Genomic DNA, 72089 nt, shown 5'->3' with positions numbered 1-72089 from the left:
GTCTTGCCTCAAGCAATGTTATACTTAGGTTGTCAAGGTAAACCAGGTGTTCTCTGTCTGCACTATTATGGAGCGAAGATGGTGTGGTGGGGGTCACTCCCTCTGTTTTATTTTTTTTTATTCGATATAATTTATTTACATTTCAAATGATTTCCCCTTTTCTATCCCCCCACTCCCTGAAAGTCCTATAAGCCCCCTTCTCTTCCCCTGTCCTGCCACCCACCCCTTCCCACTTCCCCGTTCTGGTTTTGTCGAATACTGCTTCACTGAGTCTTTCCAGAACCAGGGGCGACTCCTCCTTTCTTCTTGTATCTCATTTGATGTGTGGATTATGTTTTGGGTATTCCAGTTTTCTAGGTTAATATCCACTTATTAGTGAGTGCATACCATGATTCACCTTTTGAGTCTGGGTTATCTCACTTAGTATGATGTTCTCTAGTTCCATCCATTTGCCTAAGAATTTGATGAATTCATTGTTTCTAATGGATGAATAGTACACCATTGTGTAGATATACCACATTTTTTGCATCCACTCTTCTGTTGAGGGATACCTGGGTTCTTTCCAGCATCTGGCAATTATAAATAGGGCTGCTATGAACATAGTAGAGCATGTATCCTTATTACATGGTGAGGAATCCTCTGGGTATATGCCCAGGAGTGGTATAGCGGGATCTTCTGGAAGTGAGGTGCCCAGTTTTTGGAGGAACCGCCAGATTGCTTTCCAGAGTGGTTGTACCAATTTGCAACCCCACCAGCAGTGGAGGAGTGTTCCTCTTTCTCCACACCCTCTCCAACACCTGCTGTCTCCTGAATTTTTAATCTTGGCCATTCTGACTGGTGTAAGATGAAATCTCAGGGTTGTTTTGATTTGCATTTCCCTAATGACTAATGAAGTTGAGCATTTTTTAAGATGCTTCTCCGCCATCCGAAGTTCTTCAGGTGAGAATTCTTTGTTTAACTCTGTACCCTATTTTTTAAAAGGGTTGTTTGGTTTTCTGGAGTCTAACTTCTTGAGTTCTTTATATATATTGGATATTAGCCCTCTATCTGATGTAGGATTGGTGAAGATCTTTTTCCAATGTGTTGGTTGCCGATTTGTCCTCTTGATGGTGTCCTTTGCCTTACAGAAACTTTGTAATTTTATGAGGTCCCATTTGTCAATTCTTGCTCTTAGAGCATACGCTATTGGTGTTCTGTTCAGAAACTTTCTCCCTGTACCGATGTCCTCAAGGGTCTTCCCCAGTTTCTTTTCTATTAGCTTCAGAGTGTCTGGCTTTATGTGGAGGTCCTTGATCCATTTGGATTTGAGCTTAGTACAAGGAGACAAGAATGGATCAATTCGCATTCTTCTGCATGCTGCCCTCCAGTTGAACCAGCACCATTTGTTGAAAAGGCTATCTTTTTTCCATTGGATGTTTTCAGCCCCTTTGTCGAGGATCAAGTGGCCATAGGTGTGTGGATTCGTTTCTGTATCTTCAAGCCTGTTCCATTGATCCTCCTGCCTGTCACTGTACCAATACTATGCAGTTTTTAACACTATTGCTCTGTAGTATTGCTTGAGGTCAGGGATACTGATTCCCCCAGATTTTCTTTTGTTGCTGAGAATAGTTTTAGCTATCCTGGGTTTTTTGTTGTTCCAGATGAATTTGATAATTGCTCTTTCTAACTCTGTGAAGAATTGAGTTGGGATTTTGATGGGTATTGCATTGAATCTGTATATTGCTTTTGGCAAAATGGCCATTTTAACTATATTGATTCTACCGATCCATGAGCATGGGAGGTTTTCCCATTTTTTGAGGTCTTCTTCCATTTCCTTCTTCAGAGTCTTGAAGTTCTTGTCATACAGATCTTTCACATGTTTGGTAAGAGTCACCCCAAGATACTTTATACTGTTTGTGGCTATTGTGAAGGGGGTCATTTCCCTAATTTCTTTCTCAGCCTGCTTATCCTTTGAGTATAGGAAGGCCACTGATTTGCTTGAGTTGATTTTACAACCTGCCACTTTGCTGAAGTTGTTTATCAGCTGTAGGAGCTCTCTCGTGGAGTTTTTTGGGTCACGTAGGTAGACTATCATGTCGTCTGCAAATAATGATAGTTTGACTTCTTCCTTTCCAATTTGTATCCCTTTGACCTCCTTATGTTGTCGAATTGCCCAAGCTAGTACCTCAAGTACAATATTCAAAAGATAAGGAGAAAGGGGGCAGCCTTGTCTGGTCCCTGATTTCAGTGGGATTGCTTCAAGTTTCTCTCCATTTAGTTTGATGCTGGCTACCGGTTTGCTTTATATTGCTTTTACTATGTTTAGGTATGGGCCTTGAATTCCTGTTCTCTCCAAGACTTTAAGCATGAAAGGATGCTGAATTTTGTCAAATGCTTTTTCAGTATCCAATGAAATGACCATGTGGTTTTGTTCTTTGAGTTTGTCCTCCAGATTCTCGAGTTGTGTTGAGTACAGTCTCTTGTAGTAGGATCTGATGATTTTTTGGATTTCCTCAGTTTCTGTTGTTATATCTCCCTTTTCATTTCTAAGTTTGTTAATTTGGATACTTTCTCTGTGCCCTTTGGTCAGTCTGGCTAAGGGTTTATCTATCTTGTTGATTTTCTCAAAGAACCAGCTCCTGGTTTTGTTGATTTTTTGGTATGGTTCTCTTTGTTTCTACTTGATTGATTTCGGCCCTGAGTTTGATGATTTCCTGCCTTCTACTCCTCCTGGGTGAAATAGCTTCTTTTTGTTCCAGGGCTTTCAGGTGTGTCATTAAGCTGGTAATGTATGCTCTCTCCATTTTCTTTTTGGAGGCACTCAGGGCTATGAGTTTTCCTCTTAGCACTACTTTCATTGTGTCCCATAGGTTTGGGTATTTTGTGTTTTCATTTTCATTGTGTTCTAAAAAGTCTTTAATTTCTTTCTTTATTTCTTCATTGACCAGGGTATCATTGAGTAGAATATTGTTCAGTTTCCACGTGTATGTGGGTCTTCTGTTGTTTTTGTTGCTATTGAAGATCACTTTTACTCCATAGTTATCTGATAGGAGGCATGGGAATAGTTCGATCTTCTTATATTTGTTGAGGTCTGCCTTGTGTCCAATTATATGGTCGATTTTGGAGAAGGTACCATGAGGTGCTGAGAAAAAGGTATATTCTTTTGCTTTAGGGTGAAATGTTCTATAAATATCAGTCAAATCCAATTGGTCCAAAGCTTCAATTAGTTTTACTGTGTCCCTGTTTAGTTTCTGTTTTCCCGATTGGTCCATTGAGGAAAGAGGAGTGTTGAAGTCCCCCACAATTATTGTGTTAGGTGCAATGTGTGCTTTGAGCTTTAGTAAAGTTTCTTTTACGAATGAGGGTGCCCTTGCATTTGGCACATAGATGTTCAGAATTGAAAGTTCTTCTTGGTGGATTTTTCCTTTGACCAGCAAGAAATGTCCTTCTGTGTCTCTTTTGATGACTTTAGGTTGAAAGTCAATTTTATCTGATATTAGAATGGCTACTCCTGCTCGTTTCCTGTGACCATTGGCTTGTAAGATTGTCTTCCAGCCTTTTACTCTAAGGTAGTTTTTATCTTTGACACTGATGTGTGTCTCCTGTATACAGCAAATTGTAGGGTCCTGTTTCCTTATCCAGTCTGTTAGTCTATGTCTTTTTATTGGGGAATTGAGACCATTGATGTTAAGAGATATTAGGGAATAGTGATTATTACTTCCTGTCATTTTTGATGTTCTTTTTATATTTGAGTGGTTATCTTCTTTTGGGTTTGATGAAGGAAGGTAACTATCTTGCTTTTTCCAGGGTGTAGTTTCCCTCCTGGTATTGGAGTTTTCCTCCTATTATTCTTTGCAGAGCTGGGTTTGTGGAAAGATATTGTGTAAATTTGGTTTTGTCATGGAATATCTTGGTTTCTCCATCTATGGTGAATGAGAGTTTTGCTGGGTATAGTAGTCTTGGCTGACATTTGTGTTCTCTTAGAGTCTGCATGAGATCTGCCCAGGATCTTCTAGCTTTCATGGTCTCTGGTGAGAAGTCTGCTGTGATTCTGATAGGTCTTCCTTTATATGTTACTTGGCCTTTCTCTCTTACTGCCTTTAATATTCTTTCTTTGTTTAGTGCATTTGGGGTTTTGAATATTATGTGACGAGAGGTATTTCTGCTCAGGTCCAGTCTGTTTGGAGTTCTGTAGGCTTCTTGTATATTCATAGGCATCTCTCTCTTTAAGTTAGGAAAGTTTTCTTCCATAATTTTGTTGAAGATATTTGCTGGCCCCTTCTGTTGTAAATCTTCACTCTCATCTATACCTATAATCCTTAGGTTTGGTCTTCTCATTATATCCTGGATTTCCTGGATGTTCTGGGATACAAGCTTTTTGCATTTTGCATTTTCTTTGACAGTTGAGTCAATGGTTTCTATGGTATCTTCGGCATCTGAGATTCTTTCTTCCATCTCTTGTATTCTGTTGTTTATATTTGCATCTATGGCCCCTGATTTCTTCTCAAGGTTTTCTATCTCCAAAGTTGTCTCCCTTTGTGATTTCTTAGTTGTTTCTACTTCTGTTTTTAGGTCCAGGATGGTTTTGCTCAGTTCCATCATTTGTTTCTCTGTGTTTTCCTGTATTTCTTTAAGAGATTTTTGTGTTTCCTCTTTCATGACTTCTGCCTGTTGACTCAAGTTCTCCTGCATTTGTTTAAGTTTTTATTTTTTTTTATTTTTTTTTATTTATTTATTTATTTATTTATTTATTTATTTATTTATTTATTTATTTTTGCCTTTCTTCTTTATTGGCTTCTATCTCTTGGGCCTTATTCTCCTGCATTTCTTTAAGTGTTTTTTGTGTTTCCATTAAACGGGTTTCTAGCTTATTCATGTTCCCCTGTATTCCTTTAAGAGATTCATTCATGTCCTTTTTGTGTTCTTCTAGCAGCATCATGAACAGTGATTTTAAATCCAAATCTTGTTTCTCTGGTGTGTTGGCATAACCAGGACTTGCTGATGTTGGAGAGTTTGGTTCAGATGCTGCCATATTGCCTAGATTTCTGTTAGTAGCGTTCCTGCGTTTGCCCTTTGCCATCTTGTTCTCTGGAGCTAATTGGTCTTGTCTCCGCCTGGTGTTTCAGCCTCCTGAGAGGCTCTAGCGCTATTTCTGCAACACTGGAGGGCAGGGTTTCCCCTGTTGCAGATTGCTGATGTGCTTTCCTCCTCTTGGGTGCCCTTGCAGCCCTAGTGTTCTTTGCCCCAGATTGTGTCTGTGAGCCAGAAGGTGCCCGTTTGCTCCTTCAGGGAGTGCTGAGGCTGTATGCTGCAGGGACCTTTTTTGCGTGCTGATCTCTCTGCTGGGCAGCAGAACTCCCAACCGGGTTGGTGCACACAAGGCTAGCCTAGCTGCTCAAGCCCTGAGTCTAGGTAAAAGCCTGGCAGGCCAATGTCAGAGCAAAGTTCCCCTCAGCTGTGAGTGTTAATTGGGTCTGTCAGGTGGCTAGGATGGTGGCGTGCGCGCGTTCCCTGAGAGTGCTGGGAGAGTCTGCTGGGCTAACAACCTCCTGGCTGGGTCAGTACACAGATGGCCCAATGAGCAGCCCAGGGCCTGGGGGCAGTCCAGGGCCTGACCGTCTGAGACCCCTGCTATGTCCGCCTTGGGCTATGCCTGTTAGCTGGTTTGGTTTTGCCTGCTAGGTCTCTCTGGCTTCCCGTAGGCAAAATGGCGGTGGTGCACAAACAGGCCTGGATAAACAACCTCCTGGCTGGGTCGGCACACAGATGGCCCACCGAGCAGCCCAGGGCCTGGGGGCAGTCCAGGGCCTGACCGTCTGAGACCCCTGCTATGTCCGCCTTGGGCTATGCCTGTTAGCTGGTTTGGTTTTGTCTGCTAGTCTCTCTGGCTTCCTGTAGGCAAAATGGCAGTGGTGCACGCCGGCCCGGGCAAACAAGCTCCTGGCTGGGTCATCACACAGATGGCCCACCGAGCAGCCCAGGACCTGGGGGCAGTCCAGGGCCTGACCATCTGAGACCCCTGCTATGTCTGCCTTGGGCTATGCCTGTTAGCCGGTTTGGTTTTGCCTACTAGGTCTCTCTGGCTTCCCTTAGGCAAAATGGCGGTGGTGCGCAAGCTGGCCAGGGGGGAAAAAAACCTCCTGGCCAGGTTTGTACCCCGGTGGCCCCCCATCAGCCCAGGGCATGGGTGCTGGCCAACGCCCGTCGGGCTTAGACCCCTGCGATGTTGGTCTCGGGTTATATTTGCGTACCTCAGTCTGATTTCTCTGGCTACCAAGAACCAATATGGAGCCCTTGTAACTGACTGGTGGGAGGCAGAGTTCTGATGTGGCTTCTGTGTGGTGAAAGGCACCGTAAATCCGCCGGTCACTCCCTCTATTGATTCTCACCTAGGACACAGGCCCAGCGATGGACTGGCTTGCAGATGAACTGCCTATGTGCTCAGTTCCTGAGTACAGGCAGACCCCTGGAGATTTGTGCCCCCAGAGATCTAAAGCTGAGGGTGATCCAGTACCTAGTGACTCTTTTCTGTCCCGGCAGGGAGCGAATATGGCCACAAGGAATCTCTTCCTCTGCTGCTCTCTGGGCAGGACACAGGCCCCATTCCAGGCGGCTGGCAGACAAACCACCTATGTGCTCATAGTTCCTGAGTGCAGGCAGACCCCTGGAGATTTGCGCCCCCAGATATCTAAAGCTCAGTGTGATACAGTACCTATTGCCCCTTTTCTGTCCTGGCAGGCAGTGAATATGGCCATGGGGCTTCTCTCCTTCTGCTGCTCTCTGGGCAGGACACAGGCCCCACTCTCAGCGGGCTGGCAGACCCATTTTCATTAAATTCTAAAAAGGTTTTGATTTCTTTATTTCTTCCTTGACCAAGGTATCATTGTGAAGAGGATTGTTCAGCTTCCATGTATATGTGGGCTTTCTCTTGTTTTTGTTGCTATTGAGGACCACTCTTACTCCATAGTGATCTGATAGAAGGCATGGCAGACCCATTTTCATTAAATTCTAAAAAGGTTTTGATTTCTTTATTTCTTCCTTGACCAAGGTATCATTGTGAAGAGCATTGTTCAGCTTCCATGTATATGTGGGCTTTCTCTAGTTTTTGTTGCTATTGACGACCACTCTTACTCCATAGTGATCTGATAGAAGGCATGGTATTAGTTCGATCTTCGTATATCTGTTAAGGACTGTTTTGTGGCCATTTATATGGTCAATTTTGGAGAAGGTACCATGAGGTGCTGAGAAGGTATATTATTTTGATTTAGGATGAAATGTTCTATAGATATCTATTAAATCCATTTGGTCCAAAACTTCTGTTAATTTCACTGTTTCTCTGTTTAGTTTGTGTTTCCCTGATCTGTCCATTGAGGAGAGAGGGGTGTTGAAGCCATCCACAATTATTGTGTGGGGTGTGATATGTGCTTTAAGCTTCATTAAATTTTCCTTTATGAATGAGGGTGCCCTTGTATTTGGGGCATAGATGTTCAAAATTGAGTGTTCTTCCTGGGAGAATTTTTCTTTGATGAGTATAAAGTGTCCTTCTGTGTCTTTTTTGGTGACTTTTGGTTGAAAGTCTATTTTATTGCATATTAGAATGGCTACTCCAGATTGTTTCCTGGGGCCATTTGCTTGGAAAAGTCTTTTCCAGCCTTTGATTGTAAGTAGTATTTGTCTTTGTCACTGAGATATGTTTCCTGTATGCAGCAAAATGTTGGGTCTTCTTTATGAATCCCATCTGTTAGTCTATGTCTTTTTATTGGGGAATTGAATCCACTGATATTAAGAGATATTAAGGAATAGTGATTGTTGCTTCCTGCTATTTTTTATGTGATTTTTATGTTTATGTGGTTATCTTCTTGTGGGTTTGTTGATAGAAGATTAATGTTTCGCTTTTTCTAGTGTGTAGTTTCCCTCCTTTTGTTGGTGTTTTTCATTCATTATCCTTTGAAGGGATGGGTTTGTGGACAGATACTGTGTAAATTTGTTTTTTGTCATAAAATAACTTGGTTTCTCTATTCATGGTAATTGAGATATTTGCTGGAGATAGCAGCATCTTATAATTCACATGTGAACTTATGAATTAATTTGGTATCATGTAAATGACATAAAACATAAGCATATGTAGGCAGAATATATATGTAAAGGACTATTTTGTAATGCTCATTTAAATTTCCATCCATCTATATACTCATTCTGCAGACTCAGACCCCTGTCTCCATGCCTTCCCACCGCCATGGGCTGAGTCCTCAAACTGGAACCCAAACAGATCCCTCCTTTGTAAGTTGCATTCATCAGACATTTTGCTGTCCACACCCTTTTTGTGTTCTCCACTCTCATGTATTGTCTCTTTAGGGACTTCTTTGCTTAAGTTACACAGAAAGATTTTCAGAGTCTTTAGAGATCTAAGGTTTTTCTCCTGTTTTGAGTTTTAAAAGCATTTCTATCTTTATCTGTTTTTATATGGCACACTAAATCCTATAACCTATTTGGCATCTGAGGGTCCACTATCAGTCATATGGCATAGAAATTATGCCATGGTGCAGTCTTCTCTCCACTGTCCACACCCCGCATAAGGTAGAGAGGACTAATCATGTCATAACATTAGCAGATAGTAACCATAGGCTTTTGTTGTTCTAGTCTTGGTAAGCAAAATTTTATCATTTAATTTTCACTATTCCCTGCATTATATACGAGGCTCAGGCAAGTCTTAGTTAAAGAACTATTTAAAGGTAGCACCAGCAAGATGCCCTTACCATGGCCATCTTGAACAATACTGTTGCTCTATAGTGGCTCCTTACCGGATCATTTTCACCCAGTTTTCCTGTGTCATCACCCTGAATGTAGAGTCCCTGTTACTATGACACTAGTGTATGTGTGGTTACTTAACTACTGTCTCTCTGCTCTGCTAGTACCAGACACTGAATCTTTCCCCTCACAGCTTGTCAGTACCAGAAATGAAGCGGTGGGGCTGAGTATGTTTAAAACAAATGAATAAGGAAGAAATGTAGGAATATTTAATTTGTTCCTGGATCAACCCAATACAGTGTGGTCACCATTCTCTACCTAGCATGCTGCCAAGCACTGCATATGGAGCCTGTTTAAGATCTGTAATTGTTGGAACCAAACTTGGTTCCTCAAGACATGAAAACCAATGTTCAACCTACATGCCACTTTGTCCCCTTTCTCTTCCTTCCTTTCTTCCTTCCTTCCTTCCTTTCTTCCTTCCTTCCTTCCTTCCTTCTTTCCTTCTTTCCTTCTTTCTTCTTTTTTTTTTAAAGAAAGGGTTTTACTTTGCTGCCTCAAAGTCATTATGTAGCCCAGGATATTCTCAAATTCATGGCTATCTTACTGCCTTGTCCTTCTGAATGCTAGGATTACAAGTATGGACACTTGGCTTCATCCAGAGATTTCTAATTGTATTGACTTTACCCAGGGGGGGTCTTCTTTGCTTTTTTTATTAGTATATATTGATTACACATGGTAGTGTCTTACATTCTGACAATCTCATATATTTATATAATGTATTTTGATTACACATGCTCCCACTATCCTCTTGTTGTCCTCTTACATGCCTGCTGATGACTTCCCCTTATTTTTCTACTTTCATGGCTTTTTTGATTTGCTTTAGTGGCCCAATGAGTTTAATTCAGGTTGCATGTATGAGCCTGTGTGAGTGGTTATTTACAGGATCATGGAAAATCTGCCAGTGGTCACATGAGTTAGGATTGTTTATCCTCCCTTCTCAATAAGTATTAACTGCCAGGAGCTCCTCATAGGATGGGACCTTGTGAGTCCTTCCTCAATCCATGATTGGCTGTTGATAGACACAGTTTTGTGCAGATCTTGTACTGGTTATCACAGCTGCTGTGTGTTCATGAGTGCAGTGGCCATGCTATGCTAGAAGCTAACCTTCCACAAACTCTTCTCATCCCCCAGATCTCACTGTTTCCCCACACACTTTCTTTCCTGTAATACTTCCTGAGCCTTATATGGGTGTAAAGACATTCCATTTGAAGCTAAGAACTCAGCAGTTATTTATTCTTAGCCTGTTGGTCATGTTTGAATCTCTGCAGGTACTGCTGCCCACTGCAAAAAGAAACTCAGTTCTAAGTTTCTGCTTTGATATTTTGTTGAGGTAATCTGTTATTAACTTTTCTAATATGCACTAAATTCTCCAACTGCTAGATTTCCCTCCCTTGTATAAACAACATTTGTTTTGAATATCTACATAGTTAATGTTTTTTTCTTCCAATAAATAGATAAACATTGAACATGCTAATTTTTTGCCATTATTAATGAGGCCAAATACTCATTTTAGAGCAGTTAGGAGATTGGCACTACCTGCTTTGAAACCACAGGCAATGCTAGTCTAAATTTCAGAGGCTCTCTCTTATTTCTTCTAGAACCTTGGAGACAGACAAAGTTTAAAATGGCCTAAATTCCTGCAGATAGTTCAGCACATTCACTTAGCTATGATTTATGCAAAGAAATCTGAACCTGCTCCTCTGCTGCCCAAGGTAATGAGAGACTCTCTTGGAGGACTGTGGTTATCATGGAATGGACTCTATGTCTGAAACCTTCTCTTTGTCTCCTTCCTCCATCTGCAGATTTTCCTGCTCCAAGGATGCTCTGAGATGAATGCCTTTTCTCTTAGATGTAAATTCTGAGGCACAAGTTGTTTTCTTCTAGAATACCAATCAGCTCTGATCAGGAAGATTAGATGAGAACCTGATTCCCTCTTCCTTGGCCTTGCTACCCGCCACAGCTTGTGACTCGATCCAGGAATGAGTCATATACTGATTCTGGTTTTCTGGTTATTTTAGTTAAATCTCACTCCAGGTAATTTTCGTAGAACTACCTTTTCCAAGTAGGTCTGAGAGCAAAGTTGTTATCCCTTTCACTTCTGTATCACTTGATGGGTCATACTGTTCTTTGTTCCACTACAGATCTGCTTATGGACTGGATTATTTTAATGTGTCCTCTGAGTTTTTGTAGGTACCCTAGCCCCAATGCATATAAAGTTATTGTAGTTTGGGTAGGGCCTCTAAAGAGGTCATTGTGATAGAGACATATGGATGGGATATAACTCAACAACTAATATCTCTTTCTATAGTAGAGAACAGAAACAGGAGATTTGTATGTACAGAGGAAAAGACACAAGAAGATGGTAACCATCTACAAGCCAAGAAAAGAAGTCTCAGAAAAGCCAACCCTGTCTGCACTTTGGTCTTGGACCTCTACCTTCTTCAACTATAAATCTTTTTCTGTGGTTTGAGCAGCGATTTATGATCTTTTGTCTTGGCACTCGAAAACTAGTGTGGAGAATATTCATGGATATTTGAACTGCAGTTTGGGTATTGTCCCTTTGTCATGAAGGTCACTAATTGATTCTGAAGCTCCTTTTGAGGGCCTCTCTATAGCAAGTGCTGGGTAGAGTACCTGTGCTTCTGTAGATGAGATGCCATGAGACTACATCATACTTTCGGCACAACACAGAGGGGTTGGCAGAACAGGTGCAGCTACACATTGGAACTGCCCGAGTCTAGTTTTAATATTGGCTCAGGTTCTCTTCTAATCTCCTTGGACCAGAGCTTATTGTTATTCTGGAAAAAAAGTACTCAAAGAGAAAAGACTATCAGAGGCTCACAGAAAATTCCCAGAAGACAAAATGCCTGCAGATGAAGAAAGGGGACGAGGCTCCAAACACATCAGTGAGGGTCCCTGATGTCCTCAGTCTCCAACTGTGTTGTATGCCTTTGATGATTCTGGGCTATGGAGGTGCATGTCCAGGTTTCTCTCCATGGCTGACAGGTTTGGCTAATCTGGTTAGCTGATCTGATCTGTTTGTTAAACTATCTGATAGAACTTAGTCCATTCTGAACTTCATCCTAGACTTCAAAGGCTGTCTCAAAGAAATTATTCTTGACTTCCTGCCCATTCCAACATGCAAACCAAATTCAAGTCATGAGGGAAGTTAATGTTTTCCAGGAACCTTGTACAACTATGCCCCACTGCCAGGTTCTTTCTTTTTCTATACCAAAGAGTCACCCAAAAGCCTTGGTCTGCTGTCCTCCATGGAGAAATAATCTCTAAAGTAGGCCTCAGACTAAAGCATCTGAGTCACTTTATTTTGTCATGTCAGGGTCTCATTCTGCACCCCTGGTTTCCATGGCACCCTCTACATAGACCATGCTAGTCTTGAATCCACAGGGATCTGCCTGCCTCTGACTTCTAACTACTGGGTTCAAAGGTTTGCACTACCTTGCCCTTGCTCAGCTCTGAGCCCTACCCTGGCTAGGGGTTCTAGATGGTTCCTGAGAGTCTCCCTACCAAGCATTCTATTATCTCACATCTCTTGTTTCCTTGTGCGTTGGCATTGGAGAATAAGACTGACATGACCTTGGGGCCACTTTTTAAAGGAACAATGTAATGGATCCTATAGAATGATGCTGTATGGCAGTGGTTCTTTTTTTTCCATGATCCTATACTAGAAGTCCGTGGAAATGTAAAGTCCACAAGGTTATCCTTATGAATATTATATATAGATTTCCTTGAGCAGAAGAAGTATATGGAAGTCATACTGTGGATTTCTTTCAGTCCCTATTTTCTAGCCTAACTGTCCATACTTCTGTGGGAAGAGTATGACCAACACTTGCTGTAACTATAGTGGCAATAGTAGAACTTCTCCTGAGCCCTCCAAGTATGGTGGCTACAACAAGTTGGAGAGCTTAGAAGGCAGGAGGCCATGTGCTAGGACAGCCTGTGAAAGTCTCAGAGAAAAGGCTTTCATGCTGGCGTCCTAAGATCTTGCTTTTTCAGTCCAGGAAAAGACTGGGTCATGGAATGTCAAAGGGGAGCATGGAGGAAGTCTGAAGAGAAATCTTTCTGAGGAAACTAATTGTTGGTGCTTTGAATTACCCAAAATCCTCTGTTTGTGAAGTCAGTATCTGAGGGTACTATGCCAGAGCTGTGTAGAGATGACCTGTGAAAAGAGGTGTAGTGGCTATTCCTGGTTGTCAACATGACTATATCTGGAATTAAATCTGACCTGGATCTTAGCATGGAGATCTTGATGCATTGTGGCTATGAATTCCACAAGATTAAAACTGGGAGATTTCTGAGTTCAAGGTCATCAGGGACAAAGCAATTCCCCCACTCCTTTAATCTGGGCTGTGCCTTCTGCTGGAGACCTACATAAGAATATTGGAAAAAGGAAGACTCACTCACTCTTCTTCACCTGCTTGCCTTGTCGGACTGAGCAACTGCTAGATCCTTGGACTTCCATTCACAGCTGCTGCTGACCATTGTTGGAAATTGGACTACAGAGAGAAAATCAATAAGATAGATAAACCATTAGCCAGACTGACCTAAGGGCACAGAGAAAGTATCCAAATTAACAAAATTAGAAATGAAAAGGGGGATATAACAACAGAAACTGAGGAAATTCAAAAAAAATCATCAGATCCTACTACAAAAGCCTATATTCAACACAACTGGAGAATCTGGAGGAAATGGACAATTTCCTAGACAGATACCAAATACCAAAATAAAATCAGGGCCAAATAGATCATCTAAACAGTCCCATAACCCCTAAAGAAATAGAAGAGGTCATAGAAAGTCTTCCAACCCCCAAAATAGCACAGGACCAGGCAGTTTCAGTGCAGAATTCTATTAGACCTTCAAAGAAGACCTAACACCAATACTCTTCAAACTATTCCACAAAATAGAAACAGAAGGAGTACTACTCAATTCCTTCTACGAAGCCACAACTACGCTGATACCAAAACCACACAAAGATCCAAGAAAGAAAGAGAACTTCAGACCAATTACCCTTATGAACATTAATCCAAAAATACTCAATAAAATTCTTGCAAACCGAATCCAAGAGCACATAAAAACGATCATCCACCATGATCAAGTAGGCTTTAACAAATTCCCTTACTATATAGAGACTACCCATAAGTTCTGTGACTTAGAGAACCCTGACAAATACAAGAGTTGACTCATAATCCCTACCTTAAGCCAAATTTATACTCCATACTTTTATCACCTATCATCTGGCCTGACAATTGAGAGGACATGGACAAGAGTCTCCATTTACCTTCACATTTTGGTGAATTTTAACCTACTTCTTTTTTTTTCAATATGTATTTTTTCTTTGATATATTCTTTTTTTGGTAATATTTTTATTTTCTATATTCTTTGTTTACATTCCAAATGATTTCCCCTTTCCAGGATGCCCCCTCCCCATATGTCCCATAAGCCTTTTTCTCTCCATCCCTTCTCCAATCACCTCCCTCCTTTTTCTCTGTCCTTTTATTCCCTTCCAATGCTAGATCAATCCGTTCCAAGATCAGGACCCTTTCCATACTTCATGGGAGTCATTTGTTATGCGATTTGTGCCTTGGGTATTCAGGGCTTCTGGGCTAATTAATATCCACTTATCAGAGATTGCATTCCATGTGTATTCTTTTGTGATTGGGTTACCTCACTTAGGATGATATTTTCCAGATCAAACCATTTGCCTAAAAATTTTGTGAATTCATTGTTTCTAATTGCTGAGTGGGATTCCATTGTGTAAATATACCACATTTTCTGTATCCATTCCTCCTTTGAGGGACATGTGGGTTCTTTACAGCTTATGGCTATTATAAATAAGGCTACTATGAACATAATGGAGCATGTGTCTTTATTGCATGCTGGGGAATCCTTTGGGTATATGCCCAGGAGAGGTATAGCAGGGTCCTCTGGAAGTCTCATGTCCAGATTTCTGAGGAACCTCCAGACTGATTTCCACAGTGGTTGTACCATCTTACAGCCCCACCAGCAGTGGAGGAGTGTTCCTCTTTCTCCACATCCTCGCCAACACCTGATGTTTCCTGAGTTTTTGACCTTAGCCATTCTGACTGGTGTAAGGTGAAATCTCAGGGTTGTTTTGATCTGCATTTCCCTAATGACTAATGATGTTGAGCACTTCTTAAGGTACCTCACGGCCATCTGCATTTCCTCAGGTGAAAATTCTTTTTTTAGATCTGTACCCCATTTTTAATAGGGCTGTTTGGTTCCCTGGGGTCTAACTTCTTGAGTTCTTTGTATATATTGGATATTAGCCCTCTAACAGATGTGTGGTTGGTGAATATCCTTTCCCAATTTGATGGATGCTGTTTTATCCTTTTAACAGTGTCCTTTGCCTTACAGAAACTTTGTAATTTTATGAGGTCCTATTTGTCAATTCTTGATCTTAAAGCATAAGCTATTGGTGATCTGTTCAGGAACTTTTCCCCTGTGCCCATGTCCTCAAGGGTCTTCCCCAGTTTCTTTTCTATTAGTTTCAGTGTGTCTGGTTTTACATGGAGGTCCTTGATCCACTTGGAGTGAAGTTTAGTACTTGGAGATAAGAATGGATCAATTCGCACTCTTCTGCATGCTGACCTCCAATTGATCCAGCACCATTTGTTGAAAAGGCTATCTTTTTTTCACTGGAGGTTTTTGGCTCCTTTGTCGAAGATCAAGTGACCATAGGTGTGTGGATTCATTTCTGGATCTTCAGTTCTATTCCATTGGTCCACTTGTCTGTCACTGTGCCAATACCATGCAGTTTTTAACACTATTGCTCTGTAGTATTGCTTGAAGTCAGGGATACTGATTCCCCAAGAATTTATTTTGTTGTTGAGAATAGTTTTAGCTATCCTGGGTTTCTTGTTATTCCAGATGAATTTGAGAATTGCTTTTTCTATCTCTGTGAAGAACTGAGTTGGGATTTTGATGGGGATTGCATTGAATCTGTAGATCACGTTTGGCAAGATAGCCATTTTAACTATATTAATCCTGCCAATCCATGAACATAGCAGATTTTTCCATTTTCTGACGTCTTCTTCGATTTCCTTCTTCAGAGACTGAAGTTCTTGTCATATAGATCTTTCACTTGTTTGGTTAGAGTCACACCAAGATACTTTATATTGTTTGTGACTATTTTGAAGGGTGTCATTTCCCGACCTTCTTTCTCACCCTGCTTATCCTTTGAGTATAGGAAGGCAACTGATTTGCTTGAGTTGATTTTATAACCAGCCACTTTGCTGAAGTTGTTTATCAGCTGTAGGAGTTCTCTGGTGGAGTTTTTCGGGTCACTTAAGTAGACTATCATGTCATCTGCAAATAGTGATAATTTGACTTCTTCCTTTCCAATTTGTATCCCCTTGACCTCCTTATGTTGTCTAATTGCTCTAGCTAGAACTTCAAGTACTATATTGAAAAGATATGGAGAGAGAGGACAGCCTTGTCTAGACCCTGATTTTAGTGGGATTGCTTCAAGTTTCTCTCCCTTTAGTTTGATGTTGGCTACCGGTTTGCTGAATATTGCTTTAACGATGTTTAGGTATGGGCCTTGAATTCCTGTTCTTTCCAATACTTTTAGCATGAAAGGATGCTGGATTTTGTCAAATGCTTTTTCTGCATCTACTGAGATGATCGTATGTTTTTTTTTTCTTTGAGTTTTTTATGTAGTGGATAGCATTGATGGATTTCCTTATATTGAACCATCCCTGCATCCCTGCGATGAAGCCTACTTGATCATGGTGGATGATCGTTTTGATGTGTTCTTGGATTCGGTTGGCAAGAATTTTATTGAGTATTTTTGCATCAATATTCATAAGAGAAATCGGCCTGAAGTTCTCTTTCTTTGTTGGATCTTTGTGTGGTTTTGGTATCAGCATAATTGTGGCTTCATAGAACGAGTTGGGTAGAGTTCCTTCTGTTTCTATTTTGTGGAATAGTTTGAAGAGTATTGGTGTTAGGTCTTCTATGAAGGTCTGATAGAATTCTGCACTGAAGCCATCTGGTCCCCTGCTTTTTTTGGTTGGGAGACTTTCTATGACCCTTTTTATTTGTTCGGGTGTTATGGGACTGTTTATTTGATCTATTTGATCCTGATTTAGTTTTAGTGTCTTATATCTGTCTAGGAAACTGTCCATTTCCTCCAGATTCTCCAATTGTGTTGAGTATAGGCTTTTGTAGAAGGATCTAATGATTTTTTGAATTTCCTCAGTTTGTTGTTATATCTCCCTTTTCATTTCTAAGTTTGTTAATCTGAATACTGTCTCTGTGTACTTTGGTTAGTCTGGCTAAGTGTTTATCTATCTTGTTGATTTTCTCAAAGAACCAACTCCTGGTTTTGTTGATTCTTTGTATGGTTCTCTTTGTTTCTATTTGATTGATTTCGGCCCTGAGTTTGATGATTTCCTGTTTTTTACTCCTCCTGGGTGAAATAGCTTCTTTTTGTTCCAGGGCTTTAAGGTGTGTCATTAAGCTGTTAGTGTATGCTCTCTCCATTTTCTTTTTGGAGGCACTCAGGGCTATGAGTTTTCCTCTTAGCAGTGCTTTCATTGTGTCCCATAGATTTGGTTTTGTTTTGTCTTCATTTTCATTATGTTCAAAAAAGTCTTTAATTTCTTTCTTTATTTCTTCCTTGACCAAGGTATCATTGAGTAGAATATTGTTCAGTTTCCACATGTATGTGAGTTTTCTGTTGTTTTTCTTGCTATTGAAGACTACTTTTACTCCATAGTGATCTGATAGGAGGCATGTGATTAGTTCGATCTTCTTATATTTGTTGAGGTCTGTCTTGTGACCAATTATATGGTCGATTTTGGAGAAGGTACCATGAGGTGCTGAGAAAAAGGTATATTCTTTTGCTTTAGGATAGAATGTTCTATATATATCTGTTAAATCTAATTGGTCCAAAGCTTCAATTAGTTTCATTGTATCCCTGTTTAGTTTCTGTTTTCCTGATCGGTCCATTGATGAAAGTGCAGTGTTGATGTCACCAACAATTATTATGTTAGGTACAATGTGTGCTTTGAGCTTTAATAAAGTTTATTTTATAAATGAAGGTACCCTTGCATTTGGAGCATATTCAGGATTGAGAGTTCTTATTGTATTTTTCCTTTGACCAGCAAGAAGTGTCTCTCAGAGTCTCTTTTGATAACTTTGGGTTGAAAGTCAATTTTATCTGATATTTAAATGGCTACTCCAGCTTGTTTCCTGAGACCATTTGCTTGTAAAATTTTCTTCCAGCCTTTTACTCTAAGGTAGTGTTTGTCTTTGACCCTGAGGTGTGTTCCCTGTATGCAGCAAAATGTGGGGTCCTGTTTACATATCCAGTCGGTTAGTCTATGTCTTTTTTGGGGCATTGAGTCCATTGATGTTAAGAGATATTGAGGAATAGTGATTGTTACTTCCTGTCATTTTTGACATTATTTTTAAAATTTGATTGGTTAACTTCTTTTGGGTTTGATGAAAGGTTAGTATCTTGCTTTTTCCAGGGTGAAGTTTCCCTTCTTGTATTGGTGTTTTCCTCCTATTATCCTTTGTAGGGCTGGTTTGTGGATAGATGTTGGGTAAACTTGGTTTTGCCATGGAATATCTTAGTTTCTCCATCTATGGTGATTGAGAGTTTTGCTGGATATAGTAGTTTTGGTTGGCATTTGTGTTCTCTTAGAGCCTGCATGAGATCTGCCCAGGATCTTCTAGCCTTCATAGTCTCAGGTGAAAAGTCTGCTGTGATTCTGATAGGTCTTCCTTTATATGCTACTTGGCCTTTTTCTCTTACTGCCTTTAATATTCTTTCTTTGTTTAGTACATTTGGTGTTTTGATTATTATGTGACAGGAAGTATTTCTGTTCTGGTCCAGTCTGTTTGGAGTTCTGTAGGCTTCTTGTATATTCATGGGCATCTCTCCCTTTAGTTTAGGGAAGTTTTCTTCCATAATTTTATTGAAGATATTTGCTGGCCCTTTAAGTTGTAAATCTTCACCCTCATCTATGCCTATAATCCTTAGGTTTGGTCTTCTCATTGTGTCCTGGATTTCCTGGAAATTTTGGGTTACAAGCTTTTTGCATTTTGCATTTTCTTTAACACATGAAGGACATACTTAAAGAAATTCAGGAGAAAATGGATCAAAAGTTAGAAGCCCTTGCAAGGGAAACACAAAAATCATTGAAAGAAATTCAGGAGAATACAAAAGCCAATAAGGAGGAAATGCAAAAAACACTTAAATACAGGAGAACTTTGGTCAACAGGCTGAGGTCATGAAAGAGGAAACACAAAAATCTCTTAAAGAATTACAGGAAAGCACAAACAAGCAAGTGAAGGAGCTAAACAAAACCATCCAGGTTTGTTATGAGTCCATGGTTTCTATGGTATCTTCAGCATCTGAGATTCTTTCTTCTATCTCTTGTATTCTGTTGTAGATATTTGCATCTATGTCCCCTGATTTCTTCCCAAGGCTTTCTATCTCCAAAGTTGTCTCTCTTTGACTTTTCTTAGTTGTTTCTACTTCTGATTTTTAGATCCTGGATGGTTTTGTTTAGCTCCTTCACTTGCTTGTTTGTGCTTTCCTGTATTTCTTTAAGAGATTTTTGTGTTTCCTCTTTCATGACCTCAGCCTGTTGACCAAAGTTCTCCTGTATTTAAGTGGTTTTTGCATTTCCTCCTTGTTGGCTTTTGTATTCTCCTGGATTTCTTTCAATGATTTTTGTGTTTCCCTTGCAAGGGCTTCTAACTTTTGATCCATTTTCTCCTGAATTTCTTTAAGTATGTCCTTCATGTGTTCCTGTACCAGCATCATGACCAGTGATTTTAAATCCAAATCTTGTTTTACTGGTGTGATGGAGTATCCAGGACATGCTGGTAAAGGAGAATTGGGTTCAGATGTTGCCATATTGCCTTGATTTCTGTTAGTGATGTTCCTGCGTTTGCCTTTTGCCATCTAGTTCTCACTGGTGTTAGTTGGTCTTGTCAATGCTGGACTCACCAGTGCAAGCTGCCTCTTCCCAGGTGGCCTCTGGTGCACAGCTTACCTCCTGCACTGCCTGGAGACAGGGTGCTGTTGCCCAGGCTGTTCAGATCCCGAAGCAGACACCTGAAGGCTCCCACTGGGTCCTGCTGGATTCACCAGAGCACACTGACTCCTCCCAGAAGGCCTCCCGGAAGCCCCACTTGCCTCTTGTTGGACCTGGAGATGTGGCGTTGCTACCCAGGCTGATCTGGATCTGGAAAAGGAGAAATCTGAGGGCTCCCACCAGAGGCCTCAGGAACCTAAGCTCTGTGCCACTGGAGCAAGCTGTGAGCTCCCAGACTGCCTCTGGGTGCACACCAGGTCTCCCGCTCTTCCTGGAGACCGAGTGCTGTGGCCCAGGCTGTTCAGATCCCGAAGCAGACACCTGAAGGCTCCTGCAGGGGCCCACTGGATTCAGCAGAGCACACTGACTTCTCCCAGCTGGCAGCCTGGAAGCCCCTCTTGCCTCTTGCAGGACCTGGAGATATGGTGTTGCTGCCCAGGCTGATCTGGATCCGAAACCGGAGAGATCTGAGGGCTCCCGCCAGAAGCCTCAGGACAGGAACCTAAGCTCCGTGCCACCGGAGCAAGCTATGCGCTCCCAGACTGCCTCCGAATTTTAACCTACTTCTATTTCTCATGTGTAAAACAGATATGAAACTCCATGGCTTCTAATCCCAATTTCCTCATTTTTTATACATGGCAAAAGAGTGTTATGGGAACGTTTATAAAATAAGCTCCTGACACGACTAAGCATAGGAGAGAGGAGATGTCACCCATGGTCTGGAAGCAGGTAGTTCCCGAAAGGCCTTAGTTTGCATTCTCACTTTATACTCTGAAACCACAAAGTAGGTGTAAAGAACCAAGATTGATTTATACAAAAGTATGGTACCATCCAGTTGTTAAATGTTTTATTTGAACTAGCAAGTGAGGTCATACTTTGCAAATAGGCAGTACAAGCAACGATTTAAGTAAATCAGTATATAAACCACTAAATCACTATCTGATAATGAGTATTTTTTTAAAACCTATTCTATGATTCTGGTTTTATGTTGAGGTCCTTGATACACTTGGACTTGAACTTTATGCAAGGTAACAAATATGGGTATATTTTCATTTTTCTACATGCAGACAGCCAGTTAGACCATCACCATTTATTGAAGATGCTTTCTTTTTTCCATTGTATATTTTTGGCTTCTTGGTCAACGATCAAGTGTCTATAAGTGTGTGGTTTTATTTCCGGGTCTTCAATTCTATTCTATTGATCAATGTGTCTGTCTCTGTACTAATACCATACAGTTTTTATCACTATTGCTCTATAGTAAAGCTTGAGGTCAAGGATGGTGAGTCCTCCTGAAGTTCTTTTATTGTTAAGAGTTGTTTTTGCTATTCTAGGTTTTTGACTTTCCAGATGAATTTGAGAATTGCTCTTTTCATGTCTTTGAAGAATTATGTTGGGATTTGGATGGGGATTGCATTGAACCTATAGATTGCCTTTGGTAGGATGTCCATTTTTACTATGTTAATTCTGCCAATCCATGAACATCAGAGATCTCTCCATTTTCTGAGATCTTGTTTGATTTCTTTCTTGAAAGACTTGAAGTTATTGTCATACAGGTCTTTCACTTGTTTGGTTAGAGTTATCCCAAGATATTTTATATTATTTGTGGCTATTGTGAAGGGAGTTGTTTTCCTAATTTCTTTCTCAGCCTGTTTATAATTTGTATAAAGGAAGGCTACTGATTTCTTTGAGTTAATTTTATATCTGCTCACATTTCTGAAGTTGTTTATCAGCTGAAGAAGTTCTCTAGTAGAATTTTTGGGGTCGTTTATGTATACTAACATATCATCTACAAATAGTGATAACTTGACTTCTTTGCTAATTTGTATCCTCTTGATCTCTTTTTGTTCTCTTATTTTTCTAGCTAGCACTTTGAATACTATATTGCTTAGATATGGTTAGGGTGGCCATCCTTGTCTTATTCCCCCATTTCAGTGGGATTGCTTCAAGTTTGTCTCCATTTAATTTGATATTGACTGTTGGCACAACCTTGAATTCCTGATCTCTCCAATAATTTTAACACTGAATCTAATAAAAGAGAAAGTGGGAAAGACCATTGAACTCATTGGCATGAAACTCCAATGGCTTATGCTTTAAGATAAAGTATTGATAAATGGGACCTCATGAAACTGGAAAGTGTCTGTAAGGCAAAGGACATAATAAATAAAACAAATCAGCAATCTACAGAATGGGAAATTTTTTTCACTAAATCCACATCTGATAGAAAACACATTTCCAGAATATATAACAATCTCAACAAACTAATGACCCCAAATCCACACAACCTAATAAAAAAATGGGGTATAAAACTAAACTGAGATTTCGCAAGTGAGGAATCTCAAATGGTTGAGAAGCACCTAAAGAAATGTTCAAAGTCCGTAGTGATCAGAGGAATGCAAATTTAAACAACTCTGGGATCCCAACTTACACCAATCAGAATGGGTAACATCAAAACCACAGGTGACAACACAAGTTGGAAAGGATGTGCGGAAAGAGGAACCCTCATCAATTGCTGGAGGGATTGCAAACTGGAACAACCACTCTGGAAATCAATTTAGAGGTTCCTCAGAAAATTGGAAATAGATCTACCCTGAACACCCAGCTATACAACTCTTGGTATATACCCAAAAGATGCCTTACCATGCCACAGGGGCACATGTTCACTATGTTCATAGCAGCTTTGTTTTTGATAGTGAGAAGCTGGAAAAACTCATATGTCCCACTAGAAAAAAATGGATTCAGAAAATGTGGTTCATTTACACAATGGAATGCTACTCACATATTAAGAACGAGGACATCCTGAGTTTTGCAGGCAAATGGATGGCACTAGAAAATATGATCCTGAGTGAGGTAACTCAGACCAAAAATGACAAGCATGGTATGTACCCACTAATAAGTGGATTTTATAAAGTATAGAGTACACAAGATACAGTCAACAGAACTCAAAAAGGTGAACAAGCTGAAGTGCCCAAGTGAGGATGCTTCCATCCCACTTGGGAGGGAAAACAGTGCAATCACATGTGGGCCTGCAAGGAAAAGCAGATGAGGTGAGGAGGGAGTGGGGGAAAGGGGAATATGATCTGGTTTTGGGTGATGGAAAAGGACTGAAGCCTTGAGGGCCAGCAGAAAGAATGGAAACAGGAAATCTTGGGAGATAGGAGGCTGGGGATACCTTCCAGAATGTACCAGATACCTGGAAAGTGAGAGACTCTCAGGACATAAGGGTTGAGACCATGGATGAAACACCAAATGATAGGGAGAGGGAACTTATAGAGCCCACCTCCAGCAGGAAGGCAGGGCATCAAATGAAGGAGGGGGGGCATCCCACAGTCACAACCCTGAACCATAATTGCTCCTCTCTGAAAGAATTACAGGGAAGCAAATTGAGAGAAGCCTGAGGAAAAGAAGGTCTAGCAACAGGTCAAAAGTGGGATCCAATTCAAGGGTAGGTCCCAAGTCCTGATACTACTACTGAGGCTATGGAATGCTCAGAAGAAGGGATATAGCATGTCTGCATGCCAGAAGACCCAACAAGCAGCTGAAAGAGTCAGATGCAGATATTTGCACCCATCCAATGGACAGAAGCAGCTGACCCCTGTTGTTGAATGTGGGAAGGCTGAAAGAAGTTGAGGAGAAGGGTAATCCTGTAAGAGGACCAGCAGTGTCAATTAATCAGGACCCACAAGATCTCTCAAACAGTGGATCACCAAATAGGCAGAATACACCAGCTGATATGAGGCCCCCAACACACATAGAGTAGAGGACTGCTGGGTCTGTGTTCATTCAGAGATTATGTGCCTAACCTTCAAGAGACTGGAGGCCCCAGGGAGTTTAGAGTTTAGGTGGGATTGGGGGTGGGGACATCCACGTGGAGGGAGGAGGTGTGGAGGAGTTATGAGATGTGGAAAATTCAGAGGGTGGATTGGGGAGTGAGGGGAATAAAATATAGAGTGTAATAAATAAAAAATTAATTAATTAAAAATTTATTATACTTAAATATTTCTAGTCTTGGTATGTTCGAGACCACCCAGGGCTACAAAGTTTGGAGAGCAGTTGGGGGATAGGTCCCATGGACTCTGGCAGGAAGCCTGCAGTTGGTTGGTAGTATGTGAGGAAATGGAAAATTAAGGGTTTCTTGGTAGCATCCAGGCAGACAGGATAGTCTCCCGCAGTGAGTGTAGAGTATAGGCTGCCAGAGGGTGCTTGGGATGGAGGAGGTCTATATGTAAGGAGAACTAAGTGCCCAGGTAAGGAGACTTGGGAGTGAGACAGGATAGGTGCCATGGAGAAGAAACAAAATGGACAGATGCTTGCTTCCCTTTTCCAATTGTATAGATACTCTGGTGGAGCCCTGTCATGTAGCCTCCTCTATGGAACACTGCTGTGTTAGGGCTATACTCTTCAGCTATCCTCCTTGTTTTGCCTGAGGATAGAACACTTTCTTTGGGGATATGATTCTTAGTTTCTTTTGCTCTGCTTCCCTATAGTGACAATCACAAGGAGCCTGATCAGCCTTCCAAACACACACTTGCTTTTCCTTTGACAGCAGTCAGGGAAGAGGTGAGGGAAGACCATTGTCTAAGAGAGTGGTGAGGAATAACAAATATTTGGGTCAGAGTCAGTGTGGGAGGTGAGGAAGGTATACATTCCAGGCTTAGGAAAAAAACTCAAGGAAAGGCCAGGGGGATTCTAGAGGCTTAGACAACAGGGATTGGTCAGGCTGGGGAGTAAGGCTTTCTCTCTGTGGGTATGAGAGGGGTCCTCAGTTATTACAGATCTGTCAATGGTCCATACAATCCTGGCAAGAGTAAATGGTCTCAAGGGGGAAGCCTGTGCACTAATCCTTCACAGAGGTTCCTCTGATGACTGGTTGATGCTCAGTTCTAGAACTCACCTTCTAGAAGGGATTTTTATTTAAGGATATAAATTGCTTATATTAAGTGCAAAAATCATAACAATACATTCATTACTATAAAAACCATGATAGTGCTCGTTAACATGGACTTGTGATGAATGTAGAGAAATAATATTGGAAGGAAAGATGGTACATCATTTTCTCAGAATTAGAGACTTCTTTTTTATTAGATATATTATTTATTTACATTTTAAATAATTTCCCCTTTCCTGGTTCCTCTCTCCCTGAAACACCCATAAGCTCTCTTCCCTCCACATGTTCCCTAATCAGCACCCTCCAGCTTCCCTGACCTGGTATTTCCCTACATTGCTGCATTGAGCCTCTCCAGGACGAGGGTTCTCTCCTGCCTTCTTCTTGGGCATCGTTTGATATATGAAATATGTCTTGGGTTTTCCAAGGTTCCAGGCTAATTTCCACTTATCAATGAGTGCATACCATGTGTGTTCTTTGGTGATTGAGTTACCTCACTTAGGATGATATTTTCCAGTTTCACCGATTTGCCTAAGAATTTCATAAATTCATTGTTTTTAATAGCTGAATAGTATTCCATAGTGTAAATGTATCACATTTTCTGTATCCATTCCTCTGTTGAGGGACATCTGGGTTCTTTCCAGCTTCTGGCTATTATAAATAGGGCTGCTATGAACATAGTGGAGCATGTGTCCTTATTACATGCTGGGGAATCCTCTGGGTATATGCCCAGGAGTGGTATAATGGGGTCCACTAGTAGTATCATGCCCAGTTTTGTGAGGAACCACCAGACTGATTTCCAGAGTGTTCGTACCAGATTGCAGTCCCACCAGCAGTGGAGAAGTGTTACTCTTTCTCCATATCCTTCTGAGCACCTGTTATCTCCTGAGTTTTTATCTTAGCCATTCTGACTGGTTTCAGGTGAAATCTCAGGGTTCTTTTGATTTGCATTTCCCTGATGACTAAGGATGTTGAACATTTCTTTTCTTTAAATTTTTTATCTAATATATCTTTTATTTATATTTTGAATGATTTCCCCTTTCCTGGATCCCCCCCTTCCTGAAAGTCCCATAAGCCCTCTTCCCTCTCCCTGTTTCCCAATCAACCCCCTCCCACTTCCCTGTCCTGGTATTCCCCAACACTGCTGCATGGAGCCTCTCCAGGACCAGGGGCCTCTCCTTCTTTCTTCTTGAACATCATTTGATATGTGAAATGTGTCTTGGGTATTAAAAGCTTCTGGGCTAATATCCACTTCTCAGTGAGTGCATACCATGTGTTTTCTTTTGTGATTGGGTCACCTCACTCAGAATGACATTCTCCAGTTCCACCCACTTTCCTAAGAAGTTTGTGAATTCATTGCTTTTAATAGCTGAATAGTATTCTATTGTGTGTCTGATAAATGGAAGACACATTTCACATATCAAATGATGCCCAAGAAGGAGGAAGAACAAAGTATGGATACTCTGGTCCTTTGTAGAAGGAGTAACAAAATATTCACAGACAGAGATACAGAATCAAAGGGTGGAGCAGAGTCTGAGGGAAAGACCACCCAGAGATTACCCCACATAGGGATCTATTCCATACACAGTTGCAAAACCCAAACACTATTATCAATGCCCAGAAGTGCTTCCTGAGCAGAGCTGGATATAGCTATCACCTGGGAGGTTCTGCTAGTGCATGACAAATACAGAGGGGGACACTCTCAGTCAGCCATTGAACTGAGCACAGGTCTCCAATAGAAGAGGACTGAAGGGTTTTGCAGTGCCATAGGAGGAACAACAATATGAGCCACCCAATACTCCCAGAGCTCCCAGGGACAAAACCATCAACCAAAGTGTACACATGGAGTTACCCATGGCTTCAAACAAATAGGCAACAGAGGATGGCCTTGTTGGACACCAAAGGGAGGAGAGGCCCATGGTTCTGGAAAGACTTGATGCAGCAGTGTAGAGGAATACCATGACAAGGAAGCAGAAGAGGGTTGATTGGGGAACAGGGGGATGGGAGATGGCTTATGGAATTTCAAGGGGGCTGGGGACTGGGTAAGAGAACAACATTTGAAATGTAAGTAAATAATATATCTAATAAAAAGAAAACAAAACAACAAGGAAAACAAAAAAGACCTTGGATGGCAAAAGAAAATTACATGCCATGTATGGTAGTGTTATTCCCAGATCAAAAGGTCCCCACAGAGCACCAGATACCACCAGAGTCCATGTCATATGCAATAAAGATGAGTTTTTATTCATCCAGCTCAGACCCTCCAACTTCTACAGCAAAGTGAAAGGTTGGAAAGTCCTGAACTGACTTGCCTATTTATCTTGGTTGCAGGTAAACATCTTTCCAACTTGGCAGTTACATGATTGGCTGACATTTGCTTGGCTCATTTCTATTGGCTAGTCATCATTTCAGTTTGGTATGACCAATGCTTGGTAGAATAATTAATCTATGGTAGACTTTAGATATTTTCCCCTTAAGAACTGATTGGTTGTTGTTAGGACTGGAGTGGCTATGGCTCCTGGAACAAGTTGTATTTTTTTCCAGTAGCTGAGTTCTTTCAGAGGGCAATTTAATCATAAACTGGAGTCTGAAAGTAAAATGGAGTTTGTAATGTTAAGCTGGGCCATTCAGTAGCTACTGGGAAGAACTCATCATTCCATGTTGATCGTTAGGTGATGTTCCTGATGCAGATACACCAACTGAATGTAGTAATGTTGACATTGTGGTCTGACCCCTTTTGAGGAACTGTAGAAATGTTAAAATATCAAGACTCTGAAAACGAAAATATTGGGAAACTGTTCTGGATTGGAGAGACTGGTTAGGTATGGTGACAAAGCTTGATACTGTGATGCTGGTTTGAATTGTTTTATTGAAGAAATGTTACTAAAATTGTTGGAACTTAGCCAGTAGATGATATAACCGTATTTCCTCCATAGTCTTATGATGGTGATAAATTGTGGGTATGGAGGAAATTTCTTGTTTTAAAAAAAACACACCGAAGAACTCGGGGCTTATAAAGCATTATGCCATCAATTATTATCAAATAGTCAACAAAATATTTTTGTAGTATTAAAATGACAAGACTTCAATCAAATAGAATAACTATTATAGTTTAGTCCAGAGCATGATTGTATTGCATACTGAGTTCTTGTTTAGAGCATGGGTTACCTATTTGGGTCAGGTGATAAAGAGACTCTTTTATGTATGTTATACGGAGTGTATTTATTATTTATAGAAATACTAGGTCCATTATGAACTCTACATGTTGACCTAAGGCTCATGAGAGATACTCTGGGTAGGATAAAGCTGTTCCTAAGTATGACCTATTTATACCACAAAAGAGGAACTCTTAAAAGCTGTCTGCTCTGGGTTATGTAGCTCAGGGACCATGGAACATATTGGGAAAAGATCTGAAAGACAGCCCACTTTTATTGAGAGAGTGCATGTTGCAATTCATGGTGAAGAGATGGTTGGCAAAGGATGAAAGGGATGAAGAAAGGTTAACAAAAGAAAGACTAAATGTGATAAAATATGCTATTGACATACATCTGTAGAATATTCATGGCCTTATTTGATCTAGTACTGCCACAGAGGCCAGGAGTCTTGTGTTTACAATGCCCTGTGAACATGTGTGATCATGTACTTTAATTGCCAAGAAAATCAGAATGAATGAGTTTGAAATGAGCACCAAAGGAAACAAAATTACATTTACCAAACAAAACCATCAGTGTTTGCCTCCATTTGTCCTATTTCTGCTTAACCATGTAGTGATTCATGGGTTCAATTAAAAATATTTGTAAATTTTCCACTAAAGTCTTTCTGGTCCACCTCAACAATCTAAGCAAATGAAGAGTATGAGGGCCATTCAATTTCACATCTTAATTACTGTTCAGAGTTTCTTGGGACAGGTCCTTTAGTAGATAAAGATGCCAATTCTAGTGCTAGGAGAAATCTATTGTTTAAAACCATCATCACCTGCTCAACTTGAGATCCAAGATAAAGGAACTGGGAAGAATGATGGTGATGGAGCATGAGCGTCCTTGATACATACAGGATTAAAAGGCAGCATAAGCAGAGAGTAAAAGAAAAAAACATCTGGGACCTTCTAGAATGAGGTTTGTGGGGAGTATCTTAGAGTCTGAAATTACAAAAGTCATAGTTGCAACATTTATGAGTATAAGTCCGATTGTTGAGGCTGTATATCAAATTCTTGCAGAATCTCTGACACACCATGTATGATAACTGGAGAACGTCATCTACAACAAGAATGAACCAGACATAAGGCAGTGATCTTAGTCTCCAAGGTAGACCACCCATTGCCTTAACTAGTGAGGTTTATGGATGGCTTCCCAGTTTCTACTTCCCAAGAGCATCCATGCAGAAATTGGTGAAAAGCTATAAGGTTGGCTTGTTAGTCTGTGGCCCCTGAAAACTCAAATCTATACATCTGCTTAATTCCTTCTCCTGCTAGAAAGTGAACAAGACAGTGGTTTGGTATATTCAAAGTAAAAATCTATTTGGCTGTTTTCATCCTCCCTCGTATATTCTGCCTATCTCATAGGATTGTACCCTCTGTTCTCAGGGTACTATGGTCTGGGCTGGAGAGGCAATTCTGCTGCAGCCTTTCCTAAGAAGTTGCCCGAGCTTTTCATGACTGTACCCAACCCTGAAACTTACTGATAGAGATCCTCAAGCTCATGCATACTTCATGCTTCTGAGCAAGGCAAACACCAAAGCCTCTTCTGCAGTGGTCTGACTGTGTGCGAAGGTGGCATCTTACACACTTCAGTGATGTTGCTTCTGGAGAGAGCACACAGCTTGGCATGAGGACACAGATTTGGAATTTGGAGAGAGATGTCAGAGCTGGGTGAAGGGACCTTCCAAGGGAGGGTAGACAGATAAAGAGCTAGCTGATTTTTGAGGGTTTAGGAAGTGACAGTTGAGCATTTCATCAACTCTAGGCAATATCCATTAGTGATGGAAAATGAAAGGCCTTTGAGCAAGTAAAAGGATTCTGGACTCAATTTTAGCTGTTACATTCTTGATAACTTTCTGTTACTGGTTTGAGGCTCACCTAGTTTGCTAAGTTGTATGCAAGCTCCAAGGATCTGCCTGTCTCTGCTCCCTAACACTGGGATTTATAAGCACACATTACAACATGTAGGTTTGTTTATGTGAATTCTGGGGATCAAAATCAGGTCCTCATTCTTAGGCAGCTATCTCTCCAGCCCTTACTTTGTGTAAAGATTTGGCCTCTACATAGTTTATCTAGTTTAAAAAATGGTCAGTGGGTAATACCTTCAGGAGATTCTGGAAGAGTGATTAATTGGAATACAGGTTCAAAACAAAAGAAAACAAAACAACCTCTTTACAAAGCCTGGTCACTTGGCTTAGCAGCTAAATTTGCTTGCTCTCAAGACTGACTGACCCTATTTTGAACTTAAGGGTAAAAGGAGAGAAATTATTTCTAAAAGTTATTCTCTGGTTACATGTGTGGTATGACATGCACAATGTATGTACACACACATGTTAAAAATTCTATCTATGATGCTAAGATTACACTGTATCATTTATTGACCATATTATTGGGGCTATGTTGTTTTGAGTTGTATTTGACTTAATACAGTATCATCTGATCTTACATATCTTGAAGGTTTTGCTTCCACTTGTCAAATTAGAGTATTTAGGAAAGTGACTGGACTAGTTTGGAAAAATCTGATTCCAGGGAAATTTTTCTAGGCATTTAGATTATGGAGTTTGGCAGTGGCAGAAAGGGTAACAAAATAAAGGCTTCCATACCCAGAGGGATGTGTTGAGTGCTAGAAAAGACAAAGAAGATGAAACAAAAGGCAGAGAGAACATTTTGAAGGCCATCTCCCTTCCTTCCCTCCTAAATGTGGTTAAAGCTCAGCTCACATGGATGTGGTTCTGCATGTGGAAATTCCCTCCAGTTCCCTTCATCCTTCCATTAAAACTCACTTCACAGGAAGGAGCCTCTGGCACTCACCCAGAATGAGGCAGAAGAGGGAGTAGAGCAGCAAGAAGTGTCTGTTCATTTGGACCGAGGTGTCTTGTGTGGAGCAAAGCTAGGAAGGTCTGCAAGCACAGTTCTGACAGCTATCCCTTCCACAAGAGAGCTACTAAAGACTAGATGTGCTAGGCTCCAGGGACAGGCTTTTTCCTCCAGCAAAAGTTGGTTATTATTCATGCCTAAGGGGAGTAAGTCTCAAGACTTATCTTGAGAGCTTGGGTTCATTGGCTGTTGTATCCACAGTCTTGAGATTTGGAACCTGAAGTTAACCAGACTGTTTTAGAGTAAAAGGACCCTAAATGCAGAGAATTTTTTGGTCCAAACTGGGCATGTCTTTGAGCTTTTGGGCAGCCTTACACTTGCTGGAGTCCAGGTGTGTATGAAAGGGGTTAAGCTGAAATGTCTCTAATTTTGTCAGAGACAAAAGTCAGGGGTGGCAGAAAGAAGAGAGTGCCTAGATCTTAGTTGTCATTTGGCCTGTAAAGGGGGTACTCCGTCCCTAGAAACCATATTGTGTATATAACTGAATCTCAGAAGCACCTGGGCAGCTGAATGGAAACTGGGTTGGCCAGCTCATCCTCATCCCATTCTTCCATCTAGGCAAACCTTGTTAACCTCAAGACAGTGAAGCTCATAGTGTTCCCCTCCAGGTTACCTCACCTGCTGTTCAGAATCTCTGCCTTTTTCTTTTCTGTAATAAAATATCTCTTTGTAAAATTCACACTCTCTGGTCTGGGAATTTAATTCTTCAAATTTGTAAACTAAGAACATGGAAATCACAGACAAATTCCCGGGAGTCTAGTTCACTGGGCTAAGCCAATTCAGGAGTCAAGAAAGTCTCCATTGCTCTCAGAGGTTCCCTAGTATTCCTATATTAACAGAAGCCAATAATGATAATGAATAACTGTTAATGTTTCCACTCGCTTAATTTCTCTTTAAAATATAGTCTTTATCATATTAATTTTATTTGTCCCCAGTATCAAGAGGAGATTTGCTCCAGGAACCTCCACAGATACCCAAATCCATGATATTCAATGTGTAAAATTATGTAGTATTTACATACATCTTATGCATATCATCCTGTATAGTTTAAATCATGTTTAGATTAGTTATAGAACCTCATGATATATCATGATATTGTATTATATTATAAGATAAATTCTATATAGTTATTTTTACTGAACTTGGGGTCATAGTCTGTACTCCCAAGAGCCAGCTTTGGCCACTCCTTCTCTAGAAGCCAATTAAAATAAACAAATTAATGGCAAAAAGTAGAAAAAATGTGATTCATTCAATTTAAATACATTGGGGAGAGGGACAAAGAGATCTAATGACTCTCACCTGTCCATTTTTGGGATCTTAAAGTGAGATTAAATTTTAAATAGAGGGCCAGGAATATGTATGTCTAAACAGTCCTGGCTAAGATTGGCTCTACCTAATAGTGATTCATTAGTCTATAGGTTTCAGTTTCCATCCTGAAACGTGGTTAGACAAATTCTGAAAGCTGTGTGGAATCTCTTTTCTGGAAGACAAGTTCTCCCTTCAAGATGGCATCAGGCTTCAGCCTTCTCAATGGAAGGGGGATTCCAGTTTCTTGGGGTTTCTTGTTTCAATAGTTGAATATGTCTGATTGAGGGACAAACAATTTAGAGTAGTTTCATTTCTGTAGGATATCCTGTTTCATGGCTTAGGAAATAATGACAAGGAAAACTAATTTTTTTTTCTGGAAACTTTCAGTGTGTGGTTGGATGTTGATGCTGTGGCTACCAAATGATCACTGCACTATTATTATGATTTTGTCATTTTTATCCTCTCTTCAGAGGACAAAACTAAGGCTTGGTGAAGTCCAGCATCATTCCCATAGTCACATACCTGGTAACTAACAGTGCTAGTACTAGTTCTTATAATAAGTCTCTAATTTTAAGAATTCACACTTTTCACAACAACTGTTCAGTATGTCATTGAGATGTTCATACATGCAACATAAATACATGGCTCCATGTGAGAGAACAATAAATAAGGCAGCCAAGCTTATCTAGCCTATCCTTGTTGGTAAGAGATAGGTCAGAGAAAGATACAGAAGGACACATAGTCTGTGGCCAAGAGGGACCTTCAACTTAAAACTTCTGATTCTTGTCCTAGGTTCTCCTATCAGAATTCTGTCCTTTTAGTATAGAGACCATTTAGTTTGTGGTGATGTAACATCACTCTTCCACTTATGTCACCCCATTAGAGCTATTAGGGTCAGATCCTCCTGGCCCACAATCCCTTTGACAAGCTAGATGCAACATTTCTATTAAGGAGAAAAAATAATGGTATAAGCAGAAATTTATGTGGCCACATAAGGAAGAGGGACAAGTAAGATGGTCCACCACCATCCTCAGGTTCATCCTTAGGGTTCTGAAATGAGGTTTGGATTTAAATGAGTTTTAAACAGAGGTAAAAATGTGTGTAATCAAGTAGTCTTGGTCAAAGGATCAATCTGCCCATCATTGATCTGACTCCATTCTTGCCAGTTGGGTTGATGTCTGTTTCTGTGAAAGATAACTCAGCTGAGGTTCCCATATGACCAATCTAAGTATTCTGTCTCCTTAATCAATCAGTTGATGGTGTCTTGGCTGGAAATACCAGATGCATTTTATACTGAAGCAATTTTTACAATTATTCTTTATGTATAGGAGAGGTTCATTCACTAAAAGATATAAGTCTTCTGGGCATGGTGGTATACATATCATAGTCCAACACTGCACAGGCAGAGAAAATATTACCATGAGTTCTAGGGTAGCCTTGGCTCCACATCAAAATCTCACCATTCCTAGAAAATTAAGGTCTAGAGATGTAGTTCAAGGGTACCGTGCTTTCTTAGACGTAAAAGGGTCCCAAAATGGTCCTCAACACAGAAATATAAAAGGAAGGAAGAGAGAGAGAGAGAGAGAGAGAGAGAGAGAGAGAGAGAGAGAGAGAGAGAGAGAGAGAGATTGGGAGGATTGGGAGGCTTATAGTTTTAGAAGAAATTTCAGAGAGTTGAAAAAGTTTCTTTTCTTTTTTTAAAAATTTATTGATATATTCATTTACATTTCAAATGATTTCCCCCTTTTCTGGACCCCCACTCCCCGAAAGTCGCATCAGTTTTCTTTTAAAATGTTATTCCATTTTTGTATAGATGGTGTGTGTATTTGTGTGTGTGTGTGTCTCTGTGTGTGTGTGTGTGTGTGTGTGTGTGTGTGTGTGTGTGTGTGTGTGCAAAACATAGCACATGTATTCCAGTCAGAGGAGAACTTGGAGAAACTAGTTTTTTTCTTCCACTAAATGGATCCTGAGGATTAAACTCAGGCCATCAGTCTAGTAGAAGAGCCTTTTATCAGTGAGCACTTTGGTGAAAGAACTGTCTGGTTTTGTGTGTCAACTTGACACAGGCTGGAGTTATCAAAGGGAAAGGATCTTGAGTCGGGGAAGTGCCTCCATAAGATCCAGCTGTGGACATTTTCTCAATTAGTGATGGGGGGGAAGGGCCCATTGTGGGTGGTGACACCCCTGGGCTGATATTCTTGGGTTCTGTAAGAGAGCAGGCTGAGCAAGCCAGGGGAAGCAAGCCAGTAAGAAACATCCCTCCATGGCCTCTGCATCAGCTCCTGCTTCCTGACCTGCTTGAGTTCCTTTGGTCATCAGCGGCAATGTGGAAAGTGTAAGCTGAGTAAAAACATTTACTACCCAACTTGATTCTTGGTCATGATGTTTGCACAGGAGTAGAAACCCTGACTAAGACAGTGACCCTGGAACATTTCTTTTCTATGATTCAGCAGAGTATGGATCTTTCTTTATCTGTAAAGAGATTGGAATTCTTAAAGTCTTAAACAAGAGGAAGCCGGTTCCAGAGGGTTCTAGCATGAAGGATGTGAATACAAAGCTTAGGGATCTAGATTTATATTCTTCCAGGTTTCTGTAAAAAGTGATAGAAACTATACAGAATTTCCTAGAACATTCCTACATTTATCAAGAAGCTAAATCTGGAAAAAATGGTTCAAAGGCTAAAAGCATTAGACATTGCTGAGGGGGACCCAAGTTCAGTTCCCAGCATCTGCATGATGGTTCCAAACATCCTTAACTCCAGTTCCAAGGGAGCTGAATCTCTCTTAAGGCCTCCACAGGCCTCAGGAATCCACATGGTGTATATATGCATACATGCAGACAAAGCACTCCTACTCATAAATAAAACAAAGAAATCTTGAATTAAAAAGAAGGCAAATCATTGAGATTTGTAACAGTAGAATCTGGACCAGGTTGTTACTTAGACTTCAGGACCTGCAGCTTCCCTCCTACAGATGCTGATGGATGCTCCACATGATAGAGAGCACAGTGCAGGTCTCTAGTTAGTAGACTGCTGGGTACCTGTATTTCTCTCCTTTGGAAGTGAATTTATAATAAAAGGCACTAATGGTGGCCACATCCTGCACCCTCTTCTCTCTTCTCAATTCTTGCTTGGGAATCAGAGATCCAGACTTCAGGCTCATGCTGTGAAAATCCTTGTCTTCAGGTGGTTTTCTAGAATAAGGGACAACCCTACTTCTGCTTACAGAGCCTGATCAACTTCAGAGATCCTATCATGCTGTCTATCTCTGGTACCATGGCCTAAACTCTCCTCAGGGACACATGCTGTTGTCTGTCTCTCCATGTCATGAATAACCTTTTTAATAAATGTAACTGTGGTAATCCACCTGGGTGTCACTCTTGTGTTCACATATAATATTTTCCAAGACTTTCCAGGCATTTAATTTGTCACTTGCTTTCTCTGCTTCATTTTCCATCAAAAGAGAGAATGAAAGGAAACTTAACACTAATGGAAGCACAGAGTCAGGGTAACCTGGAGTGGGTTTTACAGTGCCTGTTCTTCCAGCAAGTACCTTCATGGCATGCAATTTTCTTCTCTTTTTTTTATTATTGGTTTCCCCTCTGAAAACACCCTATCCCATCCACTCCCCAACCCTGCTCACCAACCCACCCACTCCCATTTCCCTGTCCTTGTATTCCCCTATACTGGGACATTGAGCCTTCTCAGGACCAAGGTCCACTCCTCTCTTTGAGGTCTAACAAGGTAATCCTCTGCTACATATGCAGCTGGAGCTATGGGTCACTCCATGTGTACTCTTTGGTCAGTAATTTAGTTCCTGGGAGCTCTGGGGGTACTGGTTGATTCATATTGTTCTTCCTATGGGGCTGCAACCTCCTTCAGCTCCTTGGGTCCTTTCTCTAGCTCCTCAATTGGAGACCTTGTGCTCAGTCCAGTTGTTGGTTGAGAGTAACCACCTCTTTATTTTTCAGGTACTGGCGGAGCCTCTCAGGAGACAACTATATCAGGCTCCTGTTAGGAAGTACTTGCTGGCATCCACAATAACGTCTGGGATTGGAAATTGTTTATGGGATCAAACCCCAGGTAGGGAAGTCTCTGGATGGTCTTTTTTTCAGTCTCTGCTCCATACTTTGTCTCTGTGTTTCTTCCCATGGTTATTTTGTTCCCTTTTCTAAGAAGGACCAAAGTATACATACTTTTGTCTTCCTTCTTCTTGGGTTTTGTTTGGTCTGTGAATTGCATCTTGGCTATTCCAGTCTTCTGGGCTAATATCCATTTACCAGTGAGTACATACCATGTGTGTTCTTTTGTTTTGGAGTTACCTCACTCAGGATGATATTTTCTAGATCCATTCATTTGCCTAGGAGTTTCATGAATTCATTGTTTTTAATAGACGAGTAGTATTCTATTGTGTAAATGTACTACATTTTCTGTATCCATTCCTCTGTTGAGGGACATCTGGGTTCTTTCTGGCTTCTGGCTATTATAAATAAGGCTGCAATGAACATACTGGAGCATGTGTCATTACATGTTGGAGCATCTTCTGGGTATAAGCCCAGGAGTGGTATAGGTGGGTCTTCTGGTAATACTATGTCCAATTTTCTCATGTATAGCCAAACTGATTTCCAAAATGGTTGTACCAGCTTGAAACCTCACCAGCAATGGAGGATTGTACTTCTTTCTCCACATCCTCACCAGAATCTGCTGTCTCCTGCGTTATTAATCTTAGCCATTCTGACTTGAGGTAGAATCTTAAGGTTGTTTTGATTTGTATTTCCCTGCTAACTAAGGATGTTGAACATTTATTTAGGTGCTTCTCTGCCATTTGGTATTCCTCAGTTGGGAATTCTTTGTTTAGTTCTGTACCGCATTTTAATAGGGTTATTTGGCTCTCTGGAGTATAACATTTTGAGTTCTTTGTATATCTAGAATATTAACCTTCTGTCATATGTAGGACTGGTAAAGAAAGATAGTTCCCCAGTCTCTTGGTTGCCATTTTGGGCAAGCAATTTTCTGAGTTGACTACTGTGGTCAATGTGCCTACCAGCTCATTTCTAGATTGGTAGTGAAAGTTTGTGATTCCTCCCAAATATGGGGAAACTCTAACATGGTCTTCATTTCCTCCTGAAGAAAATTTGTTTTGTAACTTACTACAAGGTGGCAGAGAACAGTAAATAAAACTATGAATGGAGGTTAAGTGATATAATGTGAAAAAGCATTTTCCTGAGAATCTTGAGAAGCAGGACACTAGGGCGAGGGGTGAGGTTCAAACATCTTTACAAAGATTACAAATTAACACAGGGAATAAAACAGTTGGCAGAAATGATGATGCACCTCCTACCACCAAAGCTAACATGTAACAAAGCAAGTTCAAAAAAGACTGTATTATGCAAATATCCTTTAAATGCCCTAATCATCTGGCCATGGGACAATTGAGCTTCTATCCTTTTTCCAAGTTCTGGCTCCCTTCCTCCCCTTGAGAGAGTTAATAAAATGTTGCTGTCCTTGCTACTATCCACATCTCTGCTCATTCCTCATTCTTGGACACAAAGAACCCAAGTATCCACTAATGTCAGTTAGCAAGCCAGTCACAGAGGAGATAAGTTCTCTCTCTCTCTCTTATTTTTTAAAAATTATTTATTTTACATTTTGTTCCCTGCCTCCTCCAAGTCACCCTTCCCCAAATCCTTCCCCTATTCCTCCTCCCTTTCTCCTATGAGCTGGTAGGTACGCCTAGGTATCCACCCCACCCTGACACTTCACATCTCCCCAATGTTAGGTGCTTCCTCTCGCACTGATGCCAGACAAAGCAGCCCAGCAAGAACATATCCCATGTCCAGGCAACAGATTTTGGGATAGCCACCATTCCAGTTGTTTGGGATCCACATGAAGATCAAGCTGCACATCTGCTACATATGCACAGGGAGGCCTAGATCCTGCCTGTATATATTTGGTGTGTGGTTCAGACTCTGAGAGGCCCTAGGGTCCAGTTAGTTGACTCTGTTGGTCTTTCTGTGGAGTTTTTATTCCCTTTGGGACCCATAATCCTTCCTCCTATTCTTACATGAGTCCCCAATCTCCATTCACTGTTTGATTGTGGGTGTCTGTATCAGTTTGAGTCAGCTGCTTTAAGATTCGTACTTACTCTGGGAGTGCCTGAGAAAAGCTGCTCCAATCATCGACATGTGCCAGTTGATTCACACTGCCCATTGGGCAGTGTGGGCAGGATCCACACTGTGTCCTGCCCACATCCCAGCAAGGAAGCTGGGGTTGCTTTCCTTTCTCTTTCTTCTCTAACTGGTGTTGCTTTCTCAGCTGCCAGTCTCTTCTTTCTTTGCTTTCTGATTTTGGTTTTCCTGATGCCCACAGGGATGGTGGTGGGCTTAGGCACAAGGCAAGGAGGGGAACTATATGGGTCCTTATTGTTTGTCAGATACCAAGAGTCCAGGCCACTTGTGCCCCCAATCTCGCAAGAGATTCAGCATCAGGAGACCTGGGCTTATGGCTATTCAATTGGCTGGCTCTGAGTGGTGATTACACTAACAGTGCTGTCAATGGCCCCATGGGTCAGAGCTGATCCATGTGTCACCCCTTCTCTCTTCTCCATGATCTGAAGTGAAGTGAAGTCATAGGGGTCAATGGTGTGCTGGGATTGTTCCTCTGCCCCTCCATGATGGAGGTAGGACTGATGTTGAGGCTATGAGGGATTTATGGTGGGGTCATGCCCTTTTCCCTGATTGTGAGGCATAATGATATGTGTTCACTCACATTCAAGTTGGTGGTGGGTAATGGCAACCATAATACTGTGTCTATGATATATTTGTCAGGGTCTCAAGACTAGGGCACTGACTCCTCCAAACACTGATGCTTTTCACCCTCTGCCTGTTGCTGGAGCCTCTATCACCCATGCCCCTCATTTTTATCCTTTCCATTCTGACTTTTCACTGCACATCTCCCCTGACATTCCATGGGGTTAGGCTTTGTTCACTTCTGGCTCCCCTCATCCCTCTTGCTGCCATGTTCTTGCTCATTTACTGTAGGTAGCCCCATGATATAGGGAATGATTTAGTTTCTCAGGTAATAAGACTCTCCTTTGAATACAAGTTACAGGAAAATAATATCCATTTGTAATTGTTATTTTGAGACAATTGGCTGTGTATCCTTGGCTGTTATAGAATTTACTCTGTAGTTCACACTGATCTTGATTCTGCCTCCAAAGTGCTGCAATTAAAGGCCAGCACCACTACCACCTGGCTCCATTTGCAGCTTTAACCTGGATGGCAACCTGAAAGACAAAACACAAACCCAGACACATTTCTACAAGGCAAGCCTTTCTCTGAATCCAGTGGCTTGGGTCTTTGAACAGTCTCTCAGTGGGGAAACCTTATTCCACAGAATTAAAATAAATGACCCAAACCCCATAGAATCAACTTGTATCCCTCTCACAATATAGTAGATGTAGAGGCAGTAAGCTATGGGCTTATACCATCTGGAGTGTGAATATGCCCCGGAGAGTTGGGAGTGTAAAGCAGTGTTTTATTAAATCCTGTCAAGATATGATTGTTTCATTGAGGACATCTCATAAGGCAATAGAATTGGGGGGACACTCCAACTTATCAATCTTCTGAAAGACTATGCCAGAATGCTATCCTGACTCCAGAGTCTTTCTTTTCTTGTAACTTGCCCTAAGAAATTAAATTCCCACTTCTCACTACAATGTATTCTCAAAAATTGAAATAAAATTTACTTTAAAGGAAAAATGGGTCTAATACTTTATTGTAACATTGTCTGACCTAATTATAAATGGGATGATGGAAATCTTTCTGAAGGATTGACGGTTGCCCCAATTTCAGGAAAGAAATTAAGCTGAATCCATATAACAAATTTCATCCCTTGATCCTTTGGCAGTTACTAGGTGTTTTTTATTTCTCAAATATGCAGATATTTGAACAGTCTTTCTTTTCTACTAAAATTACATTCTTGTTTAGTATGGTATCATATGTGTTTATGGTAATAGTTTTCATGTAATCATTGTGTCATTGACAGAACTCAGCCTTGCTCTAGAATTCTTGAAAATAACAGAGAAATAAAATTTATAGCCAATCCTCAGTTTTACATTTTTAAGATTTTTATCATGTGATAAAATTTACTATTTTGGGCAGGCTTGATTTCAGGCACATGGGAGCACACATAAGTGTGGTATACACATGTATGTATACGTGTGTTACTAATTTTTTGGATGACTTTAATTTCACTTGGGACATTGTTACTTATATTCTCCTGTTTCTTTTTTTTTCTTTTTTTCTTTTTTTCTTTTTTTCAAGATTATTATCTTGGATAATTTGAAACTAAAGAAAAGAATGTAATTTAAGAACAAAGCTATTGTTACCTTCCCAGCCTGTTTAGCTATCTATGATTACCCTAGGCATGATGTTAAAGATCCAAAATTTCTACTTTGTATTATGAGTACCATCTTTGGAATTGCAAATGTCAGAGTAAGGGTTACTTAATGATATAAAGAAAATCAGATCAACAGTCTAACAAAAAGACCAGTGAAGTATAAAGAAAAACTGCAAAATCATTGTGTTTAAAATTCCGATGTAACATCAATGCCTTATTCAGTCACAGACAAACATTTTCAGGCAGCAGATAGGAACAAATGAAGATACTCACAGCCAGAAATTATGTGGAGAATCTAAATGGGATGTCTCCTTTAAATCCCTCCCCTCAGACCTCAGGGAATCTGGGGTCATGGAAGAGGAGGTAGAACAAACGTAAGAGGCAGAAGGATAGATAACAAGGATCTCAGGATCAATTATCAGGTGACTATGGACTCACAAAGACTGAAGCAGCAAGCACAGGGTCTATCCAGGTCTCCACCATCTCCTCTGGACATCTTTTACAGCTTTTAGCTCATGATTTTGTGAGACCCCCGAGTGTGTGAACAAGGGGCTCTCTGATTCTTATTCCTACTCTTAGGACTCCTGTTGCTTTTACTTGTCCCTCTTAGATGTGATTGGTTTTCCTTTATCTTATTTTATTTTATTTTGTCATATTTGGTTGTTAGCTCTTAGAATCCTGTTCATCTCTAATGAAAGACAGAAAGGAAGTGGTTCTTGAGGGGAGGTGATATAGGGAGAAACTGGAAGGAGTAGATGTAGGGGAGACTATAATCAGTAAATATTGTATGTGAAAAGAATCTGTTTTTGATAAAATAAAAAAATGAAAAAAATCCCTATGTATTATCTACATGTATTTATGTTTTTATACTGTTGTATGGCAATAAGTTGGTTTATAAATGAATGGCCATATATGTGAAATTGTTAAATTAGCCCAAATTATTTCTAGTAAAAGGTGTATAATTAAAGTTTCTGGACAAAATCCCTGGCTCTGACAGTCCCAATAGGATAGGCTTCAATAGAAATCTAAAAATGCCAACACTATTAATGAGAGCACACAAAGGTGTGGTGTGCTCATGTGTATATATGTGTCTGGGTGCAATTTTTAGTATGATTTTCAATTTCAATAATGTAATGTCAAAGAACAGAGAGAATCAATTTAATAGATATGGCCACGTTGATCAAAACAACTAGAGAATTTGAATGGCACAAAGCCTATATTTGTGGTACTGACATGAGTTTTATTTGTAAATAGAAAACAGACTTAAATTGTCTAACTGGACAGGCTTGATCATTTCACAGTTCATTTAAGATGATCTAAGAAGAACTTATTGCTTGAGGGGATTGGCTGGTTCTCAAACGGTGATTGTTCCTGTTTCAAGGTGTACCCTTAGCTTCATGGATGATTGCTCTAATCCAGGTAGTCATACAGCTAGGCCTTTCAGTTCTGGACTTATCAGCTGAGACAATGATTAATTCTCTGTTTAACATGCTTATGTACTCATAATCTGGGGGCCAATCATATGTTGATATTGGCTCTCAGGACCCAAGCCTTTGATATTGGGCCTTGACCTGATGAAGCCTTATCTCTTCTAAACTCTGTTGGATGAATTAGGTGACCTTATTAAGTAAACATGGCCCCACTGTGAGAGGGAGAAGGAGGAATGGACCAAGGAGGGGAAGTAGATAGGGCAGGAAGCCATGTAGGCCAGTCCACAGTGGGTTGTCTTGAAATTCTCTCCTTTTCTTCTCTAAGTCTTCTTGGATGGTCAAATCCCCCATCAATCTTTTGGAGGATCTTCATTGTCACCAACACGGGAATCTTGTTCTTTTTTTTTTTTTTTTTCTTGATATATCTGGAGGAAGCATAAGCAGGGTTCTCAGAGCTGAGAATTTCCCTGAAGTGATTATTATCATCATCCCCCTGTTGTGGAAAGTATTTTATGTCTCTGGCCAGTATCCAGATTGGTCTATTTTTTCATTTTTGGGAACACACAGCCAAATCCTCTTCTGTCTCTCAAGAGCGGGTCTGGCCTTCTCCAAGGTTCAGTCACTGGGTCTCTCACTTGACCTAATGACCAATGATGGGTAAGATTTCAGATGTGCTGAGACAACCTAAGACAGGTTGTGGAGCAGACCCCCAAGCAATAATGATACATGTTATCCAGAGATGGGTAAGATCCCCATGAGGGGGAAAACCTAAGACGGGAGCCATGTAACCTGCTCATAACAGGAAAAAAGAGGGAGATATTGGGCATTGTTTGGTCAGATACTGAGGCCCAGTAAGAGAGCCTGAGCCTTTGCACGAGTTTAAAGACATGTCACTTCCATACTGGAGTGACTCAGAATGACCTGCTTAAGCCTTTGCCTGCCTATTGCTGATATAGAATAACTTCATTGGCCCTGTCAGTCACCCCATGCCCTCCGTCACCCTTTGCCTCCCCCTATCTCATCTCACTTCAGCAAAAATCCTACCTCTTCTCTCATCCCTTTATAAACATGAGACTGAAATAATAAAATGAGTTCCTGCTTTGACAGAAAAAAAAAGCATGCTTATGCACAGGGCTAAGGCAGATAACCCTGAGAAAAGGAGGCAGGCACAGAATGAAGACTCCTTCTCAACATTCTCCATGCTCCCACCACTGTCTCCTGGATATTTCACTGTCCTGGAAGAACACCAAGAAGCCAAACCTCTTGTAACAGAAAACCTGGGGTGTGGGTCAGAAAAGGGCACAGAGAGGTGTCGGGAAGAGCCTCTGGGCACAGATCTTGCCTACTGCTGCCACATACCAGCCTTTCCTGACTCTTGGCAATTCTCTACAATATTTTTTCTTTTAATAAAATAATTCCATTCCCACAAACATGAAAAGTTATATCTGAAACACTGTCAAGTCTTTCAAAACCTTTTTTTAATTTTATCTTCGACTAACACAGCAGACAAGTTGCAGGCTCAGGTATCCCACATTCAGATTCTTGGGGCTGCACAACAGTGCCCCCAACATCAGGGTCACATCTACTGTACTGCCCAGGTGGTGTGCAGGTCCTATTCTCCAAAGTGAGCATTGTGACCCAAGCTTCAGCAGGTGAGGGACAGGGAGCTCAGCTCTTCTGTTCTCAGTATCCTGGGGCCAACATTTATGGCCAGCTCTTTTGCTCTCATTAGCTTGGGGCAAAAGGGAAAGGGGGAGAACCTCTCCCTTGGCAATGCCATCTCTCTCTCTCTCTCTCTCTCTCTCTCTCTCTCTCACACACACACACACACACACACACACACACGAGGGGAGGAGAGAGGATGGAGGAACAAAGAGGGAGGAGATAGGAGAGTATCTATACATTGTCTATGCCCACACAGGAGATGAATGGCAGGGACAGCTCTCTCATGCTCACACCCTCAGATATGGTTTATTCCCAACTTCCAAATGTGTGGGTTCATCTATCTTGAGTAGTGCAGCTCGCTAGGGGCTGGGTCAGCTCTCTTGCTCTCAAACTTTCAAGGCAATCTCTCCTGTAATGCCCAGGTGAGGGGTGGGGCAAGTTCTGCAGAGCCCTCAGACACTAACATATTCCTGGAGACATCTGTCTGATCTTTGGTGGTAACAAACCCCTAATACTGCAGGACCATAGACCCAGAAGTGGCCCTGATGGCAGCATATAACAGGATGCCACCATGGTCCCAGATGGTATCACTACCTACTCACAACAGGCTGCTCCTCACTACCCTCGAGTTTCCTGTTCAGCCTTTCTTCATTGTGCCCACATCCTTCTGTTTCTTTTTCTTCAATATCTTCTCCACTCATTGACTCCTGTTTGTGGTGCCTGGGGATCCCTGAGTATATGGGGTAATCTCAGGAATGGTCTCACGTGTGCTATGCCTTGCTTGTGCATTATGGTACAGGGTAGGGGGTATCTTCAGGTTTACATGGCACTGGACTGAGGACCGTCTCAGGCTATCTGCCTATCAGGGCCCCATGGAGGCAGTCTGGCAGCTGTCTTGGGCTTGCTTCTCACCTGGGCCACCAATGTTAAGGTAGTATGTCTCAGGATCAGTCATGCCTGGGCCCTAGGTCCCAGGTAGGGTTCTTGTAGTTTCCAGCTTGCTTTCCACCCTGGGAGCACATCTAGCTCTGATCAGTGCCTGGACTGGTATTCATTTCAGACGGGTTTTTTTTCAGGCAGTGTTAGACTACTAATCATTCAGATGGTGAAAGGTCAACACTAGCTTCTCTTCGCTTCACCACTTACTGATGTACATGTGAAATAGCAGTCACGCCTTCAATGCTTCCAGGGACCAGTTAAACCAGCATTATTTTAATAGACTAAATATGTGAGCTTATATCCACAGATATGTGTAGCACTCATCCCTCACCAATGATTTTTTTTCTTTGCAACGAACTAAGGCAATTGCAGAAAATCACAGACAACCTGCAAAGTTTGTGGACTCCAATCCCACTAGTATATCTATAACAGTGTGTATACCCAGGGCTCCGGGCTCATTAAGGAAAAGAAGCCAGAAAGATGGTAATTCTGAGAATGGGGGAAATAATCTTTCCCAGAGAAGAGCACATTAATTGGTTATCCAATATCAAAAGGTCAGTCCTGAAAATATATATACAAGCAAAATTACACTGAATGTGTAAATATATATATATATATATATATATATATATATATATATATATATATATATTCCTAAATATAACCTATACACACACACACACACACACACACACACACACACACACCACATGCATGTAAACATTTGATGAAGAAAGAGGCCATAGAGAGAGGTATAGATGAAGGGTTGGAGGGAGGAAATGGAAGGGAGAAATGGTATAATTATATAATCTCATAAATAAAAGAAAAAATCTGGTAAACCTTATTGTTCTGTGGCAAATGAGGTATGAATACAAAAGTAGATGTGGCAAGGCTACAATTCATTCAACCCATACGTATTTACCAGATATTTTTATATTCAAAGCTCCACACTATAGGGTGTGCCAGATTAAATAAAAGAAAATGTTTGCTTTGTCTGTGTGGAAGAGCCAAGGGAAAATATATATACAAGGTCAGGTAGTGAGACAGGATGGAAGCCAGGGGTGGCATTTTCCAGAGACTGCTGAAGTAATGCTGTTGTATTTAGCCACACAGCATCAAGGTGAATATGGCAGGAGAAGACATTGGAGAGGCAGCGAGTGCTTATTTTCGCTGAGAGTGCTCTGTCAGCTCACAGTTTTGAATACTTTTCGAAATGTGATAAGACATTGTAGAACTTCAGTTTGCAATGTGGCACCTGAGATTTGTAAACAATTCTCTGGTTTCTACCTGGAGAACTCACCATGAGGGTACAAAAGTAGAAACAAGGAAGCCAAAGAAAAATAAAACTATTGGTTGGTCAAGATAATGATGACTTAAATCATGGTGAGTGCATATAGAGAAAAATTTGTGCAGCTGCAAGGAAATCAATAGGGAGAGTGGATGAGCTTCGCTGTCATTCTCCTTTGCAGGTGGGGCAGAGGGAACTCTAAAGAACAACTCCAAGTTTGTCAAGACATGCATCCTGGAAATAGGGACAAATTTGATGAATTAGGATTTAGGAGTGTATCCAGAGGGAATCAAACATAATGTATTGGTTCTGGGAACTGAGAGTACTGTCTGTCTTGGAAAATTTATGATGCAATTTAGATGAATAGCCCAAGGACAGGTCACTCTCTCCTCGCAAGTGAGAAAAGAGCCAGTACCTTCCTCAGAAAACTGCAGAAGACAAGGGTTGCAGGATGTTTGCTTTGTTCATGTTGTTGATGGTTTGTGTGTTCTGCCAGTTTTGGGGTAAGTCCTGGTGATAAAGAAAAAGCTGATGGTTACTTAAGGAGTGGCCAAATGCTGGGGAAGGAGGTATTTCCAAACTGATTGTTGGGGCTGTAGAGATCTGTGAGACTGTAACAAAGGAGACTGCATTTTCTTTCTCTTCACAGGTGTCCTTAATGAGCCTGAAGAAGGTATGATAATAGCTGGCATAAAGCCTTTGTTAAACAGTTCATTTGTAACATATTCTGGAGTAAACCTCCCTTCCATTTACTATAGAATGCAGAGAGTCCAGTTTTCTCCTGGCTTATTTACTCTATGGTTATTAGCAAGGAATTGTAATTACCTTTGTTTACATTTACCTATTACAAATATCCATGACAAAATATTCAGTCTATACAAGGTGCTTATTAGGTGAATTCTATGGGCAAATTCTACTGGAACCCTGAACTCCACAAATAGTATATATTTGGTTTGTGTCTATAAGTGTATCTTTCACAATCCCAGCACTTTGGAAACAAAGACAAATTGATATCTTTAAGTTCCAGGCCAGCCAGGGCTACATAGAGAGATCTTATCTCAAAAAACAAAACAAAACAGTACAAAACCCAAAAGAAAACATTTCTCTCTCAAGATTATTATAGGAATCTATTCTGAAAGGTCACAACCCATGGATCAATAGTTACTTCCTATAGAGAAGGTTCTAATTGCATAAATTTTCTCCAGACCACATTCACTAAGTACTTCTTTCTGAATTTAGCAAATCATCGAACAATGTGTTATAAATGTAAGAAATATCATCTTGGGTTATGCTATGAAATCATGAGATCCTGCACACTGAAGCATAGACAGTCCTGTGCTGCTGAGAACGTTTACATACTCACAAAAAGAGGTAATGTGGGTAATGGAATGATGGGGAGCTAACCACGCCTTTCTTTCTAAATAGCAGGTCGTTTCATACTTAGGATGAGTGTGAGAGTGAAGTTGATGCAGATGAGCATTCATGTAAGGGCTGGAAAGATAGGCCTGTCCTTAAGATAACACTGATTAATAGAGGGGCTGATGTCTCTAGCCAGTTATGGAGTGAAATCCCTTCTATGGGTGAGCAATGAGTACAGAAAACTATGGAAACCTGAAGATAGGTTATTATCAGAAATGTGGAAGTGGGAAATAAAGTCTTCAAAGTTGTTTTCCTCTTTTGCTTCCTCAGGGCAGAGCATGTATCATTATTCAAGATTGTCATGTATGACCAACTGTGAGGACATCAACTTCCTGAGTTTTGAAAGGAGGACAGAGCTAATTTGTTGCAAGCATAGTAGCTATTGCAACCTCCCAATGGGACTCTAGTTCTGAGTTTATTATGGATTTGGTATCATTCTTCAACTTACTACCAACTCCATTTCCCCCAAAGTTTGTATTTACTCTCCCCTCGTAACTAATGATGAACGGGAGAATCGTTTGTCAGTGAAAAGAGGAGTAGTCATATGAGAAACTGAGCTGGGAGATCAGCCTCATTCTAAACAAATCATTGTAAATTATTTCTGTCACATCTAGAAGGGCATTTTGATCTGTGGACAATCCTGCTCATCACAAGTAGGCCCAGAACTGATCATCTTATATACAAACCCACAAGTCTTTGGCTGAGAATGTCATCCCATTTTTGTACAGAGAAATCTGTAAATATAGTCTGTGTTGGTCTGCACCAAGTCTTCTGAGTTGAGATTTTCTTTGGACTAGTTCTGAGACTTCCTGGCACATTACTTATGGATTCTGGAGGTAAGAAAGGGTTAATCCCAGCTTCCTGATTTGCTAATGATCTGAGACATTTTTAGGGGGAGGCAAATCTCATGGAAGAAATATGAGAGGTAAAAAAAAACCTGGTCAAGTAGAGAGATTAAACGACAAAACTAGAAATTTATGAAAATTGTCATTGATGCAGAGACACATTGATGTGTCTGGATCTGATTTGTATTGTTAAGGCTCTTGTTCAACCAGGTGGTTGGATTAGAGGTTCAGGCCTTGTTAAAAAGTGATAACTCAATATTGTGATGGAATTGAGGAAAAAATAAAACTGGGTTTCTGTAGCAGTTAGAGGTAATAGAACATGTAAAGATAGCATGAGGTAATATCCCTGTAGTTTGTGTCAAGTTGACAAGTTTAAAATGTTGACATGACATGGTGTTTGAGTAATACTGTGTGTCATAGTACTTAATGTTATGAGTACCAGCATATACTAGTTTCCTTTCTGTTACTGTGATAAAACACTTTGACCAATAACATCTGAGGGTAGGAAAGGGTTTATCTAGCTTATTTGTCTAAATAGCAGTCTACCATAGAGGGAAGTCAGGACAGGAACTCAAGGTAAGAACATGGAGGCAGGACCCTTAGAGAGACAATGCTTATCGCATAGTCATGCTTATCTTTCTTTTTCATACAATACGGGACCAATTGTTTTGAAATGGTACTACCCAAAGTGCCTGGACACACTTATGTCAGTAAGAATAATCAATAATGTTCCCTGTAGACAGGTTCACAAGTGGCAATTTGATCTAGGCCACTTCTTACTTAATTACTTACTTAATTTGGTTTTATTAACTTTCTTTATATCCTGACTACAGTCCCTGCCCTTCTATTTCCCCCAATTCATTCCTCATCCCCCCCTCCATTTATCTTCAGAAAACATATATCAACCAGCTCTGGCTTATGAAGCTGTAGTAAGACTTCATACATCCTCTCTTAATGAGGATAGACCAGATAGGCAGTAGGAGAAAAGGGTCCCAAAGGCAGGTGACAGAATCAGAAATAGATCTAGGCAACTTTTAAATTGGGGTAATATCCCTGTAGTTTGTGTCAAGTTGACAAGTTTAACATGTTGACATGACATGGTGTTTGAGTAATACTGTGTGTCATAGTACTTAATGTTATGAGTAGCAGAAAGTATGACAGGGTAGAAAGGTTATACTAGTAATAAGGGAAACATAAAGATACTACATGATTAAGTACTGAAACCAGAACAGCACAGACACGAGCATCACATATTGAGGCAAGATAGAAAGAGGGTAGCCACGTTTCTCTGGTTCGGCAGCCTATTGCAATTCTTTGTCCTGGATTCCTATGAGCCTTCTCAACTATATTAAGCCACATTAGATTATACAATGGACAAACTACTTCTCTGTTTGAAGAGTTAAATGAACTTTTATCTTTGTCTTGTGTCTGAGAATGTCATTTTTACTACTTTTTGAGGAATTCCCAATTTGGACTCTCCAGGATGGAAAACAAAACAAAACAACACAAAACAAAACAAAACAAAACAAAACAAACAAGAACAATCCCAACAACACAACATAAAATACCCCAAAACCTAAAACCCCCAAATCTCACCAAACCAATCCAAACCAAACTATAAAAAGCGTGGAGATGGATTGGCATTTTCAATTTGGAAATGCCAATGTAACATGGGGTTTTTGTTTGTGTGATAGACTTTTAGCGCATCTAGATTCTTTCACCCTTCAACTGAATGAGGATAGGATAGGTCAGCATAGGAAAAAAAATATTTAGCATTGAATTTTAAAATAACCTTAAAAAATCCTGAACCAATATTTGACAAAGTCAAATTTGTATTACATTGAGCAAGTTGGGTTGTAATTAAGGAAAAGCTTGTTCTTCTGTGCTTCATGAATAAATACCAAGAATGAAGCCTCGTAGCATTGGTGTTATACAGGCATGGGTAGTTATGTTGCCTGTGTAAACTCTGTACTGGTCAGTGTACCAGTTGCATGGGGCATTGACTTTTGAATGTTCAGTTGCTTACTTATCTATAGGTATTTCTCTCTGATGAACAGGATTTGATTTGTCCACTTTCTAACTCCCAACTGGGGTATAGACAACTAATGAGTGTTTGGATTCTTGGACCAAGGTGTGCATCAGTCTCTGGTATAATTTGTGCCCAGCAAATTTTATAAGTGGGACAAAACTAAAACTAGTCTGTAGCTAAGATCATATTTTTTGTAAAACAGTTCCCCATAACTTCTTTCATCTATTTTTCTTCACATTTTAGAGAGTGTGATATGATGCTGGTTATCAAAACCAAGGCCTCGTGAATGTTACAAAATTACTAAAGCACTGAACTATGACCTGCAACCCTTAATCTCTATATTAAGTTTTAAGAGAACATGTCCTATAATTGAGAATGGAGATCTCAGCTTGCAACTCCGCTAGCAGTAGAGGTGTGTTTCTCTTTCTACACATCCTTGCCAGCACCTGTTTTCTCCTGAGTTTTTGATCTTAGCCATTCTGACTGGTGTGAGGTGAAATCTCAGGGTTGTTTTGATTTGAATTTTCCCAATGACTAAGAATGTTGGACATTTCTTTAGATGATTCTCAGCCATTTGGTATTCCTCAGGTGAAAATTCTGTGTTTAGCTCTGCACTCCATTTTTATAAGGTTATTTTGATCTCTGGAGTCTACCTTCTTGAGTTCTTTGTATATCTTGGATATAAGCCCTCTGTCAGATGTAGGGTTGGTAAAGATCATTTTCCAATTTTTTGGTTGCTGTTTTCTCCTTTTAACAGTGTCCTTTGCCTTACAGAAACTCAGTAATTTTATGAAGTCCCATTTGTCAATTCTTGATCTTAGAGCATAATAAGCTATTGGTGTTCTGTTCAGGAAAATTTCCCCTGTGCCCACGTGCTCAAGGCTCTTCCCCAGTTTCTTTTCTATTATTTTCAGTGTGTCTGGTTTTATGTAGAGGTCCTTGATCCACTTGGACGTGTGTTTAGTACAAGGAGATAAGAATGCATCAGTTGCATTCTTCTGCATGCTGACCTCCAGTTGAACCAGCACCATTTGTTGAAAAGGCTCTCATTTTTCCACAGGGTGGTCATAGCTTCTTTGTCAAAGATCAAGTGGCCATAGGTGTGTGGGTTCATTTCTGGCTTTGCAACTCTATTCCATTGATCTACTTGCTTGTCACTGTACCAATACCATGCAGTTTTTAACACTATTCCTCTGTAGTGCTGCTTGAGGTCCAGGATACTGACTACTCCAGAAGTTCTTTTACAGTTGAAATAGTTTTAGCTATCCTGGGTTTTTTATTATTCCAGATGAATTTGAGAATTGGTCTTTCTAACTCTATGAAGAATTGAATTGGGATTTTAATGGGGATTGCATTGCATTTGCATATTGCTTTTGGCAAGATGGCCAGAAATCAGTCTGACGGTTCATCAGAAAACTGTGGATGATATTACTGGAGTACCCCATTATAGCACTCCTGGGCATATACCCAGAGGATTCCCCAGCATGTAATAAGGACACATGCTCCACTATATTCATAGCAGCCCTATTTATAATAGCCAGAAGCTGGGAAGAACCCTTATGTCCCTCAACGGAGGAATGGATACGGAAAACGTGTTATGGAATCCTACTCAGCTATTATAAACAATGAATTAATGAAATTCTTACGCAAGTCGGTGGAACTAGAGAATATCATCCTGAGTGAGGTGACCCAAACACAAAAGGACACACATGGTATGCACTCAGTGATAAGCGGATATTAGCCCAAAAGCTCAGAATACCCAAGAAACAATTCACATATCAAATGATGCCCAAGAAGAAGGAAGGAGAGGCCCCTGGTCCTAGAAAGGCTCAGAGTGCAGGGGAATACCAGGAATGTTGGAAGGGGTTGATTCAGGACCATGGGGAGGGAAGAGGGCTTATGGGACTTTTGGGGAGGGGGATCCAGAAAAGGGGAAAACATTTGAAATGTAAATAAAGAATATATTGAATAGAATAAAAAAAGCAGATAGAATGGAGTTCTCAAGCAGGGTGAGTCAGGTTGGAAAATGATGTTGCATTTTAGTCTTTTTGAGTCAAAGGATGCAGAGTTTGATTGCTTTATTCATGAAAGAGGAGACTCTTTGTTACCAAGATTCTTCACAACCCGAGTGAACATGTTCTATGCTTGAGGATATTTTCTTTTCTTCACCAACGATAGGCAATGCTTTTAAGTTCCACTCTGTAATTTGGGAAAACTAAGAATAAAACCTGAATGAAACATTTTCCTTACATGATGACATCTATTCTTTAATCATCAGATGTTCTTAACACATGTCTTTCAATAGTTAAACAGGGATTTTTAAATATACATTTTAAAGAATTCTACTTAGGCCAGCAACCTGCTAATATGGAGCTGACCAATAAATAATTCACACAACTTTATACATTAATCTAAATCTAAAATTAATTTCACATATATTAAAACTTCAAATATAAAAAATTAAATACAGCTTGATTTTAAAAGTTTGTTTTGACTATTTTTCTTAGTTTTTAATACATGCTAAATTCTAAATATCTCACATGTTACATGTATATGTCTTGTTATATACTTTTGCACATTTTTCACAGTTTTTATAATATAGAACAATAGATAGCTGTGTAAACTGATAACAGGCTGGTGAAATAAATAAACAAGTATCACAAATTCCATTTTCTAGTCACAACTGTGACCACAAAAATCTCCAAGCAAAGCAACTTAAGGCAGGAAAGATTTATTTTGAACCTTGGTTTCAGATTTCATAGTTGGGAAGGCATATCAGGGTTCATGGGGATAGGACATTACATTTTGAGCTGTTTACATAATGGACGGTCAGGAAACACAAAATATTCCTGAGCAGGAGTAAGCTACTAACCTCTAAAGCCCTCTGTGAGTGGCCTATTTCATCAGGCTCGGCCTTACATCCAAGTTGTTACATCTTCTCAAAACCAGAAGCTAGTTCTTTGCAAAAACCAACAAGATAGATAAACCCTTAGCCAAACTAACCAGAGAGTACAGAGACAGTACCCAAATCAGCAAAATCAGAAATGAAAAGGGAGACATAACAGGTACTGCCGGAAATTCAAAAAATATTCATATCTTACTACAAAAGCTTATACGCAACAAAAGTGGAAAATCTAGAGGAAATGGACAATTTTCTAGACAGATACCAGGTACCAAACTTAAATCTAGATCAGGTAAATGATCTAAACAATACCACAACCCCTAAAGAAATAGAAGCAGTCATTAATAATCTGCGAACCAACACATAATATGGACACATGCTCCACTATGTTCATAACAACCTTATTTATAATAGCCAGAAGCTAGAAAGAACCCAGATGTTACTCAACAGAAGAATCGATACAGAACATGTGGTACATTTACATAATCCAGTACTAATCAGCTATTCAAAACAATGAATACATGAAATTCTTAGGCAAAGGGATGGACCTAGAAATTATCGTCTTAAGTGAGGTAACACAATCACAAAAGAACACACAAGGTATGCAATTGCTGAAAAGTGGATATTAGCCCAAAAGCTCACAATACCCAAGATAAAACTCACAGACCACATGAAGCTCAAGATGAAGGAACACCAGAGTGTGGGTACTTTTTCCCTTATTGGAAAGTGAATCAAAACACCCATGGCTCACAGCCAACCAATAGAAAAAGAATAGGGTCCCCAATGGAGTAGCTAGAGGGAGGACCTAAGGAGCTGAATAGGTTTGCAGCTCCACAGGAGGAACAATAATATGGACCAAACTGTACCGCCAGAGCTCCCAGTGACTGAACCACCAACCAGAGTACATATGGAGGGTCCTATGGCTCCAGCTGTACATGTAGTAGAAGATGAGCATTTCAAACATAAATGAGAGGAGAGGACTTGTGAAGGCTCAATTCCCGAGAATAGGAGAATGCAAGTCAGTTAATTGGGGAGAGGGGCGAACAGGGGAAGGGGATGGATATGCAGTTTTCAGTGGGGTAATGTGCAAAAGGGGTCAACATTCAAAATGTAAATAAAGCTAATATCCAATAAAAAAAGAAAAAATAAGAATGGAAACCACTGAAAGCCTACATACTCATGGAAACAGAACAACTCTCTCCTCAACGATCAATGGCTCAGAGAAGAAATAAAGGAATTAAAGACTTTCTAGAATTCAACAAAAATTAAGGCACACCATATTCAACCTTATGGGACACAATGAAAGCAGTGCTAAGAGGAAAGTGTATAGCACTAAGTGACTTTATAAAGAAATTAAAGAGACCTTATACTAATAATGCAAAAGTATAAGTGAATTCTCTAGAAAAAAAAAAACAAGCATTCACAATCAAGAGGTGTAAATGTCAGGAAATAGTCAAACTCAGGGCTGAAATTATACACAAAGAGAACAATATAAAAAATATTTAAGAAAACCAAAAGTTGTTTTTTTGAGAAAATCAACATGAAAGACAGACCTTTAGCTAAGCTAACTGAAAAGCAGAGAAATAGTATCCAAATAAATGAAATCAGAAATGACAGGGAGACCTAAAAAGAGACACTGAGGAGAAGGGGAGCAGAATAGGGAGAGAAGCTGTGTGAATGAAGAATGGGAGGAGATATTGGCATTTAATTGAATAAGTAAATAAACTAATTAATGATATAAACAATAAATAATGAAATGACTTTTGCTGCTTTAGAGAATCCTAGGTAATATACTATTCCTCAACAACATCAAAAGTCATGGGATACCAAAAATATTCTCAGAGGCATGAGTGCCTCAAGGAGTCTAGGGACATTATAACCATGCCCTCAATTGTTCCCGAGGTATAAAGTAAGACCCTATAGCTGAAGACACTAAGTACTTCAGCTTTCAATTGTGGGAAACAAACAACAGGCCTACCCAGCTACAATACATATGAACCACAACAATGAGCTTAAGGGGTCAGTAGTGGCAGAAATACTTTGGCAGTCACCAAGAGTTTCTCTTTTTAGACTTAACGCCAAATCAACAAGAATGAAACCATGCCTCTTAGGATAAACCCAGGCAATAATCAGGGCTAAAAAAGTCATGGCTTTTGTATGGTGTCTTAGTCAGGTCTTCCATTCCTGGACAGAACATCATGACCAAGAAGCAAGTTGGGGAAGAAAGGTTTTATTAAACTTATACTTTCCACATTGCTGTTGATTACCAAAGAAGATCAGGACTGGAACTCAAGCAGGTCAGGAAGCAGGAGCTGATGCAGAGGTCATGGATGGATGTTTCTTACTGGCTTGCTTCCCCTGGCTTGCTCAGCCTGCTCTCTTATAGAACCCAAAACTACCAGCCCAGAGATGGTATCACCCACAAGGTGCCCTTCCCCCTTGATCATTAATTGTGAAAAATGTCACACAGCCTGATCACATGGAGTCACTTCCTAACTGAAGCTCTTTTCTCTGTGATAATTCCAGCCTGTGTCAAGTTGACACACAAAACCAACCAGTATGGAGGGTAAACTTTACTATCACTTTACTAAACCAGCACAATATCTAAATACATTGCAAATATATTTTCTTATATGGGAAGGTAAGTATAGGCCTCATCCCTTATTGATCACCTTTTTTTTTTTTGATGTTGAAGTGAATAATAGATTTTCCCATGTTGAAAAAATGAAAAGAGATCCACTCCTATTACCTTGTATATACAGTGTAACAGCAATTTTGAGGTCTGAAACACTGAAAATTCTATTAAAAAACACAAGGCAAAACACTTGAATATAAAAGCCTTGATGAGACATTTCTGAAGAGAATTATAAAAGGAGACGCAGCGATTCCAAGAACTGTCAAATGGCACTATAGTAGTAAGTTATATAAAATTTTATATAAATAAAATCATATAAAATAAAAAATAAATGATAAATTAAGAAGATTTTACATAGAAAAAGAAATAATCAGCAGATTTTGAGGCAGCCACAAAATGGGAAATATATTTATCAACTACAAAGAAGATATGTGATTAATAACTAGGGTATATTAAACAAATTGTACATTGCAAGAATTTGTTTATATATATATATATATATATATAAACAAATATATATATATATATATATATATATATAAACAAATATATATATATATGTTTATAACATATATAAATAAACCAATCCATACCAACCAATTAATAAGTAGGATTTTTAATTGAATAGACTTCACTTAAATATTCTATCCTGATCCATCCTAGAAGAACCACTTCACTCAGAGATGTTGGTAACACCACCCCCCTCTGGAGTCCCAGAGCTGCTGCTGAAAGCCCAAGGAACTCGGGACCCATCACTCACCAAAGCCTTTGCCCTCCCAAATACCATTCTCCTTCTGTCCCTTCTGCCCTTTCTGTCTGTCCCTTTCTGCTGAGCAGACTCCTAGCTGGTCTGCTCCTGTGAAGACACGATATCCTGATCCATCATAGAGGACCTGCTGCAGACACAACAGTAGATGACCCACTGCACTGAAAGTATTTGAGGATCCACTGCACTCAGAGCAGTTGAGGATCAGCTGTAAGGCAGTTGGACAACAGCTTGACTGAGCCATTGAAGACCAAATAGTCTGAAGGCCTCCCAGGAGATTTACTGCAGCCAGGGCAACAGATCAGCAGCTTCTCTGCCCCTGTGAAAAGCCACAAGTTGGGAGGCCCCACAGGTGCTCTATTACAGCCAAGGCTGCAGGCCTACCAGGACATCTGAAGCAACCCAGGGACAAAAAATGCAGTCTCCAGACAGTCACCCAGACCAACAAACACGAGGGATATCAAGATGGTGAAAGGAAAGCAGAGGAACCTAATTCACCCATCACAGCAAGCCCCAAATACATAACACACCTGAAAATCAGTAATCTGTCTAAAAATCCTATCACATGAAGGTGATAGAGTCCTTTAAGGAGGATATTAATAACTCACTGAAAGAAATACAGAAAAACACAGGTAAACAGGTGAAAAAATTGAATAAAATGATTCAAGACTTAAAAGTGGAAGTAGAAACAATACCAAAAACACAAATGGAGGCAAACCTGGAAATGGAAAATCTAGGAAAGAAGTCAGGAATTACAGATTTAAGTATCACCAACAGAATACGAGAGATAGAAGAGTGAATCGCAGTGTAGAAGATGCCATAGACAAGGTTGACACAATTATTAAAGAAAATTCAAAACATAATAAACTCCTAACCTAAAACTTACAGGAAATTCAGGACACAATAAAAAGTCCAAATCTAAGAATAATCAGAATAGAGGAGAATGAAGATTGCCAGGTAAAGGGACCTGAAAATGTCTTCAAAAATTCATAGAAGAAAACTTCCCCAACTGAAAGAAAGAGATGACCATAAAGGTACAAGAAACCTATAGAACACCAAAGAAATGAGACCCAAAAAGAAAATCCTCTCATCACATAATAATCAAAACTCTAAATGCACAGAACAAAGAAAGAATATTAAAAGCTGCAAGGGAAAAGGACCAAGTAGCATACAATGGTAGACCTATCAGAATTACACCAGACTTCTCAACAGAGCCTATAAGAGCTTAGTCAGAGGTCATGTAGACTCCAAGAGACTACAAATGGCAGCCCAGGCTACTATACCCAGCAAAACTCTTGATCAACATAGATGGAGAAACCAAAATATTCCACGACAAAACCAAATTCAAATAATATCTATCCACCAATCCAACCATACAGAGGATCTGAGAAGAAAAACTCCAGCACAAGGAAGTTACCTACATTAAAGAAAGGACAAGCTATTAAGCATCTGACAACAAACCCAAAGGAAAGAACGACAAGCACATAAAACTACCTACAAAAACAAGTATAACAGAAACCAAGAGTAATCCATTATTAACATCTCTCAATGTTAATGGACTCAATTCACCCATAAATAGGCATAACCTAACAGACTGAATATGCACACAAGATCTAGCATTTTTCTGCATACAAGAAACAGAACGCAATATCAAAGACAGAAACTATGTCAGAGTAAAAGGATGGAAAAAAGGTCTTCCAAGCAAATGGTCTCAGGAAACAAGCAGGAGTTCCTGTTCTGATATCCAATAAAATAGACTTCCAACAAAAGTTACCAAGCATGATGAAGGACATTTCATATTCATTAAGGGTAAAATCCACCAAGATGAACTCTCAATTCTGAACATCTATGCCCCAAATGGAAGAGCACACAAATTCATAAAAGAAACTTTATTAAAGCTGAAAACACACATTGAAACCCACACAATAATAGTGGGAGACTTCAACAACTCACTTTCACCAATGGATATGTCATTGAACAAACTAAACAGAGACATAGTAAAAGTAAGAGAGGTTGTGATCCTAATGTATTTAACAGATATCTACAGGACCTTTCATCCTAACACAAAAGAATACACCTTCTCAGCACTTCATAGTACCCTCTCCAAAACTGACCACATAATTGGTCACAAAACAACCTTCAACCTATGCAAGATTGAAATAATCCCATGCATCCTATCAGATCACTATGGCCTAAGGCTGGACTTCAATAACAGCAAAAACTACAGAAATCCCACATATATGAAGAAACTGAACAACTCTTTACTCACTAATAACTTGGTCAGGGAATAAATTAGGAGAGACAGTAAAGTCTTCCTGGAATTTAATGAAAATATTGACACATCATACCCAAACTTATGAGACACAATGAACGTAGTACTAAGAGGAAAGTTCATAGCACTGAGTGCCCTGGAAAAGAAACTGGAGTGATGTTACACTAACAACTTAACAGCACAACTGAGAGCTCTAGAACAAAAAGAAGCAAACTTACCCAAGAGGAGTAGAAAGGAGGTAATAGTCAAACTCAGGGATGAAATCAACCAAATACAAACAAACAAACAAAAAACAACAGAAAGAATCAACAAAACAAGAAACTGGTTCTTTGACAGAATCAGCAAGATAGATAAATGCTTAATCAGACAACTAAAGGGTCAAGCAGCAGCATCCAAATTAACAAAATCAGAGATGAAAATGGAGACATAACTACAGAAATGGAGGAAATTCAACAAATCATCAGATCCTACTATAAAAGCCTATACTCAACTAAACTGGAAAATCTAGAAGAAATCCATGATTTTCCAGACAGATAACATATACCAATGTTAAATCAAGAGCAGGTACACTATCTGAACAGGCCCACATTTCCCAAGGAAATAGAATTTATTATAAACCTCTTACCCCTAACGCCTCTCCCAAAAGCCCAAAGCCAGATGGATTTAGTGCAGGGTTCTATCAAACCTTCAAAGAAGACCTGATACCAATTTCCTCAAACTATTCCGTAAAGTCGAAACAGAACAAACATTACGTAACTTGTTCTATGAAGCCACAATTACTCTGATACCTAAGCCACAAAGGGACCCAACCAAAAAAGAGAACTTCAGAACAATCACACTTAGGAATATCAGTGAAAAATATTCTATAAAATTCTTGCAAACCGAATCCAAGAATAAATCAAAACCATCATTCACTGTGATGAAGTAGGCTTCATCTCAGGGATGCAAGATTGGTTTATTTTTTATTTTTTTATATATTTTTATTTTCTATATTCTTTGTTTACATTCCAAATGATTTCCCCTTTCCCAGATCCCCCCTCCCGATATGTCCCATAAACCTTCTTCTCCCCACCCATTCTCCAATCACCTCTCTCCTTTGTCTCTGTCCTGATACTCCCCTCCAATGCTAGATCAATCCTTTCCAGGATCAGGACCCTCTCCATGCTTCTTCATGGGAGTCATTTGTTATGCGATTTGTGACTTGGATATTCAGAACTGGGCTAATTAATATCCACTTATCAGAGATTGCATTCCATGTGTATTCTTTTGTGATTGGGTTACCTCACTTAGGATGATGTTTTCCAGATCAAACCATTTGCCTAAAAATTTGTGAATTCATTGTTTCTAATTGCTGAGTAGTATTCCATTGTGTAAATATACCACATTTTCGGTATCCATTCCTCCTTTGAGGGACATCCGGGTTCTTTTCAACTTCTGGTTATTATAAATAAGGCTGCTATGAACATAATGGAGCATGTGTCTTTATTGCATGCCAGGGAATCCTTTGGGTATATGCCCAGGAGAGGTATGGCAGGTTCCTCCAGAAGTGTCATGTCCAGTTTTCTGAGGAACTGCCAAACTGATTTCCAAAGTGGGTGTACCATCTTACAGCCCCACCAGCAGTGGAGGAGTGTTCCTCTTTCTCCACATCCTTGCAACCACTGGCTGTCTCCTGAGTTTTTGACCTTAGCCATTCTGACTGGTATAAGGTGAAATCTCAGGGTTGTTTTGATTTGCATTTCCCTAATGACTAATGATGTTGAGCACTTCTTTTTTTTTTTTTCTCTTTAATCTTTATTATATAGGAAAAGTATATGTATACCAAAGAATTTTTTTATTCGATATATTTTTGATTTACATTTCAAATGATTTCCCATTTTCTAGCCCCCCACTCCCCGAAAGTCGTGCAAGCCCCCTTCTCTCCCCCTGTCCTCCCACCCACCCCTTCCCACTTCCCCGTTCTGGTTTTGACGAATACTGCTTCACTGAGTCTTTCCAGAACAGGGGGCCACCCTTCCTTTCTTCTTGTACCTCATTTGATGTGTGGATTATGTTTTGGATATTCCAGTTTTCTAGGTTAATATCCACTTATTAGTGAGTGCATACCATAATTCACCTTTTGAGTCAGGGTTACCTCACTTAGTATGATGTTCTCTAGCTCTATCCATTTGCCTAAGGATTTCATGAATTCATTGTTTCTAATGGCTGAATAGTACTCCATTGTGTAGATATACCACATTTTTTGCATCCACTCTTCTGTTGAGGGATACCTGGGTTTTTTCCAGCATCTGGCAATTATAAATAGGGCTGCTATGAACATAGTAGAGCATGTATCCTTATAACATGGTGGGGAATCCTCTGGGTATATGCCTAGGAGTGGTATAGCAAGATCTTCTGGAAGTGAGGTGCCCAGTTTTCAGAGGAACCGCCAGACTGATTTCCAGAGTGGTTATACCAATTTGCAACCCCACCAACAGTGGAGGAGTGTTCCTCTTTCTCCACATCCTCTCCAACACCTGCTGTCTCCTGAATTTTTAAACTTAGCCATTCTGACTGGTGTAAGGTGAAATCTCAGTGTTGTTTTGATTTGCATTTCCCTAATGACTAATGAAGTTGAGCATTTTTTAAGATGCTTCTCCGCCATCTGAAGTTCTTCAGTTGAGAATTCTTTGTTTAACCCTGTACCCCATTTTTTAGTAGGGTTGTTTGGTTTTCTGGAGTCTAACTTCTTGAGTTCTGTATATATATTGGATATTAGCCCTCTATCTGATGTAGGATTGGTGAAGATCTTTTCCCAATTTGCTGGTTGCTGATTTGTCCTCTTGATGGTGTCTTTTGCCTTACAGAAACTTTGTAATTTTATCAGGTCCCATTTATCAATTCTTGATCTTAGAGCATACACTATTGGTGTTCTGTTCAGAAACTTTCTCCCTGTACCGATGTCCTCAAGGGTCTTCCCCAGTTTCTTTTCTATTCTCTCTTTTTTTTAAATTTTTTATTCGATATAATTTATATACATTTCAAATGATTTCCCCTTTTCTAGCCCCCCCACTCCCCGAAAGTCCCGTAAGCCCCCTTCTCTTCTCCTGTCCTCCCACCCACCCCTTCCCACTTCCCCGTTCTGGTTTTGACGAATACTGCTTCACTGAGTCTTTCCAGAACCAGGAGCCACTCCTCCTTTCTTCTTGTACCTCATTTGATGTGTGGATTATGTTTGGGGTATTCCAGTTTTCTAGGTTAATATCCACTTATTAGTGAGTGCATACCATGATTCACCTTTTGAGTCTGGGTTACCTCACTTAGTATGATGTTCTCTAGCTCTATCCATTTGCCTTAGAATTTCATGAATTCATTGTTTCTAATGGCTGAATAGTACTCCCTTGTGTAGATATACCATATTTTTTGCATCCACTCTTCTGTTGAGGGATACCTGGGTTCTTTCCAGCATCTGGCAATTATAAATAGGGCTGCTATGAACATAGTAGAGCATGTATCCTTATTATATGGTGGGGAATCCTCTGGGTATATGCCCAGGAGTGGTATAGCAGGATCTTCTGGAAGTGAGGTGCCCATTTTTTGGAGGAACCGCCAGACTGATTTCCAGAGAGGTTGTACCAATTTGCAACCCCACCAGCAGTGGAGGAGTGTTCCTCTTTCTTCACACCCTCTCCAACACCTGCTGCCTCCTGAATTTTTAATCTTAGCCATTCTGACTGGTGTAAGATGAAATCTCAGTGTTGTTTTGATTTGCATTTCCCTAATGACTAATGAAGTTGAGCATTTTTTAAGATGCTTCTCCACCATCCGAAGTTCTTCAGTTGAGAATTCTTTGTTTAAACCTGTACCCCATTTTTTAATAGGGTTGTTAGGTTTTCTGGAGTCTAACTTCTTGAGTTCTTTATATATATTGGATATTAGCCCTCTATCTGATGTAGGATTGGTGAAGATCTTTTCCCAATTTGTTGGTTGCCGATTTGTCCTCTTGGTGGTGTCCTTTGCCTTACTGAAACTTTGTAATTTTATGAGGTCCCATTTGTCAATTCTTGCTCTTAGAGCATACGCTATTGGTGTTCTGTTCAGAAACTTTCTCCCTGTACCGATGTCCTCAAGGGTCTTCCCCAGTTTCTTTTCTATTAGCTTCAGAGTGTCTGGCTTTATGTGGAGGTCCTTGATCCATTTGGATTTGAGCTTAGTACAAGGAGACAAGGATGGATCAATTTGCATTCTTCTGTGTCTCTCGGCCATCTGAATTTCTTCAGGTGAAAATTCTTTGTTTAGATCTGTACCCCAGTTTTTAATAGGCTTAATTGTTTCCCTGGGTTCTAACTTCTTGAGTTCTTTGTATATATTGGATATTAGCCCTCTATCAGATGTAGGATCGGTGAATATCCTTTCTCAATTTGTTGGTTACCATTTTGTTTTTTTAACAGTGTCCTTTGCCTTACAGAAACTTTGTAATTTTGCGAGGTCCCATTTGTCAATTCTTGATCTTAGAGCATAAGCTATTGTTGTTCTGTTCAGGAACTTTTTTCCTGTGCCCATGTCCTCAAGGGTTTTCCCCAGTTTCTTTTCTATTAGTTTCTGTGTGTCTGGTGGTCCTGGATCCACTTGGAGTGGAGTTTAGTACATGGAGATAAGAATGGATCAATTCCCATTCCTCTGCATGCTGATCTCCAATTGAACCAGCAACATTTGTTGAAAAGGCTATCTCTTTTCCATTGGATGTTTTCGGTTTCTTTGTCGAAGATCAAGTGACCATTGGTGTGTGGATTCATTTACGGGTCTTCAATTCTATTCCATTGGTCCACTTATCTGTCACTGTGCCAATACCATGCAGTTTTTAACACTATTGCTCTGTAGTATTTCTTGAAGTCAGGGATACTGATTCCCCCAGAATTTTTTTTGTTGTTGAGAATAGTTTTAGCTATCCTGGGTTTTTTGTTATTCCAGATGAATTTGAGAATTGCTTTTTCTAACTCTCTGAAGAACTGAGTTGGGATTTTGATGGGTATTGTGGTGAATCTGTAAATTGCTTTTGGCAAGATGGCTATTTTAACTATATTAATCCTGCCAATCCACAAGCATGGCAGATTTTTTTTTCATTTTTTGAGGTCTTTGATTTCCTTCTTCAGAGATCTGAAGTTCTTGTTGTATAGATGTTTCACTTGTTTGGTTAGAGTCACACCAAGATACTTTATATTGTTTGTGGCTATTGTGAAGGACGTCATGTCCCTAACTTCTTTCTCAGCCAGCTTATCCTTTGAGTATAGGAAAGCAACTGATTTGCTTGTGTTGATTTTATAACAAGCCACTTTGCTGAAGTTGTTTATCAGCTGTAGGAGTTCTATGGTGGAAGTTTTCGGGTCACTTAAGTAGAATATTATGTCATCTGCAAATAGTGATAGTTTGACTTCTTCCTTTCCAATTTGTATCCCCTTAACCACCTTATGTTGTCTAATTGCTCTAGCTAGAACTTCAAGTACTATATTGAAAAGATATATATAGAGAGGAGAGCCTTGTCTAGTCCCTGATTTTAGTGGGATTGCTTCAATTTCTCTCCATTTGGTTTGATGTTGGCTACCGGTTTGCTGTATATTGCTTTAACAATGGTTAGGTATGGGCCTTTAATTCCTGTTCTTACCAGGACTTTTAGCATGAAAGGATGCTGGATTTTGTCAAATGCTTTTTCTGCATCTAATGAAATGATCATATGGTTTTTTCTTTGAGTTTGTTTATGTAGTTGATTGCATTGATGGATTTCCTTATATAGAACCATGCCTACATCCCTGGGATAAAGCCTACTTGATCATGATGACTGATCATTTTGATGTGTTCTTGGATTTGGTTGGCAAGAATTTTATTAAGTATTTTTGCATAAATATTCATAAGAGAAATTGGCCTGAAGTTCTCTTTCTTTGTTGGATCTTTGTGTGGTTTTGGTATCAGCGTAATTGTGGCTACATAGAATGAGTTGGGTAGAGTTCCTTCTGTTTCTATTTTGTGGAATAGTTTGAAGAGTATTGGTGTTAGGTCTTCTATGATGATCTGATAGAATTCTGCAATGAAGCCATGTGGTCCCGTGCTTTTTTCGTTGGGAAACTTTCTCTGACCCTTTCTATTTGTTCAGGTATTATGGGACTATTTAGATGATCTATTTGATCTTGATTTAGTTTTGTTGTCTGATATCTGTCTAGCAAACTGTAAATTTCTTCCAGATTCTCCAGTTGTGCTGAGGATAGGCATTTGTAGTAGGATCTAATGATTTTTTGAATTTCCTCATTTTCTGTTGTTATATCTCCCGTTTCATTTCTAAGTTTGTTAATCTGTACACTGCCTCTGTGTCCTTTGGTTAGTCTGACTAAGGGTGTATCTATCTTGTTGATTTTCTCAAAGAACCAGCTCCTGGTTTTGTTGATTCTTTGTACGGTTCTCTTTGTTTCTACTTGATTGATTTCAGCCCTGAGTTTGATGATTTCCTGTTTTTTACTCCTCCTGGGTGAAATAGCTTCATGTTGTTCAGGGCTTTCAAGGGTGTTGTTAAGCTGTTAGTGTATGCTCTCTCCATTTTCTTTTCTTTCTTTCTTTTTTTTTTTTTTTTTGGATGCACTCAGGGCTATGAGTTTTCCTCTTAGCACTGTTTTCATTGTGTCCCATCGATTTGGGTATGCTGTGCCTTCATTTTCATTAAATTATAAAAAGTCTTTAATTTATTTCTTTATTTCTTCCTTGACCAAGGTATCATAGTAGAATATTGTTCAGTTTCCACGTGTATTTGAGTTTTCTGTTGTTTTTGTTGCTATTGAAGACCACTTTTCCTCCATAGTGATCTGATAGGAGGCATGGGATTATTTTGATTTTCTTATATTTGTTGAGGTCTGTATTGTAACCAATTATATGATCGATTTTGAAGAAGGTACCATGAGGTGCTGAGAGAAAGGTATATTCTTTTGCTTTAGGATAAAATGTTCAATATATATATATATATATATATATATATATATATATATATATATATATATATATATGATAAATCTAATTTGTCCACAGCTTCAATTAGTTTCACTGTGTCCCTTTTCAATTTCTGTTTCCATGATCGGTACATTGAGGAAAGTGCAGTGTTGAAGTCACCCACAATTATTGTGTTAGTCACAATGTGTGCTTTGAGCTTCAGTAAAGTTTCTTTGATGAATGAAGTTGCCCTTGCATTTAGAGCAAAGATGTTCAGGATTGAGAGTTCTTCTTGGTGTATTTTTCCTTTGACTAGCAAGAAGTGCCCTTCAGAGTCTCTTTTGATGACTTTGGGTTGAAAGCCAATTTTATCTGATATTAGAATGGCTACTCCAGCTTGTTTCCTGAGACCATTTGCTTGTAAAATTGTCTTCCAGCCTTTTACTCTAAGATAGTGCTTGTCTTTGACACTGAGGTGTGTTTCCTGTATTCAGCAAAATATAGGGTCCTGTTTACATATCCAGTCGGTTAGTCTATGTCTTTTTATTGGGTCATTGAGCCCATTGATTTTAAAAGATATTAAGGAATAGTGATTATTACTTCCTGTCATTTTTTATGTTATTTTTTAAATTTGATTGGTTATCTTCTTTTGGGTTTGATGAAAGACGGTTACTATCTTGCTTTTTCCAGGGAGAAGTTTCCCTCCTTGTATTGGTGTTTTCATCCTATTACCCTTTGTAGGGCTGGGTTTGTGGAAAGATATTGCGCAAACTTTGTTTTGTCATGGAATACCTTAGTTTCTCCATCTATGATGATTGAGAGTTTTGCTGGGTATAGTAGTTTTGGCTGGCATTTTTGTTCTCTTAAAGCCTGCATGAGATCTGCCCAGGATCTTCTAGCCTTCATAGTCTCAGGTGAAAAGTCTGCTGTGATTCTGATAGGTCTTCCTTTATATGTTACTTGGCCTTTTTCTCTTGCTGCCTTTAATATTCTTTCTTTGTTTAGTGCATTTGGGGTTTTGATTATTATGTCACGGGAGGTATTTCTGTTCTGGTCCAGTCTGTTTGGGGTTCTGTAGGCTTCTTTTATATTCATGGGCATCTCTCTCTTTAGGTTAGGGAAGTTTTCTTCCATAATTTTATTGAAGATATTTGCTGGCCCTTTAAGTTGTAAATCTTCACTCTCATCTATGCCTATAATCCTTAGGTTTGGTCTTCTCATTGTGTCCTGGATTTCCTGGATGTTTTGGGTTACAAGTTTTTTTTTTGCATTTTGCATTTTCTTTGACTTTTGAGCCCATGTTTTCTAAGGTATCGTCAGCATCTGAGATTCTTTCTTCTATCTCTTGTATTCTTTTGTTGATATTTGCATCTATGTCCCCTGATTTCTTCCCAAGGTTTTCTGTGTCCAAATTGTCTCCCTTTGAGTTTTTCTAGTTGTTTTTACTTCTGATTTTAGATCTTGGATGGTTTTGCTTAGTTCCTTTACCTGCTTCTTTGTGTTGTCCTGTAATTCTTTAAGAGATTTTTGTGTTTTCTCTTTCATGACCTCAGCCTGTTGACCAAAGTTCTTCTGTATTTCTTTAAGTGATTTTTGTGTTTCCTCCTTATTAGCTTTGGTATTCTCCTGAGTTTCTTTCAATGATTTTTGTGTTTCCCTTGTAAGGGCTTCTAACTTTTGATCCATTTTCTCCTGAATTTCTTTAAGTATGTCTTTTATGTGTTCCTGTACCAGCATCATGACCAGTGATTTTAAATCCAAATCTTGTTTTTCTGTTGTGATGGAGTATCCAGGACATGCTGTTAATGGAGAATTGGGTTCAGATGCTGCCATATTGCTTTGATTTCTGCTAGTGACATTCCTGCATTTGACTTTTGCCATCTAGTTCTCACTGGTGTTAGTTGGTCTTGTTGTCAATGCTGGACTCACCAGTGCAAGCTGCCTCTTCCCAGGTGGCCTCTGGTGCACAGCTTACCTCCTGCATTGCCTGGAGACAGGGTACTGTGGCCGAGGCTGTTCCAGAACCAGAGGCAGTGACCTGAAGGCTTCTGCCAGAGGCCTCAGGACTGGATCCTTTGCTCTGCTGGGCTGGACTGGACTCAGGAGAGCACACTGACTCCTCCCAGCCCACCTCCCAGGTGCACAGATGGTCTCTTGCAGGGCCTGGAGATGTGGTGTTGTAGCCCAGGCTGTTCTGAATCTCGAAGCAGAGATCTGAAAGCTCTGGCCAGAGGCCTCAGGACTGGAACCAAATCTCTGTGGGGCCTAACCCACTGGAGCAAGCTGTGTCCTCCCAGCCTGCCTCCGGGTGCACAGCAGGACTCTTGCACTTCCTGGAGACCGAGTGCTGTGGCCCAGGCTCTTCAGATCCTGAAGCAGAGACCTAAAGGCTCCCACCTGGGGCCTGCTGGACTCACCAGAGCACACTGACTCCTCCCAGCTGGCCTCCTGGGTGCCCCTCTTGCCTCTTGCAGGGCCTGGAGATGTGGTGTTGTAGCCCAGGCTGTTCTGGATCCCGAAGTGGAGATCTGAAGGCTCCTGCCAGAAGCCTCAGTGCAATATGGGTTTAATATGTGAAAATCCATTAGTGTAATCCACTATATAAACAAACTCAAGCCAGGCGGTGGTGGTGCACGCCTGTAATCCCAGCACTCTGGGAGGCAGAGGCAGGCGGATCTCTGAGTTCGAGGCCAGCTTGGTCTACAGAGTGAGTTCCAGGACAGCTAGGGATATACAGAGAAACCCTGTCTCAAAAAAACCAAATCCAAAAAAAAAAAAAAAAAAAAACCAAAACAAACTCAAAGGAAAAAAATAAAAAAACACATGATCATCTCCTGTGGGTTAAAAGTTGGGGTCCCATCTGCAGCCCAAGCTAGGGCCACAAAGTGAGGCAAACCCAGGTAGTTGGACTGTGAGCATCCCCATGTAACTACCAGGTGGGAGTCAGTCTGTGAGAAGTCAAGGGACCTCCCTCCAGGATTGGGAAGGGAAGTCTGTGGGGTCCCTAGGGAACTAGAAGGGGAAAGCTCATAGCTCCTTGAGCCTCACAGAGGTTGAGGATGACAGATTCTCATTCTTGGTCCCTGCAGATGCCCTCTGGATGTCACATAAATGCTGATAACTGGATGGAGGCCGCCAGGGCCTGGGGCCAAAGGGAGACAAGAAAAACGAGGTGAGCTCTGGATGGATTCCATGGGGACAAGAGTGTCCTCAGCTTGGTCAGCAGATGGCTTTGTTGGCAGTTGGATCATTCTGGCAGGGGCTGGGAACACTGGGAGGCCTTCCAGTGGGAGGCTAGATGGGCAGCACTCTATGGGAAGACATGTTCCATTATTCCAGTTTGATGGGTCCAGATGAGAAGAGGCACACTTGGTTTTAGAGCATTTATTGTAGAGAAGTAAAGAGAGGGATAACGTAGAGAAGTAAAGGCCGGCTATGGCCACATGGAGAGAGTGGGGAAGGGAATGAAGACAGAGGGATAGCAAGGGGGCAAGAGAGAGTGCATGAGAACAAGAGAGAGGGGGAGGGACAAGCAGTCACTTTTATAGTGGGCTGGGCCTACCTGGCTATTGCCAGGTAACCATGGGGATGAGCATACCTGGATCCTGCCAGGTGACTATGGGCGTGGAGTCTAGACAGATTACCAGGGTCTTGGGGCATTGCCCTAAGTGACTGATTGCCACAGGATTATGGAGTTGAGATCCTTGTGTCTGAGAGTATGGCCAATGGGTCCATTCCTTGCAGAATATATGCGGGGTCTCAAGAGGTTAGGCCTCACTCAACCAGAACAAAGACAGATTTTCACAGTCCCACAATCTCCTTAGATGCAGAAAAATCAGTTGGTAAGTTATAACACCACTTCATGTTAAACATATTGGAGAGATCAGGAATTCAGTGCCCATACCTAAACATAATAAAACAAATTTACTGCAAACCAACAGACAATATCAAATTAAATGGTGACATATTTGAAGCAATCCCACTAAAATTGGGGAGAAGACAAGGATGCCCACTCTACCCACATCTATTCAATATAGTACTTGAAGTGCTAGCTAGAACAATAAGACAACAAAAAAGATAAAGCAGATACAAATTGGCAAAGAAGTCAAGGTATCACTACACCCAGATGATATGATAATAAGCATAAGTGACCCCAAAATTCTACTGGATAACTTTTCCACCTGATAAACAACTTCAGCAAAGTGGCCAGTTATATTCACTCAAAGAAATTAGTAGACTTCCTTTATATAAATGATGAACAGTCTGAGAAATAAATTAGGGAAACATCTTCTTCACAATAGCCATGGACAGTATAAAATATCTTGGGGTAAGACTAACCAAACAAGTGAAAGACCTATATGACAATAATTTTAAGTCTTTCAAGAAAGAAAGTGAAGAAGATCTCAGAAAATGGATAGATCTCCCATGCTCATGAATTGGCATAATTAACATAGTAAAAATGGCTATCTTACCAAAGGCAATATTTAGATTCAATGCAATCCCCATCAAAATTCCAAGACAATTCCTCAAAGGCCTGGAAAGAGCAATTCTCAAATTCATCTTGAAATGAAAAAACCCAGAATAACGAAAACAATTCTTAACAATAAATGAATTGCTGGGGGAAATCTACCATTTCTGACCTTAAGCTTTGCCTCAGAGACACAGTGATTAAAAGCTGCATGGTGGAAGAGTCAACAGGCGGCAGTGGCAGTGGCAACAGCAGCAGCGGCTCGTCCAGAGGAAGGGCCATCAGCAGTGGAACCAAGGTGACAGGGTCCAGGCAGGCCCTGCACCCACTACCACTGACCATCGTTGGCCAGCCAGGCTGCAAGCTTGGCGGATTTACAGCGCCTTTCACCTCACAAAAGCCACATCAGAAATCTGCCTCCTGCCAGTCAGTTAGGAGAGACTCCTCCATCTTGGTTCTCAGACACCAGAGAGATCAGAGAGCCTGAGGTACACAAACATAACCTGAGGCCAACATTGCAGGGGTCTAAGCCCGACAGGGCATTGGCCTGCACCCAGGCCCTGGGCTGTTCAGGGGCCATCAGTGTGCCAACCCGGCCAGGAGGTTGTTTGCCTGGCCTGGCTCACATGCCACCATTTTGGCTATGGGTCATCACAGAGTTCTAGCAGTCACAGTCAGCTAACAGTCATAACCTAAGGCTAACATAGCGGAGGTCTAGGCCTGAAAGGCCCTGGACTGCCCCCAGGACCTGGGCTGCTCGATGGGCCAACAGTGTGCCAACCCAGCCAGGAGATTGTTATCACAGCAAACTCTCTCCACACTTTCAGGGAGTACATGCATACACCTGTCCTGGCCACATGACAGAACCAGTTAACACTCATAACCTGAGTGGATATTTGCTCGGCGCTTGGCCTGCCAGGCTTTTGCTTAGACTCGGGGCCTGAGCAGCCAGGCTAGCCCTGTGTGCCCCAACCTGGTTGGAAGATCAGCTGCCAAGCAGAGTGATCATCACTCGGAATATGTCCCACAGCATACACCATCAGCACTCCCTGAAGAAGCAAATGAGCACCACCTGGTTCACAGAGACAATCTGGGGCAAGGCACACTAGTTATCCAAGGGCATCCAAGAGAAGGACAGCACATCAGCAATCTGTGACAGGGGAAACCCAGCCATCAAGTGTTGCGGAAATAGCCCTAGAGCCTCACAGGAAGCTCAAATACCAGCCAGAGACAAGACCAACTAGCGCCAGAGAACAAAATGGCAAAGGGCAAATGCAGGAATGCTACTAACAGAAATCTAGGCAATAAGGCAGCGTCTGAACCAAACTCTCCAACAACAGCACGTCCTGGTTACTTCAACACACCAGAAAAACAAGTTTTGGATTTAAAATCACTGGTCATGATGCTGCTAGAAGAACACAGAAAGGACATAAATTAATCTCTTAAAGCAATACAGGGGAACATGAATAAGCTAGAAACCCATATAATGGAAACACAAAAATCACTTAAAGAAATTCAGGAGAATAAGGCTCAAGAGATAGAAGCCAATAAAGAAGCGCAAAAAAAAAAAAAAAAAAAAAAAAAAAAAAAAAAAAACCTTAAAGAAATGCAGGAGAACTTGAGTCAACAGGCAGAAGTCATGAAAGAGGAAACACAAAAATCTCTTAAAGAATTAAAGGAAAACACACACACACACACACACACACACAAAACAAAACAAATGAATGAACTGAGCAAAACCATCCTGAATCTAAAAACAGAAGTAGAAACAACTGAGAAATCACAAAAGGAGACAACTTTGGAGATAGAAAACCTTGAGAAGAAATCAGGGGCCATAGATGCAAATATCAATAACAGAATACAAAAGATGAAAGAAAGAATCTCCGATGCTGAAGATACCATAGAAACCATTGCATCAACAGTCAAAGAAAATGCAAAATGC

General features: G+C 40.3%; 2 protein-coding genes and 1 pseudogene across 2 annotated transcripts; 1 reads left to right on the top strand and 2 right to left on the bottom strand.

Annotated features, from left to right (window-relative positions):
* Window positions 1-28893: 28893 nt before the first annotated feature.
* On the bottom strand, window positions 28894-30818 carry Pate3 (prostate and testis expressed 3). The gene is made up of 3 exons (XM_052187132.1): window positions 30770-30818; window positions 29440-29562; window positions 28894-29018 (listed from the first exon to the last, which is right to left on the bottom strand). Exons 1-3 carry the CDS (start codon window positions 30816-30818, stop codon window positions 28894-28896), a joined length of 297 nt encoding a protein of 98 aa, XP_052043092.1.
* A 13896-nt stretch (window positions 30819-44714) lies between these two features.
* LOC127690423 (uncharacterized) lies at window positions 44715-44832 on the bottom strand (annotated as a pseudogene).
* A 1497-nt stretch (window positions 44833-46329) lies between these two features.
* Window positions 46330-47689, top strand: LOC127688388 (prostate and testis expressed protein 2-like). Its single transcript, XM_052186958.1, has 4 exons — window positions 46330-46366; window positions 46513-46536; window positions 47103-47234; window positions 47553-47689. Exons 1-4 carry the CDS (start codon window positions 46330-46332, stop codon window positions 47687-47689), a joined length of 330 nt encoding a protein of 109 aa, XP_052042918.1.
* Window positions 47690-72089: the final 24400 nt, after the last annotated feature.

Source organism: Apodemus sylvaticus, chromosome 7, assembly GCF_947179515.1.
Source record: "Apodemus sylvaticus chromosome 7, mApoSyl1.1, whole genome shotgun sequence".
Lineage (NCBI taxonomy): Eukaryota > Metazoa > Chordata > Mammalia > Rodentia > Muridae > Apodemus > Apodemus sylvaticus.
The sequence above is the reverse complement of the archived record's forward strand: the minus strand, read 5'-3'. Positions and strand labels throughout refer to the sequence as shown.

What these genes read in the sequence shown, in the direction of transcription:
- Pate3 (XM_052187132.1), bottom strand. Translation starts at nt 30,818, where the DNA reads ATGAACAGACACTTCTTGCTGCTCTACTCCCTCTTCTGCCTCATTCTG. An exon ending in CCTCTTCTGCCTCATTCTGG is followed by an intron (nt 29,563 to 30,769) that starts GTGAGTGCCAGA and finishes TGCTCTCTCCAG; the next exon opens with AAGCAACATCACTGAAGTGT. An exon ending in GAGCTTGAGGATCTCTATCA is followed by an intron (nt 29,019 to 29,439) that starts GTAAGTTTCAGG and finishes TTCTTGTTGTAG; the next exon opens with ATGACGTTCTCCAGTTATCA.
- LOC127688388 (XM_052186958.1), top strand. Translation starts at nt 46,330, where the DNA reads ATGTTGTTGATGGTTTGTGTGTTCTGCCAGTTTTGGG. An exon ending in CCTTAATGAGCCTGAAGAAG is followed by an intron (nt 46,537 to 47,102) that starts GTATGATAATAG and finishes TTCTGAATTTAG; the next exon opens with CAAATCATCGAACAATGTGT. An exon ending in TTACATACTCACAAAAAGAG is followed by an intron (nt 47,235 to 47,552) that starts GTAATGTGGGTA and finishes TTGCTTCCTCAG; the next exon opens with GGCAGAGCATGTATCATTAT.